At 44.2% G+C, this 72,089-nt stretch overlaps 1 long non-coding RNA gene across 1 annotated transcript; it reads right to left on the bottom strand.

Moving 5' to 3' along the window:
* Positions 1-28,022: 28,022 nt before the first annotated feature.
* LOC115644829 lies at positions 28,023-33,804 on the bottom strand. The gene is made up of 4 exons (XR_003998598.1): positions 33,703-33,804; positions 31,676-31,768; positions 30,052-30,110; positions 28,023-29,124 (listed from the first exon to the last, which is right to left on the bottom strand). It is a non-coding gene; the product is annotated as an uncharacterized LOC115644829 (long non-coding RNA).
* Between the last annotated feature and the right edge of the window lie 38,285 nt (positions 33,805-72,089).

Below are 72,089 nucleotides of genomic sequence, written 5' to 3'. Positions count from 1 at the left end.
TTCAGTTTAAACTGATTTTTACTGAAAAAAAATCCTAGGTTTTAAACAAAAGTATTATTGGTTTTTTTTCTGATTTTCACTCTACTTTTGTATCATTCCAATAAATAAAAAATAAATTGTTTTATTAGGAAAATACCATACATTGCTTGAGATAATACATTAGTCTGTGTGTATATGCAAAGCTGCCTGTTGAAGTAAGGCCATGGATTAATCTTGAAGATACACACAGTAAACAAACAGGCACGCACATAAGCTTTGAAGTGTGAGTGCAGCTGAACATACTGATGAATCTTATGCCCTACAAGTACACATTTCAAGCTGTTAGCAGATAAGGGTTTAAAGATTTGACATGGGAAGAAAATGAAAATCTGTGTCAGAATATGTTTCAGAACACAAGGAAATATTCGAAAGTTTAAAAAACAAACAAACACAGGAGAAAAGGATGAAGCTGAGTGCTTGCGCTGCAAATGGTGTGGCCTGATTATTAAATGTAAATATTTATAGGCTAAGAGTTCTAAGTCTATAACAATAAACCATTCATTCAAATGAAAAGTTTTATTTGGGGATTAGAGATATTTTCTTAAACTCAGAGGTGACGTGTTTTCAGTTCTGTTTTAGTTCTGGAGCAAATCTCACTGAATTTCATTCATCAAAAGGTGAATCTACTGAATACTTCCCCCTCCCCCTCCGTCCTTCCATCCACCTATTTACCCAGAAAAAATATTAATAGTTTTTTGCACCAATTTTCACCTTTTTTGTTGCTGTAGTGAAAACACTGATAAATTCCCAGGAAAAAATATATAAAAACTGAAAATGAAAGGCCCTAAGTATGTGCAGTGCCTTGCTGCTAGTGCCCTGATCTTGGCTTAGCAGCTGCTTATGCTGCCTCAGGGCTTGTCTACACTACGAGGGAAAATTGATTTTAGATACGCAACTTCAGCTACGTGAATAACGTAGCTGAAGTCGAAGTAACTAAGATCGAATTACTCACCGTCCTCACGGCGCGGGATCGATGTCTGCGGCTCCCCCTGTCGATTCCGCAACTCCATTCGAGTTGGTGGACTTACGGAATTGATATAAGCGCGTTTGGGGATCGATATATCGCGTCTAGATGAGACGCGATATATCGATACCCAAGCAATCGATTGCTACCCGCCGATACGGCGGGTAGTGAAGACATACCCTCAGAAACACAAAGCAATCAGAGGCAGGAGCAGAGAATATAGCCAATATTTGTTAGCTAGCTAGATTGGTTTGGTGTGCTCTGCAATAGCCATTACCACTAGCTGAATCCTTCAGATCACTGCAGGGATTGATGCTAACCAGGGGATGCTGGGCTGAGCTCAGCAAAGCAGGTTGCGTTTAAACAGAGGTGATGCCTGGCATGGGGGATGTCACATACTCCCCTGCAGATTTCTGTCAGGGCGGGAGTTGGGCTGAGTGCAGCTGAGGGGGGGCGTGCCTGGGAAAGGCACCAATACCTAGCACTCCCACTGAGCCCCGCTAGGAAGTGCCCAGAGCAGGAAAGAGAAACAGGGCTGACAGCATAACTCTGCCAGAGGGGGCATAGAGAAGCCTGCTGAGTCCTGTCCCTTCCTCGCCCACAGCCTCAGTTACCTCCCCGGAGTGGGGAGGTGATGAAAGAAGTAAGTGGGAAAGCAGCTGTGAGGAGAGGGCGGGCAAGGTGGTGCCCACAGGGTGAGTAGGAAAGGACTCAGAGGCAAAGCATGGAGCGGTCATGTGCCCCCCAACCTTTAAATCGTGCCCCCTCACCATCAAGAGTTGCAAGTTGTCTCTGCTTTAAACATGTCTGGATTGTTAGAGTTAATATCTGCGATGTTATTATGCACTTTGATCTAATACCCTAAAGCCTCTGGCAGCTTTTGCATGATAGATGTTTGGTAATCATCAAGTGATTCATCACCTGTTACCCATTTCCAGCTTTTGGCAGAGGCTAGGGACACTTCAGAGCATGGTTTTGCATCCCTGCCCATCCTGGCTAATAGCCATTGATGGACCTATCCTCCGTGAATTTATCTAGTTCTTTTTTTGAACCCTGTTATAGTCTTGACCTTTATAACATCCTCTGGCAAGGGGTTCCACAGGTTGACTGTGCATTGTGTGAAGAAATACTTCCCTTTGTTTGTTTTAAACCTGCTGTCTATTAATTTCATTTGGTGACCCCTAGTTCTTGTGTGATCAAAAGATGTAAATAACACTTCTTTATTTACTTTCTCCACACCAATCATGATTTTAATAGACCTCTATCATATCCTCCCTTAGTTGTCTGTTGTCCAAGTTGAAAAGTCCCAGTCTTATTATTCTCTCCTGATATGAAAGCTGTTCCCTATCCCTAATAATTTTTGTTGCCCTTTTCTGTACCTTTTCCCGTTCCAATATATTGTTTTTGAGACGGAGCGACCAAATCTGCGCATGGTATTTAAGATGTGGGCATACTGTGGATTTATATAGATGCAATATGATATTCTCTGTCTCATTATCTGTCTCTTTCCGTTAGATCCTTTAACTCCATTGTTTGCTGTCATTTCATTTACAGCAATATCAGAAAGTCTGAAAATGTACTTAAGGTGGCGAGATTGATGCTAGAGGAAGTAAGGCTGGTAGTGTATGTCGCTCCTACAGAAACAACACTGAATAGTATGGAGGCCTCAAACCCCGTGACCCTCCCAATCCCTGTTCACAGAACCATCACTCTCTGCTCACTCACATCCCTCCTAAAAAACTACTTCTTCCATGTTGGACCCGCCTTTGTTTGATTTCAGTCAATCAGGAAATTTCCCTGGCACCATATTAGTAGAGATTTACAGATGTTTATCCTTGAATCAGTTTTCTAGTGTCAGACCGCATGCCTTTCAGTTTAGGACAAGCCCAGAAGATATGATGATCTCCTATCCCCTAGCAGAGCCCTCTTTATTTATGTAAGAACTAGAGCTGTCAAACGATTAAAAAAAATTATGATTAATCACAGTTTTAATTGCACTGTTAAACAATAGACTACAAATTTAAATGTATTATAAATATTTTTGGCTGTTTTTTCTACATTTTCTAATATATTGACTTCAATTACATCCCAGAATACAAAGAGTACAATGCTCACTTTATATTATTATTTTTATTACAAATATTTGCACTGTAAAAAAGATAAACAAAAGACAGTAGTTTTAATTCACCTTATACAAGTACTGTAGTGCTACCTCTTTATCGTGATAGTGCAACTTACAAATGTAGAATTACTTTTTTATTTTACATAACCCAATGTGGCATGCCGCCTGGCTGAAATATCTTGTACAAGAGGTTCTTGTTTCTGTCCATCTGCGGCTTCTTGCACTTCTAGCTCTGTACTGTTAGCTGGACTGTGTTTGAAATGGCCCACATGTATTCTGCATTTTGCCAGCACATTTTCAGAACCACCATCGTCGAGCGCTGCTGTAATGGAACATTGCAGACTGTGAGTGATGCACATCGTGTTCAAAAGGCAAATGGCTGGCTGCTGCTATCATATTACATGCCCTGTCGGTACCAGTAATTGCTGTTATCTCTTCTTGAATATTCCATTCTTTCGCAACATCCAAGAAACGCTCTGCATAATGTCTCTCTTCAGTATGTGTTACAGTTGAAGCAAATGACTGCAGTGTCCACGCAGCATCAATCAGGTGTGGTGTGACTCCCAGATACCTGTGATTGCTCAAGGATGTCCTGTCATCACCAGTCTAAGCAACAGCTAGTGCATATTTCAGAAGCTCCAACTAGATAGTCTTTTCGTTGTGAAATAGGTCATGTATTCATGATGCAGTGGTTCCTCGGGAGGGCAAGGTATGTGACTGATTGGAAGACACAATTCGAAGATCATCTATTAGACCTCTGTCATTTATAGTGTTGAGTGGTCTGCAGTCCATACTTATCCATTTTGCAATAGCAGTGGTTAAGCTGTTGTACTTTGTTTGATCCATGGGCTTGTAGCGATCCTGAAACTGTAACCGTACCCTGTCACGATTGGTGGGATTCATTTGTTGGTGGTGGTTTATCTGTAGTACAATAACGGGAGGAAAAAACATGTTTAGTGCATAGGTGATACTGCACACTGGAAGTAGTTTGATGGTATTGGAACTCAGCCCTGCAATAGTCACAGATAATCATCTTCTTATCCAGAGAACCATCCAGAAGTTTTTTAAAAGTAAACTTACCATTCAGAAAACCTGAACTTCTGCTGCTTTGCTCCATATACTTTTTCTTATGTTTAATCACTCCAGATCATGAGAACACAGTAGAACTGTACCAATGCCCACCAAATGATAAAGCACAGTAAGTGAAGAGGGTCAAAACAGAGGTGTGTGATTAACGCTCGTTAAAAAATAATGCATTAATTTGTTTTGTGTTAATCACTCGTGTTAACTGCAATTCATTGACTGCCCTAGTAAGAACATAATTTGCATTATCAACAATTCTGTTTATATTTAATTAAAAAAGTTAGTAGCTATAGTGTTTAAAGATATTGATAAAGGTAATGAGATCAAAGAGTGCACATATCTAAACTAGGTAAATGTTAGAGGTGGTTGAAAAAAAGTGAAAAAAAAATTCTCCAAAAAATTGTGAAAGTGTGTGCAGTGGAGCGTTATTGTTTTATAACACACATGTATATCATGCTGTATGGTTATGTTAAAGAAAGCCGATTGAAGAAGTGTGCCTGACCCTTGGAGTGGAAGGTGATGAGGTTTGGGATGGGCCTTAGTTCCTGGGAAGTTCATTCCACAGTCTCAGACCAGCCCCTGAGAAAGCTCTGTCTCAAAGTGTCATTGTGTAAGAGAAGCAAAACAGAGTCTTCATCCAGGTGCTAAATCATGAGCTGCTGCACCTTGGACTAACAAGTTTACACTCAGTAGCTGGGGCTATAACAAGCTAATATCCTCTGTGGATCAGGCACAGAGGAGGACCTGTTACACACACTGACCAGCGAGCTATAATAATAGTCTGCGTCTCTCTCCCCTCAGACTTTCTCTCATTCATTTGATCACCAAGCTGAACTTATGATTTAACCCTCTCCAACCAGGATGGTTGCTAGCTGGGGTGTATGGCAGGCTGGTAGGACCACAGTCTTTACACCCTGCTGGTTTAATTCCAGTCAGAAAGCTTAGGTTAGCCTTTTCTTTCTCTGATCTGTATCCTGCAAAGCAGCCCCTGTCTAAAGACAATACAAGGCACTTCTCCAATTGCAGTGACTTTCAGGTGTTTTTTATCTCTCCAGGGAACAGTGAAGAGGCTCCTTCTGAATGTCGTGAAAGTAAAAAAAAAGTCAAAACTTTTGAAAAAAATAAATTCATCTCACTTGAAAAGTCAACCTGTTTTGTGAAACAAAATTTTAAAAAAATTAATTTCGAGTCAATGAAAATATTTTGTTTCGATAAATTCATAATGTTCTGTTTCATTTTCTATCATTTTCTATTTTATATAAAATACATTTTGAACCAAAGTCATTTTAAAAAAAAGCAAAACTCTCCCTTATGAAAATGTTAAAACAGAACATTTTTAAATTACTTTTTCCTCTTGTTTATTTTTCAAAATGAGATCACATTGAAATTGATATGACTTCAAAAAATAAATTTAGTTAAAATGACAGTTTCTGACGGAAAACAATTTAAACAACAAAAAAAAATTTCAGCCAGCTCACTGTGGCCTGCACTGCTTCCTGCAGCTCCCATTGCCCAGGAATGGCAAACCGCGGCCCCTGGAAGCTGTGGGCTGCTATGCACATGTAAGCAATGGCCAAGATTTAAAAAAAACCATTTCCTAAAATTAGGTGTCTAAGTCCATACTTTGGCATCTCAATTTTCTCTGATTTTCAATAGCACCAAGCACCCAGCAACTGATTTAAGTCAGTGGAAATTGTGGCTACTCAGAAGTTCTGGAAATCAGATAATTTACTGAGGCACTGAAATAGGGATTTAGGAGCCTAAGTCTAGGCACCCATTTTTTAAAATCTTGGCAAATAACTTCTACCTCAGCCTTTAAGAATAGTGACAACATACACTCAGTAGCTGTCAATTTGTTTATCACTACAGTTAGCACTTCCTACATATCAATAATGCTGTTATGTCAGGTGCCACCAGGTGGTGCTATTATACATAGTCTTCCAAGTTTGTGTGTGCGAACAAGTGTTCAGTCTTGGGAAGACGTGCTGTGTCATTAGTTTGGCTTATATAATGGTCTATGTAGAGACAGTGGTGTTTAGAGAGTGAGCTGTGCATACAGCAGAAAAGCTTGTGTTAAGCCTGGAATGCTGGAGTCAGTTATTGCTCTCTGGCTCAGGCATTCCTGGCAGGGAGATTGCCCTGCATGTGTTGGGCCATCTCATTTCAGAACTGGTGGATATGTGTATATCATACCAGTTGCAGTTAGAATATATCTAGACTTCATGTTACTGATTTTCTTCCCCCAGAAAACCAAACGGCAAGGCCCCAAATATCTGCTGCTGCTCAGCAGAAGGATGACGCTGATGTCAGAGTGGGACACTAGTGGCAGAAGAAGGGGCGATGCTGCCAACCATGCCTCACTGCTTATGAGAATGTGATTTGAGGTGGAGGCTGTCAATTCACAAGTAGGGTGATCAGACAGCAAATGTGAAAAATTGAGAGGGGGTGGTGGGTAATAGGAGCCTATGGAAGAAAAAGACCCAAAAATCAGGACTGTCCCGATAAAATCGGGACATCTGGTCAACCTTGTTCACAAGTGACCATAGAAAGAGTAGACTTAAAACACAGCACATCCTTTGGGGCAAGGACAATGGCTTATTGTATTAATGTAGATGGAATGTACGGAGTAAAAGTATTAACATAATGCAGTCACTTGTCCAGCATTAAACAGTGTTAACGGAGATTCAGGATTCGGTATACAGAGATCTCTGCCTGCTTAGTACCCTGGCAAACACACCATTAAACATCCTTTTATTAAAGGAAAGAAGGAAAAACAGTTAAAGCATTTGAAATTTAAAGTATTAAGTAAGGCTTCCATTTTAACAACAGCCCTTGTTCCCCTCCCTTTATCTGGAGAGAGTTTTCAGAAGGAACCCCCCTGCTTCCTTGTTTGACTGTCTCTTAGATGGTATCAAAGATGGTAATAGCTGTCCTCTGGAAAAAAGAGAATTTAGTAGAGATAGGCTGGAGTTGTTGTTGCTGTTGTTGAAATCTGATCCTGTTTCATCCCAGATGGCATTTAGGATTCAGGTGGGGGAGGGGCAATGTCATCTGGCCTGATCCTGCTCAGGACATCTCTCAGGATCTGGAGTCTTTGGAGATGGTGGGCGTGGCAGCCAGGATGCTGAAGCTTGCTCCAGTAGCCATATTTTCCCTCAACGTCTTTAAGAACCCCAAAGGGGAGTGATAGTTGGAATAGCCCATCCTCTCATTATTTGTCTACCAGTTAGGTCTAGATTCTGACACACCAGTTTTGGTTCACTGATCTTTGGCTCCACACTTCTCTTGTTTACCAGGCACAATCTTAACACAATCCTTGATTTATATCAGGAGGTCTTTTTGTTTGGACTAATTCAGTCTGTCTATCTGCCTCTCATGGCTTTTCCCATCAATATTTGTTGTTGTTCTAGGTTATTGTGACATCTGATGAATTTTCACTTACTTTTTACAGTAGAGCTCACAGTTACGGTAAATTTACAGGCCCAATTATCACAACAGGCTTCATGTGTGTTTTTAAAATATCTAACACATTGGGCCCAGATCCTGACTGGGGAAATCTGGGTCCTACTGTGCTGATCCAGATCCTTGCTTGGTATGAGTTGACACAACTCCACTGACTTTAATGGATCTACCCAAATTCACGCTAACAGAGGATCTGGCTTTTTTAATTTAATGAGGGTGCTGGGAGTATCATTTCTCAAAGTGAAATATTCTTTCTGTTGGGGGGGAGGAGGGGAAGCTGTGGCCTCATGTTTCTCCTAACAGCTTATCTATCAGGCTGCTGATAGGGTTCACAGCTTCCTCACAAATCACAAGCAAATAGGCTCTTCAGTAACAAAGTGTGAGCTGAATAAAATGAAATGTCTGTGATGTTTCCATAGCAATCGACGTTCATGTTTGATGCCAAAACGATACAACAATCGCCGATCAAAGAGAAGTGTCCAGTTGTCATGGTAACCATGCATTTCAACGCTTATGTCGCCACAGTTAATAGAAGATGATTGCTAGTGATTAGAATAATTAACAAGTACTTAATTTCAATATTTATCCTGTGACCATCGTGTATGTTTGCTGGAGAATGCTACCTATAAAAGTCTACACATTTCTCGATTCTGCATGTGTGCGTACTTCGATTTTTCAAAGGCTTATCATTTTGCCAAATTTGGGTAGATTTTCATGGAAATGTCAAAGGGCATATCCCTGACTCAAAGGCCACCCCCTGTCAAATTTCAAGTCTCTGCTTTAAAGCACGTAGGAGCTAAAACTTTTCAGAGAAAGGGTCACCAGAAATTTAGGCAGAATGACATGCTTTTTGTTTTTCTTTTACCCTCATTCTTGAAAACAGCCAAACCATTTTGGCTGCCATTTTCCAAATGAAATTCAGCCGGAGGCAGACATCTCGCTCAAATGCTGAAAGTTTAACAAAGTTATAAGCAACTGAAAGCAGGGGCTTATAACTGGAAATGCTGGGCAATCTAATAAGAGGTATGATAACAGCCCTGCCTGGAATGGATATTTATATCCCATAGCCCTGTTCCTCTCCACCAGCCATCAAAGATGGTCAACTTTGCAGGGGAATCCCCTTTTTAGGGGAATTAAGGACTCTACATTCTGCCTGCATGTCTACAAACTTCTGTAGGCCTTGCACAAAACCATCAGCAGCTCTGTGTTTGCAGGACCCCTAACAGAGCACAGTGGCTTAATGCTGTAATTAAAATGTTTAAACTCTCTGGGCTTGACTCCCCACTCTGATGCAAATTTTATGCTGGTGTAACTTCCTGGGCTTCAGTGGAGTTACACAGATGTAAAACTAGTGTAACAGAGTGTGTGTGGGTTAGACCCCAGTACCTGAGAACTTGTCTACCGAAAACTTTAATTAAAATGGTGCCAGTCAGTGCACAGACAAGACCTTAGTTTACCCACATGTAAAATGAGAGCACTTACCTACCTGACAGGGGCATTACAAAGCTTAACTAATTAATTTTTATAAACAGTTTGATATCATTAAATGCTGGAACCTCCATATACGCAAATCAATATTTACTGTTAACTTATGATTTTTTGCTGTAGCTTTAATCTGACGTACTTGGAGAACAATTATTCTAGGACCAGGATTTGACTTTGTCTTTTTATATATATATTAAACCTTAGAGACCCCTCTGCCTTTAATGGCCTGATCCTTGACCGGGATCTCTAAGCATATAAGAATGGCCATACTGGGTCAGATCAATGGCCTATCCATGTCTTCCAACAGTGGCTGGTGCCAGATGCTTCAGAGGGAATGAACAGAACAGAGCAATCTATTGAAAGATCCACTGTCATCCAGTCCCAGCTTCTGTCAGTCAGAAGCTTAGGGATACCCAGAGCATAGAGTTGGATCCCTGACCTTTTTGGCTAATAGCCACTGACTGACCTACTTCCACCTTTAAGTATTACACAATTTTACACACACACACACATACACACACTAGCAGAATCTTTTAGTACAAATATATAATGTAACAACTAGTGCGGAAAGCCTGTACTGTTAACCAAGAGTTAAAAAAAATTTTAAGCCCAGTATGATGGTAAAAAGAGGAAATTCTTTAATGTAAGGTTTGCAGAGTGGGTAGAATGCTATAGGGTACATTCGATTCCTGCCTGGTAGTGAGTCAGTCTTTATCACACATGTCATACGTCAGTGATTATGATTCTGTCTTTAGCATTTCTAGGAGTGAGATTGTGAAAGTCTAAAATGAAAAGGTTACAAAAAGTCTCATGATTTTGCATTAAATCTGCTAATCTCCTGCCATAGCTGTACCAGAAAGAAATAAACAGCGGAGTCCATTTTGTGTTTCTATGGTCCCAACTGGAATTCAATAGCAAGAATTGCGCTGCATATTCAAACTTCAAAAGGTTTCCCCTCGGTGCTTTCAAGGGAGTTGAGCTTCTGATGTATCTTGCAAATACTAAATAATGTAAAAGTCAAATCACACTCTAATGAACTAGGGCTGTGGAAAATAAGTGAGGAAGAGCCGGATTCTTCTTTTTCTTCTGTAATTTTACATGGGAAATAGAGTTCAGTTGTGTTCCCAGTGTAAGGAAACCAACATTTGAGTTACCCAAGTTATGCTGATTTATATTTCATTCCTACTTTTGATAGCAAAGAACAGCTCAAAAGAATACAGAGCAGGTCATGAAATGGGAACAAATGTCTAAGGGGTCTTTCATCTTCTTCATACTCACAGAAGGCAAGATTCATGGATTTTGAGACCAGAAGTGACAATATGACCATGTAGCCTGAAGTCTAGTATAGCCCAAGCCATAGGTTTCACTTGACGTTACATGCAACTGCAACAACTCCCATTCCATCATCATCATTGTCATCATAGTTTCAACCCTGAGCCTTCAATAATGCAGTGCAGATTTCTATAATTTGAGTTACACAACTAACTGCAAGAGATTTACAAGACATCTCTCATTAGATACCTATTATCTGTGGGAGAAATCAATGAGATTATTTGCACAGGAAGGTACAACTCTACATGAGTAAAAATGGCAAAATCTGGCCCTAAAATGGATGTACAGGCAGCAGTCAGAAAGCGACATTGCAAAAAGGAGTGTGATTCCATCTTAATTTTCATAGAATCAAAGTACTGGAAGGGACCTTGACAGGGCCAGCTCTACCATTTTTGCCGACTCAAGCAAAAAAACAAACAAAAATGCCTCCTCTGGACTGTGCTACCCTAAGAATGGACGGAATGCCACCCCTTAGCATGTGCCACACCAGGCACGTGCTTCCTCTGCTGGTGCCTGGAGCCGGCCCTGGACCTCGAGAGGTCATCTAGTCCAGTGCCCTGCAATCATGGCAGGACTAAGTATTGTCTAGACTATCCCTAACAGGTGTTTGTCTAACCTGCTCTTAAAAGTCTCCAGTGATGGAGTCCACAACCTCTTCTATCTTTTGCTTCTATCTCATCTCAAATATGCTAAAGTTAAAGCTTTCCCCCACCCGACCTGCCTTTGCTGCAACCTCAGGTTGGGAGCTGAAAGGCAGGTTGTGATTGATCTGTCATTGTCGTCTTCACCAGTGATTCAAGCTTCTACTCGTGGATGTTGACTGATAATTTTGCCTATGTTGATGTGCAATCCAGAAAAAATCCCAGTTCACTCACCCATGGCTATGCTGGCTTTGCAATGCTAAGACAAAATACTAGCTTTTATTTTTTAAAGTAAGCAGTTCTGACTTTTTTTCAATTATTCTTTCTGACTATACATAGTTTTTAAACAGTTGTAAACAGATATAGGGAAGTTAGAAATGCCATTTGTATTAGAGAATCCCAACAATAAAAAATAGAGTTATTAATCTGATCCCCAACTCATGCAACTCCTTCACGAGGCTTTTTTAAGTTTAAAGGGCCACTATTCAGTTTTTGAAGCATATCAATTTGAAACCTACGTTAGCAACCAAAGGACTGACTTTTTCAAGGTGTCTGATTTTATATAAAACCTTCCAAACACTGTTTTATTTTTCATTGCTGGCTAAAGCAATTGAACTGAATGCTGACGAGATAAAAATTGGTAGAACTCCAGGCAGTCATTTTTGGATATTAAGTTCAGGTACCCATGTTCCTTTATCTCTCTCTGGGAACTTTGCCAAAATTGTGATAGCGGTATTCAGATAAGATTTTTTTTTTCTGGGGGCGTAAGGGGGTGGTAGCTGTTTTCTTTGTGCTGTAAGGACACTACAGTTAATATAAGACGACATGCACAGTATATTTTACAAAACTATAAGAGTAAAATTACCTGTAAATTCCCTGTGCTGAAGGAAATGAAAGTAATTTTCTATCTTTTTACAAATAAACATTTATTTACTCTTTCAATTTTTATATATAGCAAAAAAGTATAATTTTGCACGTTTTATATATCTGCAGGAAGCAACTGATAATTCATTGCTGCAAGATAAGCCAGACATTTACTTACCAATATGATCACAAATTCTTTTTCTTATTATTGAACTGTTACTAAAACAGAACAGCAAATTAGCTTACAGTCTCTTGTACTTAGCTGCCATGGTGCTAGTGTGTGAAAAAACTAAGTCACTGGTTCACACCCACTCTCCTCAGATTGGTAGTAGATGAAAAATTGTACCAACTGATGTTTGTTTGGTAGCCTAAATAAACCATCAACTGGTCTGGCTCCAATTCTTAATGGACAAGTGTCCATATAACAAAGGCCACAACTGGCACTGATTGCTTTGAAGGTTGGCTGGGTCAACTTAGCCCTTCATTCTTCTGAGGCAAACAAATTCAGTGTTGTTCATTTTCCTGAATATGGGTCTGATCCAATTCTCATTGCCATCAGTGGAAGTCGGATTGAGCTCTAAAACTAAGGCCCTGTTTCGCATGAAGGATCGCATGGTAGCTGCTAAAAGGTCTTTCCTCGGGGTCCTCAGGCAAAATTTTCCCTCTTCCCACTGGTTGGTGTCCTTTTGCTTGTTGATTAATTATGCCCCCAGTTTCAGAGTTAGTGGAATTTCAGTGGTGCTGTAGATTTAGAGTCAGACTGGGGTACCTTTACTCACCCTGAGTAATAACTTACTCCAGAAATAATCGCATTGATTTCAGTGGGACTACTCCTGGTGTAGGCACCATTCAACATGCAATTTGGCTATACAGCAGAGTTACATCATAGGCACATTTAACTTATGAGATTTTAACTATACACGCTCAGCAAAACAAAACAAAAAAGAGAAAAATAACAATTTTAATACTGTACCTACAGTGCGGGCGATTCCGCATGCCATTCCACTCAATGAGCATTTGACTATACGTGATTATCACCTTACGCACTGACTTCAGAACCTAACCCCCGCATAAGATGCGACTCCCTTGTAACACTGGTCTACAATTTTTGAGAAGTCGTCTGCTTCAGAGATAAAATGTGCTATTTATTATGTATTTTGATGTGCTGAATTCAAATATGACAATTAAAACAACTGATTGGCTACTGTTTCTAAGATATTTAAGTTTTTACATTTTATGTCTATGTATATTGTGTAGATAGTAGAGTTTTAATCATAAATTGTAAACCTAGGTCTTTTCATGTGTTTATGGTTGCTTTACATGATAATATTTCACCTGTCCTGTTTATGTTACACTTTAAAAATCAGCAAAAGGGTTATATAAATAAAATTTATTATGAAACAAAAGGCAAAAAACTATTATGTACATAGCTTAGTCCTATTCAGTGTCTACTTGGCACTTCTTGGCTTGTCTCTTGTATTCATTAAATGGAGCATCTCTTGTCACTGTCCAGCAATAGTCTGCAAGCATTGATGGGCTCCATTTGCCCTGATAGCCTGCCAGGAGATTCCACTGCTGTAGTCTGGAGCCCAACAGCTCTGCCTTACTCTTGGGTAGTTCCAAATCCCTGACAAGGTCATTCAGTTCACCTTGTGTTATGAGGTGTGGTTCAGAGGGGGGGATGGGAGAAAATGTGGGTCCTGTGACATTGATGGTTCAGGACCAGAAGTTTCATCCTCTTCCTCTTCCTCGTCTGATTCAAGTGAGAATGATTCTGGTGCATCATGAACCAGCAGTCCTTCTCCGTGGGGTACTGGGCTTATAGCTGATTGAATGTTTGGATAACGCACAGTCCACTTTTTCTTCTTTGACACACCTTTCCCAACTGGAGGCACCATGCAGAAGTAACAATTGCTGATATGATCTGTTGGCTCTCTCCAAATCACTGGCACTGCAAAAGGCATAGATTTCCTTTTCCTGTTCAACCACTGGCGAAGATTTGTTGCACAAGTGTTGCAGCATATGTGTGGGGCCCACCTCTTGTCCTGATCTCCAATTTTGCAGCCAAAATAAAGGTGATAGGCTTTCTTAACCATAGTGGTTATACTGCGCTTTTGTGATGCAAAAGTCACTTCACCACAAACATAGCAGAAGTTATCCGCACTGTTCACACAAGTACGAGGCATCTCTGCTCACTTTGGCTAAACAGAAATGTGTCCCTTTGCAAAATCAAACACTGACAAATAAGAGAGCATGACACTGTATGATTTCTAGAACTGATATAGGGCAATTTGTTCAGCAGAGTGATGTAAGCTTGGTTATGATTGCATCATCCATGACTTCTAGGAATAACATGATGCAATTCATATCATGTGTGACGCAATACCAAGCATCATTCATTGTTTTGCCTAAAAAGCAAGTACTGTCCAAACCCAGTCATAGATTTATTCATAGATCCAGTCAAAGATGTATTTTTGTCATTTCTGTTTTAAATTGAGATCTCTTCCCTTTATAACTCACTTATCCTCCACCATTCCCAAGTCAAGGGTCGTATATACTGACCCAATAGCATAGCTTGAAAACTAGAGCCAATCAACAATTTTAAGCATCATTTTCGTTCTCAGTGACCCAGAATTAGTAAAGTTGGACTACATTTATTTCAGAAGCGTTTTGGCTGTAGAGCAGTGTAATTAGCACAAAACTACATGATGCTAACCACTCAGTCTCCATCAATTTCAATGGGAGCTGAAGGAACCTCGCACTTCACAGGATCAGGCCCAGTGGAAATTGCATAATTGCAACAGGTCAAGAGCAAAGCTGGGAGTCAACCTCAAAAGTTGTTTGTATGCACAGTCCAGCATGCCAAACTGCTTCTCAAAATGAAGTGGTGTAACCCCGGCCATGTGACCCTCAGCCACAGTCACATATCGGTTTCCACGTCACCACAAGAAATACTTCCTAAAGAGTGCCTAACCCTGTAATACCTTTGCTGAGTCAACCAGAGAAACAAAACAGGAGATGAGTAATTAAAGCTTCGTTGTGTGTGGAGGGCTTTTGTGCTGTTCAGATGAAAAGCGCACTGCTCATGTATAATGGATCGTATGCATCATACATAAGAGAATATTGCTTTCATTCAGGCACTTCGGGAATGACAGCGTTGAAGGAAATCGGTTTCAGCTAGCATTGCATTCTAGCTGATCTTTGTGTGTGTGATTCATGTACAAAATATCAGTTACACAAAAAAACAACTATAAAAAAACCAGCAGAGGATTCAAGCATTTATTTCCCAGATGGCTGCTGCAAACTTTCTCTTCTTTGGGAATGATAAGATCGGTTATATAATTTGTTACATAACAAGCTTTTCTGCAACTAACTCATCAAACACTTAATAACTGAAGGTTGACAGGTTGAACTGATTCACAAGTAGCAAACTCCACGGTGACTGCTAGAGAAGGGAAAACCTTGACAAGGTTTGAAGGCATAGGGTCAGCTCCATCTCCCACTGCTATCAAGAGAAAGACTTCATTGAGTTCAGCTCCTGTATGGAAAGGGCAGAAGGAAAGATGGTTTGAGGGAAGGAATAAACTAAAAGAAAAAATGCAACTAACAAGTCTAATACCTGTAATATTTTGAATGTATGTTGTCTATTACTGTGTGTCTATTCTTTATATTTAAATTATAAACTCACTGGGTAAGGAACCTTGAGTAAAATTAAGTCACTTTGGAACCCAAGTCCCATTTTCAAAAGTGACTTAGACACTTGGAAGCTTAAATCTTGCTACTAAATCACTTAGGCCCAGATCCACAAAGGGACTTAGGTGTTGCAATGCTGAGCATTGCAGCACCTATTTTATAGGTGTCTAGCCACACAGTAGAATACACAAATCCTGAGTTAGGTGCTCAGGCTCCCTATACAATGCACAGGGAGAGGCAGGCATCTCTGGGTATGTCTTCACTACCCGCTGGATCGGCAGGCAGCGATCGATCCAGCGGGGATCAAATTATTGCGTCTAGTCTAGATGCAATAAATCAACCGTCGAGCGCTCTCCTGTCGACTCCTGTACTCCAGTGCTGCAAGAGGCACAGCGGAGTCAATGGGGGAGCAGAAGCAGTTGAGTCACCGTGGTGAAGACACGACGGTAAATTGACATACTTAGATCGACTTCAGCACCATTATTCATGTAGCTAAAGTTGTGTAACTTAGATCAATTTCCCCCTCCTGCTCCCCAGTGTAGACCAGAGCTAAGAATGGGATCCACAAAAGCCAGCACAGTAGGTGGGGAGCCATCTAAGGTAGTCAGTAGCAGATATCAGGGAAAGGGGTATGTTCTAATCACTGCCCCTCAAAGGGAGTTTGGTGCCTTAGGCCTTTTCTACACCACATAATCTTGTCAACAAAAGTCAGCTTTCCTACACAGAACACTAGAGATGTACACACTGAAACACTCCTCCTGCTGATGTAAAACCCTTCTGTGCCAACACAATAAAGCCACCTCAATGAGAGGCACAGGGCTTTTTGTGATGTAGTTGGAGTGATGCAGCGTCAATATAGACACTGTGCTTGGTTATGTCACCCTAATTAGCTTCCAGGAGGTGTCTCACAGTGCCCATCCTGACTGCTTTGGTCTTTGGTGTTGCACCAGAGTGATAGTTGACTTCCCTTGACTTCTGTTATGCCTGCCTCAGCTCCTTGATTTTAGCTTGGCACTGCTGTGTGTCCATTTCATGCCCCTTCTCCTGCGTGCCATGAGCAAGCAGTCCATAGGTATCAAAGTGGGTGGGGAGAAGCTGCAACTGCACAGCCTCCCTCCCCATAGACCCAGCAGTTCCAACAGCTCCAGTGTACTCCATGTGGGAGCGCATCTGATGCAGAAAGCCGGCATGGTCAGCTGGGAAGATGCTGTATGAACTGTCCATGCTGAGCAAACAGGAAGAGGAATTTTAAAAACTCCCCGGACTTTAAGGGGGGGAGGGGCACATACCTGTGTTCCTTCAGGGCAGCGGAGTTCAAACTAACCACCAAGAGCCCCGTGGATACTTTGCGGGGACTAGAGGCAGTGGCCAGCAAACTCAATCCCCAGGACAAAGTGGTGGATGAGGAAGTGGAACTGAAGGATAATATGGAGCACACGGCAGAGTCGTCCGGTGGTGTGGTGAGTCAGGACCTGGTTTTGACTCCAGAGGGGTCTAGCCAGTCCCAGCACTCCAGGTCTAGTGCCCATGATACAGGAGTGGGGAGCTCCGGTAAGTAGGGATCATTTTGTTTTGATTCTGCATGGCGTGTGGAAATTGAGGTCTGATTTACTTGGTTATATGATAGAGGAGGGATAAGTGACAGAAATTAACAACAGAGCCTGTGCATCTACACAATGGGGGGGCCTGTCGGAAAAAGTTCGTTAATGTACACAGGAATGTCCCAGAAATCCTCCACAGTGATCTCTAGGAAACTTTCCTATAGGTATTCTGTAGTTGTCTTCCAAAAGTTCCTTGGCAGAGCTGCCTTGTTTCTCACCCTGCTGTAGAAAAGTTTGCTGCATCACCTGGCAATTATTTCTGCAGGGCTCAGAAAGGCACACAGGTGAGCAGCATACGGAGCTGGTCTGAAGCCACAGAGATGCAGGAGATGCACCCTTGCATCCTGAGTTACCTTAGGAGTGGGATATCAGGTTTGATTACCCTGGCCTGTGGAAAAGGGTAACAATATACAGAATAGTGTCCCTGGGCGCTTGTAGCAACCTTCTTCACAAACCATTCAGAGCCTTTGTCACTTCTTGCTAATTCCTCCTTCTCCTTCCTTCTCCCCACCAAATTCACCATATTTGGGACTCGTGCCAACCTATGTGCTACCCAAGAGACAGTGAGAAAGAGGTGTATGTAAATGTGATTCACAGCTGTGAGCATACTCACAATACTGCCTCTGTTCATTGTTTATTTGGCATCTACTGATGTGCCCTTGTGGACCCACTCCTCCACACACCCCTCTGATAAGACGACACACCAGGAGAAATAAGGAGGATATGTTTTGTGAAGTGCTGCAGTCAACAGATACAGCATATCGTGAAACAAGAGCGAGGAGGGAGACAATTTAATGAAAAACTCAGGCTGGATAGCCTGAAAAGGAGAGATGACCAGGTGCAGATGGTTAAGCTTCTGGAGGACCAGACAAAGATGCTCAAATCTCTCATCATGCTGCAGTCAGCACATCCATGCACAAGACATCTGGCAGCCAATACAGAACTCTGTTCCATGCCCTCCCTAAATTCCCCCACCACATTCCTTGCATGTTCCCAATCCTTCCCAGTACCCTGTGCTCGCCTTCCCTAGGGACTGATTTCTCAGTGAAAGGTGGAGTTACACACAGCTGTGAGAGTAGTAATGGAGACACTGTTCCTCATTTTCATGTTCCCTGTTTAATGAAAAAAATGTGGTTTGTCCTGTTATTAAACTTTAGTCTGTGATACAAATTAATTCTTTATTTTTGCTATATACACATTAGTTGGTGCTAACATTCAAACAAAGTGGTTATAGGCAGGAACATTTTTTTTTCACTACAGTTAAAGCTCAGGAAGCAAGCATTACAGGAGTCATTCAGGGTAGCAAATAAACATTGCCTGGCTGAATGCTTAGACACATTACTGGGAATCATTGTCAAAATGTTCCTTCAAAGTCTCCTTGATTCAAACAGCCACCCACTGTGCCCCTCTAATTGCCCTGGAATATGGCTGCTCAAAATCAGCAGCCAGCCGATCAACCTCAGGGCTCCACCCCAGGGAAACCTTCCCACCTTTGCTTTGCAAATATTATGCAGAGTACATCAGGATGCAATGACCATGGGAATATTTTCCTCCTTGAGGTTTAACTGGCCAAAAAAGGCAGTGCCAGCAACATTTCAATTGTCCAAAGGCACATTCAATGATCATTCCAACACCTGCTGAGCCTGTTGTTGAAATGTTCCTTGCTGATGTCTAGGTTCGTGGTGTAAGGGTTCATGAGTCACAAGAGCAAGGGGAAGGCATTTCAACATTCTCCATTAGAATCTTCTGGTCTGGAAAGAAAGTCCCAGTGTGCAGCTTTCTGTACTGTCCAGTGTTCCAAAAGATGTGTGCATCATGCACCTTCCCTGACCACCCCTCATTGATGTCAATGAAATGGCTCCAATGAGTCACTAGTGCCTGCAAGATCATGGAGAAGTAGCCTTGTTGGTTGATGAACTCCATCGCAAGATGGTGTGGGGCCAAAATTGGGACATGCGTTCTATTTATCGCCCCACCACAGTTAGGTAATCCCATTGCCTCAAAAAGCCATCAATTATTTCCTACACATTACCAAGAGTCACAGTCCTTCATAGCAGGAGGCGATTAATGGCCATGCACACTTGCGTCCCAGCAGGGCCGGCTCTACTGTTTTTGCCACCCCAAGCAGCGCGCCGAATTGCCACCACTGATGGCGACAGTCCATGTGCCGTTAGGGCAGCACGTGCGTTTCTGAGGCGACGGCAATTCAGCGGCAGCTTCTACCTTCAGCCAGAAGACAGAAGCTGTGCCGCTGAGGACAGCTAACCATAGAAGCTGCTGCCGAACTGCCGTCGCTGTGGGAATGTGCGTGCTGCCCTAACAGCACATGGACTTCCCCTGCCATCCACGGTGGCAATTCAGCACGCTGCTTGGGGCAAAAACAAATGGACTGCCGCCTCTTGCAGATTGCCACCCCAAGCACCTGCTCAGAATGCTAGTGCTGGGAGCTGGCCCTGCATCCCAGCAATCCCAAGGGATATATGCATGCCTTGGATGCTAACCAAAATCTCTGTACTTCATGTTAACAGGGTTAAAAATCTTACCAGAACAGGCTCTGTGAAATTTCTAGTATCCTCTGCTTCTCAGTGGTATGAGAACACCAAAAGCATAGACTTTTGTGCTATAGAATAGATTGGGACATGAAAAGAGTGGATCCAAGTGCAGCTGATCTAAAACATAAAATAAACATTTAAAGACAAACTTTTAAATTTCAAAATAAATTTCATTTTGGTTTTGCTGACTTATTTATTTATTTATTTATTTATTTGCTTATCGTTCTGTTTTCCAAATAAGACATTTTAAAAAATTATTTTTGAAGGTCAGTTTAAGGAGATTGTTTAATTATTTGAAATTTTTTTAAAATGGAAAGATTCTTATTTTGATTAGTGACAGACCAAGCATTTGGAGAAAGCTTTCAATTTACATTTTATATACAGAATTTATTTTAAAAAATTCAATGTTGAAAAAAATGGGGGGAGTGGTGCGAACTGAGTGAATTGGAATTGCAACCAGCTCTAGACCCAAATGATCTGGGCCAAGTGTTTATCTGGCATAAATCAACATAGTCCCAAAGTAAATGGAGCTAAGATGATTTACACCAGCTAAGGATCTGGCCCTCAGTGTCTTACTGTTTCCTCTATATTTGGAGTTAACAATGGCTAGTTTACTGCATTAGAGAATATTCAGGATTCTTGTATAAATGAAAAATGAAGTTAGAGAACAAAATCAGAAATAAAAAATATGCATGTACATAAAAACAATCTTGCAATAAGTCTTGAAAAGTGAGCCGTTCAAGGGTTTTGAATGCGGGTAGCTGATAAGCTGTTATACATTCAATTTTAAAGGAAAATTGGACTTAAACTCTTGACAAAGTGATGCAAAGATTCAGAAGTGGTTATGAATAGAAAAATGATTTTACAGTGCAAATAGCAACCTCCTAAAGTGCAGAAAATGGAGGGTCCTCACTGCATCCAACTTCAGCTGAGACAGACCCCAGATGCTAAACCGAATTGAAAGAATAGAGATAACCTGAGAATTTAGGACCTCTGTGAACACAGGAACAATTACCTGCCTCAGCTGAAAACGTCAATAGCTTATATCAGAATGGAATCCCTGTACTGTATATAATAGAAAATATGTACCCTTTGGCACAGCACTGAACTGAAGATCTGTTAGGAGATTTCAGCTGTTGTGTGTATTCACTTGTTGTTGAAAAGGCTGAACCCAGAACAATTTAAAAGCAGTTGTCAAAAGCTGATTTTTGCAAATGCTAGTCTCATTCTAATACTCAGCCAGGGGTTGGACTTTCTTACTAAGTGTTTTCGGAGCTCCATCTTACATTCGATGTAACATGGTGGTATTAAAGAGAATTTCTAAAAGTGGAAACTTCCTCCAGAGGTAGTTTTTATCTTGGGGAGCTAAGCAGAGATATCATAGTGTACAGAGGATCTAGTATATGAGAAACTAGAACTGAAACTCAATGGGCTAGGAGAATAATGGGTCAAATCCATCCCTACTTTAATTTGGAAGGGGGTGATTTAACCAAAATAACTCCATCGCTGATTAGCAAAATCTTCTAAAGCATCAGGTAGTGGACATTGCCAGGCAAGACAAACCAATGGTCTCTCCAGTACAGCAAACCTTATAGTCAAAATGCTGCCAGAATGCTAGATTCTGTGATAGGATTATAGTAGAGTCATCCTAAAATGTTTACGAAATAGCTGCATTCTGGTAGCCTGGTGGACATAAGTCTGATCATGAAAAACACATGCCATATAGGAGAGGGAACAGAAATAATTAAAAACAGTTTCTTACCTCTTAGTTATCCACTGGCCTGTATAGTGTGGAAAATGGCAAAATCAGGACTGTTTTACAAAAGAGTATCAATAACCCATGCAAGACACCAAATCATGTTGCAAAAGGAGAACGCAATTTCCATACAGTTCATGATAGCAAGTGGCTAATTTCTGCCTACCTCTAACTTCTTTTATAATGTGGAGTGTGAATGTCCAATTAATCAGCCAATTAGCAAGCACTTAAATGTTTTCCCAAGAGTTTTCATTACCATCACTGCAGAGTCAGAAAGAGCAAGGGCACCATGAATAGTAATACAACTTCCCACATGTGTTGGGATGGGAATTCCAGAGCTGCTTCTGAGGATCCTGGAAGGGTAGCGCATTATGATGGTTTAAATAATGGTATCCTAGACAGGTACCTGAAGGAGATTCCTGTTGCCGGGCTGAAATGTTAGCTGAGCAAGCAAGGAAGGGCAAATTGTTGGATCGTTGTGTGATAGGAGGATGGGCCTGTGGGTAAGGCTCTCATCTTGAGACACAGGTTTAATTCCTTGCTCCACGGCAGACTTTCTGCCTGACCTTGGGCAAGTCAGTTACTCTCTCTGGGCCTCAAAGCATGCACTCATGGTCTTAAAATTAAGCATGAGATTGGGCCTAAATGCACATCCTTGCACTGGGATGATGCAGATTTTCACCATGGCAGTGGAAACTCTGGCAGGATTGCAGGAGGAGGCTGTGCTTGCTGCTCCGCACCTGAGCCTCTTAAAAGGATGCAGGATACTACACCGGTTGACATAAGTGGTACTATTCATATGGTTGAAACTATAAACAAACTTAAGTGGATCTTGTACTCCTGGGAGAATTCTCTGCCACTGCATGTGTGTATAATTAATGAGCTGCACATATTTTAATTTTTTGCACCAAAAAATGCTTCTGCTGGAAAGTTGCTGCAGTTCTGCCTTTGGCCCACGAGAGGGTGTTATGGCAATAGAACAGAGCAGCAGCTTCTGGCCAGCTAGGGAAGAGAAAGAGCCTGTAGTTCCTTCTTCACAGCACCTGTCAGGCCAGGTCAGGATACAAGGGCTGCTGTGGGGTCAGGCAGGGGCTCGTAAGGGCTAGTGGGGGAGGACTGACTGGGACAGGGAGTGGGAGTGGAGGCGCAGGGCTGAAAAGGGAGCTGCAGGGCCACATGGGGACAGAAGAGTGGGTGCATGGCCACATAGAGACAGAAGATGATTGAGTGAGGGCACAGAGACACATGGGGAGAGGGGGAGGGAGTGCAGTGACACAGGGGAGGAGGAGTCTGAGTGGGGGTGGAGGGCCACATGTGGACAAGGGGGTAAAAGGAGACATGGGAGTGCAGGGACAGGTGGGGACAGGGGAAAATGTTCCTGACTGGATTGGAGAGGCTAGGGGACAGCTAAGGTCAGCATGGGAGAAGCTTCCTAACAATCTCTCCCCACCCCTCCAAAAAAATCTGTTTCATACTTTTCCCACTCAAACCCATCAACCCTCCAAGTTCACACCCAGACTCCTTCCCAGCAAATACTTCCCTCTCCCTCAGCTCCTCCATTACCCCTAACTCCCACAAGCCTTTCCATTGCTTTTGAGGGGTGCGGGGAATATGGTTCTGTACTGTAGTTTAAATGAATTATTACTAGAGTTCTGTATTAATATGCCTAGCAAGGAATCTATTTCCTGAATCTTTTTTTGTTGTCTGTATTGTTACAGACATACTTGCTGACAGATACTGTGAAATAAATGACCCAAATTAATTGAAACCAATGTCATTGTGTTATTTTGAGAAATAAAATATGCAGAATTTAGCAGAACTTTTGAAAATATTGGGTGCAGAATTTTTAATTTTTTGGCGCAGAATTCCCCCAGAAGTAATCTTGTGTCTGGGTCTTAATGCGCAACTGAGGCCAGTATACTTTGTACACATAGTCTATTATTTTGGACTGGGTATTTTTAAATTTGCAAAAGTGCCCAGTTTTCTGTGGGCAGGTGCTCATTAAAATGGAGAAATAAATGCTTTGAGACTTCCCAAAGCATAGATTGGTCAGGCACTTCTAGTGTTGGATATGCTGACAGCAATCTGCCAACCACTCACACATTCTCTACACCTGTCAGAAATTACATCTCTTCTGGAACACCTAGTCTCTGCTTTTTTTGAATCCCTAAGCATAAATATTCTCCCATCTCCTACCTGATGTATTTATGTCTAGAAATGCAGGTTGGAACAGATTCTATCGCTGATCAACACTAAGAAATGGATGGCAGCAGTTATTCCAGTGGCAAAGAGATTTATCTTGAGAAAACTGAAGTCTTATGTTCCTCTCTTCTTATGAGGTAGCTGTGTGAGTTTTTATACCATGGCATTAATGCATATGATTCCAACAGAAGCAGATAGAAATAACATGGGGTTACTTGGTCGCATGTGAAAACAATGATGATTGTAGCAGTTCAAGACATATCGCTACTGCTCCCCTATAGACCAAGACTTGACTTGTCTATTCAATCTTCTTAATGGTACCTGAGTTCACATTTTTAAAATAAATCTTTTGTTCTCTTTTTCACTTTTGTTTATTTCTATTCCAGTTTCATTCACAATAAATCTTGAATTCATTTCTTTTATCAAGTACAATGCATTTTCTGCTCATTCATATATCTGCCTTGCCACCAGAGGTTTACGATGTTATATCAATAACACTTGTACTTCTCTGCACTTCTAGTGCAGGGCTTAGACTTGAAACAGGAAATACCATCAAAATGACTAGTTCTATGGCACTTCTGGCCTGATTTCCAGATTAGATAAGGATCTCAACTTTCAGAAGCTTGTCTGTAGAGACCTGCACAGATAAAAATGTATATCCGCGGATGCAGGGATCTGCAGATAGAAATCGGTATCCACTAGGGTGACCAGATGTCCCGATTTTACAGGGACAGTCCTGATATTTGGGGATTTTTCTTATGTAGGTGCCTATACTCCCCCCACCCTCTGTCCTGATTTTTCACACTTTCTATCTGGTCACCCTAGTATTCAGTAAACTGCAGGACTCTCCTGGAAACCACAGTGGCGAAAGGAATAGAATGTGAGGCTGTTGCTCCCAGGAGTCCCACCTTGCACCGGCAGCTCCTCCCATGGTGTAGCTGTACTCCCCCCAGCCCTGCCCTTGTCCCTTCCACACAACTGATTTTATAGGGACAGTCCCGATTTTTGGGTCTTTTTCTTATATAGGCTCCTATTACCCCCCACCCCTTGTCCCGATTTTTCACACATGCTGGCTGGTCACCCTATATGTCATTTCTTGGGGTATTTTCCTCTTTGTTTCTTTTAAATATAAAAGAAATTTTCTTTTCTTTTCTTTTTTTTTAAGCCCACTGAGCTGGATCTTGCTTTATTGGACAGCCCTGCTGCTCCACTCTGCTACAACGTTGTAGTGCCAGTGGATGGATTAAAAAGATCTAATAAATCTTTTCAACCTCTACAGAGTAAGGGCTTATCATAGGACAAGGAAGAAGTTGCACTGGCGTAACTTAAACTAGTTTAGTTAAACTCACGCAAAAGGCTGGAGACCCTCTTATTTTGGTTTAAGAGTTGCTTATTTCAGTTGACTTTGGGCCAATTCCTAATTGATGTAAACTTCACCAAAACAAGCCAGGTTTAAACTCAAATAAGTGTTGACACATGAGTTTGCCTCCATCTTTAATTAAACGGGTTCAATTTGCGGGTGTAAATGAGCCCTCAGGCTAAATTTTCCCAACGTATGTCTACACGACAGTCAGAAGTGTGATTGCAACTCAGGTATGCTTACCAATGCTAGCTTTAATCTAGCTAGTGCTGCTAAAAATAGCAGTGAAGATGTGTTGGCATGGACCCTGGTGTGGTGTGAGTAGTACAAGCCCACTTGGAACCCTAGGTAGATAAGTGATGGTCCATGGTCCATGCTGCCATGTCTTTACTGCTATTTTTAGCTGTGCTCACCAGATTAAAGCTAACCCGGGTATGCCTAACCTCTGATGCAATGTAGACACATTCTTAGATACTTGCAGTTAACTACCTGAATCTGCAATAATCATCTAAATAAATGGCTTGATATTTAGATGTATCGAAAACCTACAGCTTAATTGGGAATGGGAGGTGCATAAATGTTGATTTAGGTATCTGATGTGAAACACTTCAGTGTATAAATTTTAGCCACAGGGCTTGTTGTCCACTGCCTTTGTTCTTGTGTCCTTGGTGACATCTGTGCAAAGTACTGCTACATCAGAACGGTGGTTTGCAGCCGATCTTCACTGACTCAGCACAAGTGTAAAATATCTCCACAAGGCAGTAGAGAATCAGGGCACAGATGACTAGGTTGTGGAGTCATCTCATAGAGGTAGAGCTGTGTTTTTGTAGGGGGTATGTATTTACATTAGGACTCAGATTGATTCTTCTCTGAGGTCTAGACCGAAGGTATATCATAGGGTTAAAGAACACTGCATAGTAGATAAGATGCAATTCAGAGGGCCTAGTCTCCTGACAGCTTGAGGTTATTAAAGATCCCACTACATTTTTTTTTTGCAGGAGTTTATGTATTGGCTCCAGTTTCCTTGTAAATTCCAAGTCATGTTATACTTCAATTCCTCTTACATCTTGAATTGGATATGGTGTTCTTCCCTACCCTTCCCAAAAATGCTATCATCATCTAGTTGAATCCATCCTGGTATGACTTTCTATAGTGTTATCTAGAAGCCAGTGTTGTGCATTGCTACAGAACAGCTCCTACAGCTATCATTCAGGGAGCTGGCTGGATGTTTCAGTGGTAGATCTGTGCTAAATATGATGGAGGTTCTAATTCTCTTCTCACACTGATTTAACCGCAGCTTAGCACTAATGACTTGGTCCAGATGTGCACTGAGAGTCTTAAGCGGAAAGTTCTCTTTCCTTTCCCAAAGCCAGGGTTACCCCATGATTTGTTGTTGAGCTTTGTGTGATTCTGGCTTGATTTTCAGTTTTGGGTGGCAAGCAGGCAAAACACTAGCTTCAGCAGAACTCTGACTCAAGTTTTGAGGTTCTTTAACTTGAAACACAATGCAACATCTGAGGGCTGATGGGAATTGTTTGCTTTCTTTTACGAACCACAGGAAAGGTTTGTTTGTACAGCAAAGTCTTGTGCTCAGGGTATTAATTGGCATGATCCCATCTGCTGCTGTCCCGCACAAATGCAAGAAGAGGCTACATGACAGCAAGATTAAGGCACTTATCCTTGCCCCCTGTGATGCTTTGTGATTGAAATATGATCACGTATATCATTGATATTTCCAGTTAGACAATTGCAACAAATCTTGTGCAAAGTATGTCATGTAAGTGTCAATGGAAAAATTCTGATGCACTCAATAAAATTATCCTCTTTAAATCCATGTATCATTGCTGTGTCCAAAGTTATGAATATTGGCTATATACCAGTATCTCAAATGTTTGTTCCTGGGGTAACACCCACAAGATAGGTTTTATCTAGTTTAGCCAGTACATTGTGAATGTACTATTCAAGTTTGATGGCCCATTAAGGACGCTTCACTCTAACAACGGGCCAGAGAAGAAAATCAGTCTGCCCAGATGGCACTTCCTGGGAAGGCCTCAGCCTCCCAGGGGCCAATGGCTACCCCCTGTGAGTCATCAAGCCATGTAAGGACACGTCATATGCTTCTGTGACCCTGGACTCCACCTTGTGCCAGTAACTTTCCACAAACTGGGCAGGGAGCTTTGTTTGAAACAGAAAATTTCCAGCCTAGGTGCACAGCAAAGGGTATAAAAGACCCTTTGAATGTCTCTGTTTTGCTTCTTTCCTGCCCTGATTCTCTGGACTGTGGATTTACAACTATAAGGACCATGTTGAACTATGGACTGAGGACCTTTCAATCTTTTGGAAGTTACCAGAGAGACTTTACAAGCCAGAAGTCTATAACAGCACTGCTACAAACCTGATATAAGGACATTGCAATGATTGTAGATATATGATCTATTAACCATTTAAAACTCTCTTCTTCATTTCTTTTATTAATAAACGTTCAGATTTTAGTTACTAAAGGATTGGCAACAGTGTGATTATTGGGTAAGATCTGAGTTATATTTTGACCTGGCTAAGTGGCTGATCTCTTGAGATTGGAAGGACCCTATATTTGACTAAATCAGTTTTCACTGAAACTAACCATTCCTCATAAAGTCCAGTGTCTGGGTGGTGAAATAGGGCTGGAATGCCTAAGGAGGCTGCGTTTTGACTTCTTGTTAACCACAGTGGTGATACAGACGTTTCCTTTTGTTACTGGCTTGATATAATCTAATGATAGAATAACCACCAGAAAAGAGTGAGGCCACTCTATTTCTCAGCAGTTTGTCCTGAATCTGGCATTCTTAGTTGTGACTCATTGAGGCAGGGTGACACCTTTTTAGTCTTTATTTTTATTTAAAGTTAATTTTAGAGATGTTATATTATACCAGCGAGGGTTCGGCTCTGGTGGCTTAGGTCTTGAGTTTAACAGAGTTAGCGCTGCCTATTTTAGATCTAGAGCTCATAGGGACACATAAAACCATAGGCAAGTGACACACACAATCTGAAGAACAAGATTCACTCTCTTTTTTTCAAGTTACCAACAAATTATGTATGTCACCGAATAAACAACTTCTAGGTGTTGCAATGCACCAGTTATAGCTACAGACATACTCACATCCTCCTAGATAGTGTTAGTCTGATGGTTCTCTCATGGCTTGATCATCAGTAGAGGGATGGTTCCTGCTGGAGTTTTCCCACAGGAAGCTCAATTTTCCTGTTCTGGGAATCCCTTTTTATAATGTGATTCTGCCTATACCTACATTCTGTGCACGTATATGAAAGAGTCAACCCTCTTTTTCCTTATTGGTCTGGTATCCCATAGAAACCTAAGGGACTCCTATTCCTATAGGTTGTGTAGGTTCCCTTTATTCTTATCAGCATTGACGCAAAACCTGTATCCTGTGGTTAAGACACACGTTAGAGACAGATGTGCCTCTACAGCATTTTTATTATTTGAAAATTAATCTTCCAGCAATATTTTTTTTGCAATATTACCCCTTGGCACCTCTTTTCCCATAATCTTAGGGCATCAGGTTATTCTTCCGTCACTTACTTATCTCCAAGGCCTAAATTAGCTTAGCTGAAATCTAGCAGGCCTCAGCCTACAAGTCTTGCATTTCAGCCCTCCTTTCTTCAATATCTAATACATAATTATTCCTTCTAAATACTGATCAATCTTATGCTTATATAATCCCACAACTTTAACTCTATTTAATTTCAACCTAGACATTTTGATATGTTTAGTTGGGTTGTGTTTTTTAGCAGATTCCAGTTATAGTAACCCTCCTTTCTTTCAAAACAGAAGCAAAAGTGACACATGCAAATCTAGGTGTTTTCCTGTCTCAACTCCTGCAATACACTTTCAATCAGCTTTGGGAAGGAAAAAAGGGCAGTTTGATGAGATGCATATTTCAAGATGATCTGGATATTCCAGATGGTCAAGTCTGTGAAAACAATGGAAGTTACTTCATACATGAGACATAAACATGTCCAGAGTGATAATTGCTTAGCTGTGCTAAAATATTAAACACATTTAACACTCTTTAGTCTAAGCAAAAGTCTTTATCCCCAAACCAAGTCATTCTAGTCACCTGACTTGGAACAATCTGCTGCTCTTAGCTCTCAGGAAGGGTGTGACAGGCTGTAATAGATATTTATATATTTTCGTGACTGTGAATATTCAGTAGTCAGCCTATGAAAGGTTGACTCTATTTCAGAAGATATGGGTGGATGGTTGTATGCACGCATGAAAGGAGTTCTCTTGTGTCCTCTACACAAGCCTGCTCTCCCTGGATTCCACTGCTCAGTGGAGAGCATATGCGGCTTCTCCCGACAGTACCACACTGGATCGCGAGGCTCCTGAGAGGCACTATGCTTTCTGAAGTGCAATGCCTCTAGAATCGTGTGATTCAGAATCATTCCTACTGCAGACCTGTGCCCCAGGGGTACTCCTCTACTGCTCTGAGACCTTTAGCACAGAGAACTCCAAACTGTGGGGTGTGCGCCCCTTGGGGGGGCATGGCGGAACATTTCGGGTGGGGGGGCATGGCACCACCCAGCCCCCACAACCCCCAGCTCTCCTCCATCCCACTCCTCCCACTCCTGGCCCGGGGCAAGGTGGGGGTGAGTGACCCTGAACATTGCGTCTACTGGGGCTTTGTACTTCAGTAGAAGAATCAACCCCATGCATCCTTGGAGGATTACAGTGGCAGATTTAGGGGTTTAGGCATAATAGTAAATTATGTAAGATAGGATGTTGTGGTCTGTATATGAAGATATTTACAACCAGTCTGTGGATATGATCCTACATTTCCTCTCCTGTATCAGAACTCTAACTCAGTTTAAACATTTTAAACAAATACCCCAAATACCTCTCTTGCTGCAACCAAAGTGTGCCATTGTCAGAAATCCATCCATCAGAGGTTTCTTGCTTCCACATTTGAAAAAAAAACCAAGGGAAAATGAGATCAGATACAACTGCAAGTAAAATTCTCCTCTCCTATCATCATTATTTATATATCTACCTTGTCTATATGTTGTCATGCTACCTCTCAAGCTATGTAATGTATTTATAGAATGCCAATCATCATAATGTGTGTGCACGCTGGTACTATAACGGTACGTGTGCATGTAATGTGAATCAAAGACCAGTACTGACATTTGACACCCTGTCTGTAGGGAGAACCAGTGGTACTAAGACAAAGTGTCTCACTCCATGTTTTCACCTGACAGGTGATCTTTTCCATCTTTCCCCCCTTTGCTCACAACTAAAGAGATGGAGGAACATAAAATCTTCACAGCCAAGCTTGTCAATGTCCACATATCCCCAGCATGTAACAGCTGTGTTCTGTTCCCTCTTAGTCACTCAAGAGGTTTCAGCCACTGCAGCTTAATACCTGAACAAAGATAAGCAGTAAAGACTGTACTGAGCAGTAGAGGCACCATCCTTTCATTTTTGACATATCTTCTGGCCTCCAGTGCATGTGGTACCTCCTTAATGAAAGGGGGAGCCTTTGTGTGGTTGATTGAGTCAGTGCCATTCAGTATGTGGTGTAGACCAAGGTTGGTGAAAGGGAAACCAAAACTCTTTTTTCCCCTCAGGGATCTTCAGGAGGAGGGAAAAGGCCTAGCAGTCTTATAGAAAAGTGAGTGGCAGAGGGTCAGGTTTTTTCAGCGTTTAAGGCAGCCTTTGTGTGGCTATGTGAATCAGTGCTGACCAGTACCTAATGTAAGCTACCTTTTTGATTTTGGGGTAAAAAGGGAATTTGTTTTTATCTGAAAACTTTGACCAGTCCAAGCAGAGGCCTTCAGAACCTCTCTGGATGTGTTCTCTCACTGCTCTCTTCCACAGTAACTATCCTTCTGGTGAAGGAGGACAAGGCACTTCTATGGTGGATGCATGGACCAGTTGCAACTCTGTCTCTGATTTTCAGAAGCCTAATTCCCTGCACATTTCAGCACATTTATGTCCCTCGATAGCTTGACATGGCAAGAATGGCTGGAGCAGTAACAGAGGCCTGGTCTACACAGCAGAGTTAGGTTGACGCGAGGCAGCTTACACAACTTAACTCTGTAAGCATCTACACTGAAATGTTGCTCCTGCTGATGTAACTCATCTGCTATGCCAACTTAATAACTCCACCTCCATGTGAGGTGTAGCACTTAGGTTGACATAGTTAGGTCCATGCAGAATCAGTATAGGTCCTCAATTGCTTACAGCAACTGTTGCTGGCTTTCAGAAGTAGTCCCACAATGCCCCATTCTGACAGTTAAATTGGTACAAGCTCTCCTCGTGAGGATGCACATCATGGACACAAGGAGTATAGTGTGGACATGCAAAAATGATTTAATTACTGCAGTGGCTGTATGTCGAAGTAATTTAGGTCGACTTAATTTTGTTGTATAGTCATACCCTGTGCCACCCCAAAGCATTCTCTGCCTCGAGGAGAAGATGGAAACAGGCCTTCAGGCATGAATACTTCTCCCTTATCTCACCTTGATAGGTCCTGAGGAGAGACTGGGTGTTTCTTTTCCTTCCAGTAGTACTGCTTACTGTGCACTCTCCTTCTCACCTGCAGTAAGGGAATTCTGGGATCAAGGAAGAAACAAATACACAGCTCATTCTTGAGAGCCAGAGAAACCATTTTCCAAATGCAGGAGGTGTGGTTTCCCTTCCGACCATGTGGCATTCTCATAAAAAATCAGCCAGCTTCTCTATACCCTCCTGTGATGTGTGCCACCAGAGAATGAGGGGAAGGTTAGCCTTAGAAAGCATTTTGGTGCATTTTATTTATAAAACATGCAAGGATTTAAATGGAAAGATAATGAACTTAAAGCTGAAAAGAGTGCTCAATCCCTGGCCTACAATCTCCTGATTTGTATTTCTTTTCCTGATTTGTATGAGGATTTTTTTCCTCTTCAAACACTTTACTTATGTTTGCCCCTTAGCAGCCCGCAGGCATCACACCTAAATCTAGTGAACTTAACAGAGAAAAAAGGGTCTGTTAAGGATTCACTGACTGAACCTGTACAGTATGCAGGGAGAGATTCTTAGATCAAGTGCACAATGTATTGTTGTGAGCTCTCATTACTGAGCCTGTGTTGTACAGAACTACAATATCCCAGGCATTAAGATGGTTTTCCCCCAAGCTATACTGGCTGGGAATTCCAATGATATTCTTAGAAAAAATATGGCCTCATGCTTAACTCCTCAACCGAGAACTCAACAGATCACTCCAGCATTCTACTGTGATGATGGCTGCGGAGAAAGGTTTCCATATTTGAGCTTACAAAATGATTGCATGTGCATGCTCTGATTATTAGGGGAAATAAATGATTGACTTGTGCAAAGTGTCCCAAGAAGTACAAGTGTGTCAAGGTGTAGCAGTCATGGGGTGAGGATGAGTGTGCAGCGTGTCAGATGTGACATGCTCACTTAGTTTTCCTTTTCTGCTTGGATGGTGCTGTCCAGTGATGTAACGACCGATTAACACCAATCCTAAATACACAAAGTAAATTAAAAACACAACTGAATGCTCTAAGCTGGTAAATTCAAAACAGACATAAGCACCAAAAATAAGTTCTGATTTCGAGCTGAAGCTGTTCTTCTCTTATTTTCTCTGTACCCTCAGAAAAATCCATCAGTAACTTCAGGCTATGATGGGTAGAAATGTCTGGGAATAGCTTACAAAACATCCAAGACTTACCATTCTACATTTTAAAATGTCCCTTTGTTGAAAGACAATTCAGAAAAAAACACCCATTACCTTCACCCTGGACAGTGGTCCTTTTGTTTTAGTAATCTTAAAACTGATAAACATGCTAAAGCTGGGATATCAAACTAGCTAAAGCAATCTGAATATTGGCAAAATATTTAGAGTCCAGACACTCCCCAATTATTTGAAGGCACCAATGTCTATGAAAATATAACTTCACATAGAGATTTCCTTCAGCAATATTAAACGTGACGGTATTCATTCGTCCAGGAGAGTTTTGGGACAAACACTTAATGGTCATTCTGTGAATAAAGGGTGATCTTCCTTTGGTCAGTAAATACTGGATAGTTCTCATGTCAATCTTTGGATGCAACATAAGACTGTGCAGAATAGAATTACTGTATGAGTTTTACATCTGTGCCTGTTTAGTGAAGATAAATAGTTACAAAAACAGGAAGGTGTACTGGACTTTCAGGAAGTAACAGTCTCATTGTAGGCATGTAGACTACTTTGTGGTGGGCTGACACAAGTAGGACTCATTATCTGAAATGATGACAGCAGGCACAAATCCATTAAATAAAAAACCTGGTTTTGCTATGTTACTCTTCAAGAGCCATGAAGCAGGTTTTAACTGGAGAATATTAAAAGTTTTGGCATAATAAACACACAACTTGCATAAACACACCCTAATACTAGAGAGTCTTCTAGGAACATCTTCTGCTGGGGGAATTCTGCACAAAAAAATTACAAATTTTGTGCACAATGTTTTAAAATTGTAAAAGTTGAACTTCCACCATACTTCCTTACCAGATGCTATGAGCTGGCTCAAAACATTGCAAGTCTATATGCGGGCCTTGTCCACTTTTTCCTCAACAGCTAGGAACATGCACAATCCTGAAGAGACTTTTTTTCCTGCTGAGAAGAAAAGTGCATTTTCATAAATCAGAGCTGATGGCCAACTGACCACCTATGCTGTGTCTAGCTTGAATTGCTGACTTCTTTGGACACTTCTGCCGCCACTTCCTCCGAGGGTTTATATTCAGACAGGAGTACCTTGCATAGTATGAGTGATGGAGCCAAATAACAGAGAATCTGAAGTCTTTGAACTACAAAGAGCATTGGCTTAAGAGGCAGAACAGCTGTTCAGAGGGGAGCAGCAACAGATACACTCTGGGAGAAATTCTACAGCTCTCCTCTAGTCTGAGACTATGTCTTCACTACCCGCCATATCGGCGGGTAGCAATCGATTGCTCGGGGATCGATATATCGCGTCTCATCTTGACGCGATATATCGATCCCCAAACGCGATATATCGATTCCGTAACTCCACCAATCCGAACGGAGTTGCGGAATCGACAGGGGGAGCCGCGGACATCGATCCCACACTGTGAGGACGGTGAGTAATTCGATCTTAGATACTTTGACTTCAGCTATGTTATTCACATAACTGAAGTTGCGTATCTAAGATCCATTTTCCCCCGTAGTGTAGACCAGTCCTAACACTGATCTATGCCTTAAAGGAAAGCTAAACCCTGATAGTTCACAGTAGGAATTCTCACTGATGTCTTTATTAATGATCATCCACAAATAAAATTATGGGCATCCTGTGAATTCACTGAAACAAACCATACAGATGAAATGTTTTTGATTTATATGAAGTATCTCACCCATATTATATTCTACTGTTGAATGTTCTCAAGTTTCATATAGAGATGTCGTATGTCCAGGCTGCAAAACCCCACTGAAAAAGTATGCACAGTGATAGTCTAAACATTGCTTTCTTTCGTACCTGTTCAGACAGTTGATCTAGACCCAGCTGGATGGCGTTGCCCATATTAAACTAATGCTAGGAGAGAAATTTACTTTTAAAAACCACACACATTTCTAACTGAAGAAATTCAACCAGCTAGGTTTGTTTCTCATAGAATTGTTATCTGCTGTAAAACATTCTATTTCCCTTTTAGAACATATATCAGAACAAATGCATTTTTATAGAACAATGTTATCAGCTCTTGAATATCATTCAGTTGTAGTGTTCATATTAAGTGCCAGTGGTAATGCTGATAATAGCGCCATGAAAATGGCTGTCTAGGCTCATCTGATTTGAAGAATAGAACAAAACTGTCCGCTCCCCAACTCTGGCTGTGTTGTCCTTGCTGCACAGTACATCTCTGAGTGCTGGAAATATCAGAGAGCATTGGCCCAACATATTGCTTATGGTGTAGATTGCTTACTTAAGAGCCTCTGGCTTAGCTTTCCTATATAATTTATATAGGAAAGCTATAAAAACTCCACGGTCCACCTGTGCCACAACAACTGTTTTTCTGCTTATCCAGTAGATTAACATATGTCTGTGCAGTAACCTAGTTTTGCCAGCCACAGATCATTTTTCAGCACTTCGGCAAGTTCAGGTTTCTTATCGGCTAAGAAAGTGCATATCTCTTCCTTGAGATTAAATACGCAGGTAGTCATTCTGTCTCGAGATAGCCATCTCACCTCTGCATGCATGAGCGAGGAATCGTGCTCTGCACCCACTTCTTCACAAAGTGCAGCAAAACATCTTGAGTTTGTTGCTCTGGATTTAATAAAATGAATGTGTGTTACTGCTGTGTTCAGAACACTGTGAAGACCTGGCTCAATATCTTTCACAGCAAGTGCCTCTTGGTGTAAAAAGCAGTGTGTCCAAATAGGGCTAGGTGCAATGGCTTTTATGTTTTGCACAACACCAGAATGCTTTCCCATCTTTGCTATGGCTCCATCAGTGCAGACCCCTCCCATGTAGTTAGTCCAGCTGATTTCTGCTGAAATCATAAAATCATTGAACAGTCTGAAAATGTTATCTGCCTTTGTTGTCATCTGGGACTCTTTGCGAAATAAGACTATTTTCCTTTATTTCCTTATTCCGCAAATGCTGAAGTTAGGCGAATAAATGGGACATTTTTGAAATGTCTGGATTCATCTAGTTGTATAGCAAAGTCATTGTCATGCAGCTGAACTATGTCTTCTGACATAGAAGTGATCCCTTGTAGGGTATCAAGGTGAGAAGGGATCTCAGGAGGTCATTTAGGCCAACCTGCTGCTCAAAGCAGGACAAATCCGCTGACAGATTTTTTACCCCACTTGCCCAAATGGCCCCCTCAAAGATTAAACTCACAGCCTGGGGTTTAGCAGGCCAATGGGCAAATCTCTGAACTAACCCTTCCCCCTCATTTGACAGCATGATTTGACATCAGTATTTTTGCCAGTAACTTGGCCTTCTCCAAACGCTTCCTTTGTGATTTTAGTAGCACACAGCATTATCAATGTTTCAGAAATTTTATGCAATTTTTGTTTTTGCTTTAGCAGGTTTCTGTACCACCATGTAGGATGACCTTACATGCTTTTTATCCCAGTAATTGTGGATTTCTTTACTACTTTAGCATCAAGCAGTTCCTTGGTCTTTCGCTCAGAAAATGAATGTTGGTTGTCTTTATAAATTTCATGTTTTGTAATTAAGGGTTTCAAACATTCATTGGACAGTACATGGAAACAAATTACACACTGTGGTTGAGGAATATCTCCACTTCCAGAACAAATAAAACTGAAATTCAAATAGCTGTCTTCGTATTTTCTGAATTTTGCAAGGTTAATAACAGCTTTATGTTTCTCACTCATACCACCTCCTCGCTGTGCTTCAATCCATACGGTGCTTGAACTTGTTGAAGGAAGTTCGGGTTCTGGTGTTTTGAAGCTGATGGCTGAATTAAGAATTTATCTATATCTGACATTTATTGGTTGTGTTTACAGTGATTTTCCCCGTGCTGTGTAACTTCTTGTGCTCCTGCTGAAATATCTCCTTTACAACAGATGTCAATGAAGAACATGCTGTGTCACCTGAGAATATGATTGTTAGTTTCTGTGCATGTTTAGACAAACTGAAGCCAATAGGTTTCAGCATAGCATGCAGGAAAATTAACATGCTTTCTGGTTAAAAATTAAAAAAAACAATGTGTCAAAGTAGCGCAAGTGGTAACAGCTTTTATTTTTGGATGCTCTTTGGTTTATTTTGGTGGGGCCCCTGAAACCTCCTTGCATCCCCAAGGAGGCTGTCCCCAGCCCCAGTTGAGAACTACAGGTCTATACCAAATTAAGTATCCATCTTGTTTTCTAAAGCATGCTCTTCTAAAGATCAGATCACACAAATGCTTTGATTTTTTTTAAAAAATGAAGAAATATTTCTCTTTGTCTTTACAGTACATTAATCTACCCCGCTTAATTCCAGATCCATGCTTTCCCTGGGTATCAATAAAACACAATGCAAGCTGTGCATAGCTTAGGGTATGTATTTACACACACACACACACACACACACACTATACAGATAAAATAAATCAAGAAGAAATTTCCTTAGGCAACTGCTATCCCATTGTTCCCAACAGATTTAGTGTATCATAATAGATGTCAATACAAATAGTTAAATATTAGTTCATTTCTTGCAGGCACTGTTAAATGTAGCCACACATTCCCTCTCTAATTCCTGCAGAAGCAGCAGAAGGGACAGTTAGCTACTCAGCAGAAACAGACAGCACAGTTTGTGGTGCCATGGCAGGAGGCTCACCAGGAATGGTGGCCTGGTGTTTTGTTTCCAGTGTGGGAAACCTGCCTACAAGGCATGCCCCAGGTGGCAGTGGGCACTGAACTGCCATTTGTGCCTTTGAAAAATGCAGGTGGGCTGGCAAGACAAAGCAGACCTCAACAGATGAACAAGGCACCCCCTTAGTGGAATAAGAATGAGGAGTACTTGTGGCACCTTAGAGACTAACACATTGATTTGGGCATAAGCTTTCGTAGGCTAGAACCCACTTCATCAGATGCATGCAGTGGAAAATACAGTAGGAAGATATACATGCAGAGAACACGAAAAAATGGCTGTTGCCATACCAACTCTAACAAGACTAATCAATTAAGGTGGGCTATTATCAGCAGGAGAAAAAAAAACCTTTTGTAATGATAATCACGAATATTATTCTTCTGAGGTAAGAATTCTGCACTCCCTGGGTTTCAGCTAGACACTCTTCAATGAAGGTGCTCCAGCAGGCTAGCCAACTACATGCACAGCCCGTGGCCTGGCTCCTAAGTGAAATCCTCAGGGTAGAGAGTCAGTGGCTCTACCTTGTAGGTACAATTCCGGCTGTGCCCGCATGTCATAAATAGATAGTTAAGGGTTAATGTCTCTTTTACCTGTAAAGGGTTAAGAAGCTCAGTAAACCTGGCTGACACCTGACCAGAGGACCAATAGGGGGACAAGATACTCTCAAATCTTGGTGGAGGGAAGTCTTTGTTTGTGCTTTTTGTTTTGGGTGTTGTTCGCTAATGGGACTAAGAGGGACCAGATGTCCATCCAGGTTCTCCAAATCTTTCTGAATCAGTCTCTCATGTTTCAAACTTGTAAGTAGCCAGGCAAGGCGGATTAGTTTTAATTTTGTTTTTCTCAACTTGTAAATGTACCTTTTTTGCTGAGAGGATTTTACCTCTGTTTGCTGTAACTTTGAACCTAAGGCTAGAGGGGTTTCCTCTGGGCTATATGAATCTGAGTAACCTGTAAAGTATTTTCCATCCTTATCTTACAGAGATGATTTTTACCTTTCTTTCTTTAATTAAAAGCTTTCTTTTTTAAGAACCTGATTGATTTTTCCTTGTTTTAAGATCCAAGGGGACTGGGTCTGGACTCACCAGGGATTGGTGGGGGGAAAGGAGGGTGGATGGTTAATTTCTCCTTGTTTTAAGATCCAAGGGGTTGGGATCTGTGTTCACCAGGGAATTGGTGAAGCCTCTCAAGGCAACCCAGGGAGGGGAAAGTTTTGGGGGGACAGAAAGTGCCCCAGACACTGAAATTCTGGGTTGTGGCAGTGTTATCAGATCTAAGCTAGTAATTAAGCTTAGAAGTGTCCATGCAGGTCCCCAAATTGTACCCTAAAATTCAAAGTGGGGGAAAAAACCTTGACACAGCATCATTAGGGTGGGGGGAAACAGATGCAAACTTCTCTTGCTCTCAGTGTAGAGAAACTCCCCAGCAAAGAAACCTCAGGGCAAACAGGAAGCTGGAGGATATTGAAGAAATGGCCAAAGATCTGAGTTTGCGGGCATCAATAGTAGTAGGCGATGACAGCATATGAGAGTCTCTGAAACTGTTCTGAGAACCAACAACTAACTTATTCGATCTGCAGAGACTCCTGGGCTCACAGAGTTTGCTCCCTCTGTGCCACAGAGAAGCCTGCTCAGGAAACGCCAAAGAAATTCAAACCTGAGTGCAGACTTTGCAAGAAGAGAGAGATAAGTTGCTGGGATTTAAAGCGATTGGAGGGTGGAGAAACCTAGAGTGTTTGGAAAAAACCAGAAACTGAGAGGCAGAAGATTGTGTCTGAATTAGATCAATTGTGCCAGTTTCTGGAGGGACAAGAGCAGCTACTCCGGGTCTGGCTGGGAGAGCTGGACAAGGAGACTGAACCAGAAGGAAAATGTAACCAAACTCTCAGAGGGGTCCCAACCTGGGTGATCTGATTAGTAAGATAGATGGGAACTGTGAGCAGCCAGCTAGTAAATTCCTGCAGGAGATCAAACGCCTTGAGTAAGTGTGAGAAAACAAAGTTCAAGAAGCAGGTAGCGATTGCTCCTGAGCTGGAAAAGAGACTCAGATTTCTCAGAAAAATATTGTTCTAAAGATGGATCTGAGGAAATTCAAAGTTCCAAGAAGGGATCTAGGAAAGAGAACCATCTATCCATGATTTATATGGAGATGAGCTTTGCCCATTTAACTGCTAATGTAAAACCCATCTAAACAGTAATGAATTATATACTTGGACAAATCACTTAATCTCGTTGTGCCGCAATTCCCCACCCGAGAAACAAGAATTATAGCACTTCCTTGCTTCTCATGGGTGTTAGGAGTATAAACACATTAATGATTGCGAGGCACTCAGATTCTGTGGCAAGAGGCCCTTTAAGCGCCATACATGGATTTATCTGCAAACTGAAGGAAGAAGAAAGTATAAGAAGGAGGTTGGTGGTGTGAGATCTCTCCCTTCCCCCTTCCAAAAAAACAACAACAAAGAATCCCTCTAAGATGTTTATAATCATCATTTTGACTTGTTAACTCCTGCGTACTCCTCTTCTTATTCCTATGTGATCATTTCAGCTTGAAAAGTCAGCCTTTATTCTTTTTAAATAGTCACTTTTTAAAATCAATTCTCACGTGCAATGCATTTTTTAAATATTACCTTAAAACCCTTCCAACTTCTTTGTATAATGTTTATCGAATATAAAAATGTATACATTTATAAAAAGATAATTGCTATACATTCTTTAAATGATTAAAAATAAAAATCAGCCTCATTAAGGCTCATTAATTAAGGAATTGTTATTTACTCCTTCTCATAACACAAAACCTAAGGGTCATTAAATGAAATTAATAGGCAGCAGGTTTAAAACAAACAAAAGGAAGTATTTTTTCACACAAGGCATGGTCAACCTGTGGAACCCATTGCCAGATGATGTTGTGATGGCCAAGACTGTGACAGGGTTCAAAAAAGAACTAGATAAGTTCATGGAGGGTAGGTCCATCAATGCCTATTAATCAGGATGGGCAGGGATGGTGTCCCTAGCCTCTGTTTGCCAGAAGCTGGGAATGGGCGACAGAGGATGGATCACTTGATGATTACCTGTTCTGTTCATTCCCTCTGGGGAACCTGGCACTGGCCACTGTCGGAAACAGGATATTGGGCTCGATGGACCTTTGGTCTGACCCGCATGACTCAGATTGACCTTTGGTCTGGCCCAGGATGTTCTATAGTAAACGTTGTTTATTTTGCAGAGATAAAAATGTCTGGTTGATGAACACAGATGAAACACTTGTGTTTCCCACAAAGAATCCTAGGCCTGCCAGTTTTACCCATGGTGGGTGTATAGCTAAAAAATTAGTAAAAGCTAGTATGGCTGCAAACACCATGAAAAATACCTATTTTAACAGCCATTGGAGGCTTACTTTTAAAAATATCAGGCAGATTTTTATGACTCTGCTACAATGGAGAGCTAATGACCAAAACTAGTCTCAGCACAGGTCCTCTTCTATTCAGTAACTTTGCTTCTGAAGCTTGTTGTTTATAGGTATATTAGAAGTGTGATTGCCGTTTCAGCTCCCGAGCTCACATCCCACAAATGAGAGACACAGGGTACATCTTCACTACCGGCCGTATCGGCAGGTAGCAATCGATTTCTCGGGGATCGATATATTGCATCTCATCTAGATGCGATATATCGATCCCCAAACAAGCTCCTGTCGACTCCGGAACTCCACCACAGCGAACAGTGGTAGTGGAGTCGATGGGGGAGCCGTGGACATCAATCCCACGCCGTGACGATGGTAGGTAACTCGATCTAAGATACTTCGACTTCAGCTACGCTATTCACGTAGCTGAAGTTGCGTATCTTAGATTGATTTCCCCCCCTAGTGTAGACCAGCCCACAGAAATAACTAACAGGAATGCTAATAGACATTCATAGCAATGTTGGGGTTTTTTAATGGGGGTGACTTATTTTTTATTTGCTAACAAAAGGGTACCCAGGGCAGATGACTGCCCCCTTTAAGCATCCTTGTCCTGCAAAGGGGACCTGGTGTTTCATAGCCTGTAGGGGGGTGGGAGAGGTGAGCAGAGGAGTTCCTATAGCGACTACCTAGATGAGGAGCCACTTGGTATCTTCTTCTTGCCATTTCAGGATTTCCTGCTGCAGGTGCTACCATGCCATCTCTCTCTTTTTGGTCACCCTGGCCAATGAGTTCATCTCCTCCCTCTCACAACCCAAAGGGAAGAGCAGCTCCATAGCATGTGGCCTCACTGGCTCCCATTACAGCCCTGCCTGGACCAGTTCTGAGGGGACTGAAGGTGGGCAAATTGTTGGGGCTGCATTTGGAAAAGTTTGGGGAGCCAGTTTGATGTGATGGGTGGCAGGTGACCCCCGGCCTTTGGCTCTGAGATGGGGTCTTTGGCACGTGGCCCAGCACATCTGGGTTCTTCTTCTGGTTCCACCACTGGCCATTGGTCACAGCATCCCTCATTTTGGGAGGCCTCATTTACAGTGCCAACAGGAAGCTACATCAGTTTGCTTTGCCACGAAGTTAAATGTTCCCACACATTGGGATGCCTTCTACCCCTGCTGCTTCCTCCCCACTAGCCACCTCAGTTCCACCTTCTCTCCCACTCCGGTGTGCATGTGTGTGTTGTACAGGAGCCAAGAACCTTTTCTAACCTTGACAAACTGACACACCGAAAGCTGAAGTCTCAAAACAAAACATTATGATTGGAAATGGCTAAATATTCCATTTCAACTTTCACGATTCTAAAGTCTGTTAGACCCCCAAGTGGGGCCCGAGGGCCAGACAACAGGTGCTCCGGCCTCCATCCCCCAACGGAATTTTCCCCCACCCCTCAGAACTGCCACTGGTCACGTAGCTGCTCAGAAAGCAGAACTTGCAACAGGAAAAGCAGCCTTGTGGTCGGCCAGCCTGGAGGGACAAAGTTCCCCTCACGACGGTTGCTTCCTGGGTAGGGATGTTGGGGCCCGACTGCCTCCCTTGTATGGGCATTTGCCACTCGCGACCCCCCAATTGGCTTATCACTAACTATGACGACAAATTCGCTATTTATTGCCGGTCCCCTCCCGGGGACGGGCGGAGAGACCCCGAATTCCTGTCGAAACCGTATCCAGGCCTGATCACCATGAAGACTCTCTCTCGGCTCACGCGTTTCCTGAAGCCTAACCGCTTGCCGGCCGTAATGAAACTTTTGTGGTTTGTATGTGTAAGTATAATTAGCTGTTAAGTATTCTGTACTGGTAGATAAGAGGCAAAGACTGATTCCAGCCGCCCCAAGACTCCTGCTAGGGGAAACCCGTTGACCAGGAAATCTTGAAAGCAAGGGGGATCAGTTGAGCCTCACACTTTATTTAGGGAAATTAGTTGCTGCATTTATGATTACTAATAGCACCAATATCACTTCTACTAACCCCTGGAACGACCTGAATAACTACTGGGACTTGGAAAAATACCAAGGCCAGCTTTTATTTGTAATTGCAGTATTTGTATTATTTGCTTTGGTAGTGTATTGTAAGCCCCAGCTGTAACTAATCGTGTTATCCCTTATCCTTATCCGTGATTCATTTAATAAACCCTTATTCTCTTAAACACTAAGAGTGATTGCTTGCGTGTTCTCCGTCACTGCCCTTGGGCACTTGACACCCCCCCCCCCAGGGCATCCAGTGATCGAACCTCCGCCCTACCCCAACGCTCATTACCAGGTAGATAACGGGCACCTGGTGGCCATATCGGTGGAGCAAGGGGCGAGAGTAATCTGTGATCAACATGGCGTCACGAACAGGATGCCTTCGGGAGGGTCGGTGCCCGTGGTGTAGTGGGGACCGTGAACAATCTGAGCTCGAGCAATTTCAACACTTACAATTTCACCAAGTGGCCAGCAGACAGTCTGCGAGGTCCACCCTAGATTGGGTTTGTACTATAGAGTCAGGGTCAGGGTCGAAAAGCTATACTACCTCATTAACCCTGCCTGCCGTAGGATGCCTCCTCCACTGCCATCCCACCTTTAAGTGTCAGCCGGCCGATGGTTCCCTGCAACCCCAGTGCACGGGGGTTGCGGAAACTAGTCAGACTGAGACACCATCAGGCATCTGGAAGGAGTGTAGCCGTATCATCAAAAAATCCGGGGCCACCGTTTCTAAACTCATACCCCCGCCCCGGGTACAGTCAGGTGATCCTGCCCACGGGTTGCTAGCCCAGTTACTGCAGGAATTAGAGCAGACCAGGCGGACAAAGAAACTTAGACCAGACGAGTTTAAGTCGGAGGACGTGTCCACGGTCTTGTTCAGTGCACTTAACAAAGCGCTGGACCTCTGTGCGGTCCTTCATGGAAGCACTATGTTTGCTGCTAAACAAGCCGCTGCGAGCGGTACCGACAGTGCAGAAAGTGAGATAAGTGGCAAGGAGCAGGAGGACGGGAGTCAGGCTGGTAAAAGCCCACCCCCCTATGAAGCTCCCCCTTCGATCTACCCTGCTCTCCCCCCTGCTCTCCCCTCAGCCCCACCTGCGCCTGAGCGGGAGAGGCAGATGGAAGCAATGCCCGTTTCTATCACTAAAACTAAGGTGGATTATGGGGCAGGTCAGACAGTTTCGACTACCGAGTATCGAACTCGCACTAAGGCAGAGATGAAGGAATTTCTGGCAGACACGAGGCGCAGGGAGGGCGAGGCACCCCTAGTGTGGCTGGGTCGTCTGGCCCTTGATCACGGGGCAGAGATGGTGGACAGGGAGGAAGCCGCTGTTCTGGCAAAAACGTCCAATTGGGCGTCAGGGTTCCCGGGTCATCATCTCTTGGAAAATCAGGTATGGCCGATTACCACCCCGGCCGCGGCCGTCTTGGCCATGAAGGGCAGTTTTAGGGGGCTGTATGTGCCTCCCGGCAGCGTAAATACACCCCATGAGATCATCTGGGCTATTGCCGGAGCATCCATCGTAGTGTGGGATCCACGAGCGGTACCGTTAAATTTAGACGAGGGACGGGTTCAGTCAGCTGTCCCTTTTGTTTATGTCACAGACCCCAGTCAAATTCCGGTCCACCGGGACGCGGTGGACTCGGCCGTAGAGGGCGCCCCACCAATTGACACAGGGGGACTCCTGCTGTTGCAAGGTTGGATTGGGCAACCCCTTATCACCTTATATGAGGCCGTGTCTCGGCTCCGAATGCCACCAGCCCCGAAGAATCCCATTTCAGCCCTTCCAGCTGAGAGCCCCGTTAATAAGGGTCAACCTAAGCACCCTGAACGTACTAAAGCTGAAAGGGCACTTTTTGGGTTCCTATTACATAAGGGGATCCCCAAGGAGGCACTGCGGAAGATGTCTGATACCCAACAGCAAGATTTGGGAAAACAGTTAGGATGGAAGGATTGGGATGACTATTTGAGGACAAAAAACGAGTAGAGGCCGGGTGCGCCCCGGCCTCCACAGAGACTTGGGATGACCGACCATACCACACCCTATTAGTAGCTGGTCCCAAACCCCCTTACACCCCTGTATCTTTTCTGTTGGACACCGGAGCTCAAATCTCCGTTATAAAACCCGATGTGCCCCACGTACCCACAAGTTCTACTATGTTTGTTCAGGGTCTTAACAGTATTGAAGAAAAGCCTGTAGTCAGCTTTACTTTAATTCATAAGGGGTATAAGCGAAAAGTAAAGGCATTGTTGGGAGGGACAAATTTGTTGGGGGTTGGGGATATAAAACGACTGTGATTACAAAAACAGGTCTGTCAGGCCCTGCCTGTCACCCTGTCACCCCGATGCCTCCCCCCCTTATAGCCCCGAGCTTGTTAATAACAGTTCATGGAAATTTTCCCCTATTCCCACGAAGCCTGAAGGCATCCCCCTCATTAAGCAGCTGCTCGACCAGTTGTTAAAGGAGGGACGGATAGCACAGGCGATCCGCGTCCAACTATCTATCTCCCGGCTGGGGTATTCCCAAGCCCGGCAACCCCTCTGAATTTCGATTGGTAATTGATTATAGGCAGGCAAATAGCCGAGTTCGACACCTCCCGTTTGCAGGCCCAGCCACCATCCCAGAAATACGGCAGCAGCTAAGCGATGCCGGTGGGAGGTGGGCCTGCACCCTAGATTTAAAGGATATGTTCTATCAAATCCCTTTGGAGGACAAACCCCAAATCTTAAATTTCGCTTTCCAGGGCGCGCAGTATCAGTGGAAGGTGTGCCCTCAGGGGTTCTGTAATTCCCCAGCCTTGGCAACGGCCGCTCTCGCGAAAACCTTAAAAGGGGTAGAAGCCACTGGGGGCACCACCATTTTAGCCTATGTGGACGACATAATTGTAATTGGGCCCAACGAACACATAGTTCAGCACGTAACTAACGCCGTGGTAACCGAACTAAAGGCCAATGGGTGGCGAATTAATGAGGCAAAAAGCCACCTCGTGCCCTCTCAAAGCTTTTCCTTCTTAGGCCAACATTATGACCCCTACGACTGTGGCCAACCCACCTCGGGGATTCTAGATCCTTGGGTAACAGACCCGCCCGAGAATAAAAAGCAACTGCAAAGACTCTTAGGCCTAATTAATTATCACCGACACTTCATCCCAGATAAACACCTTGTAGACCTGGAGGTGATCCAGGAACCCCTCTCGTCCAAACGGAAACGGGAAATATGGAGTCCTGAGGCCCAAAAAAGCCTGGAACAAATAGCCACCTGGTTTGCCTCTAACCCACGGCTAGCACGATATAAAAGGGATTCACCTTTTACCATTACCCTTTTCTTTACACAACATCATTATGGGTACTCAGTATCACAGGACGGGCAACCGGTCTATAACTGGGCCCGACGGCTCAAGGGCCCTCAGTATCGATATGGGCCCATAGGACTCATGTTACTAGCCGCAGGCGAGGCACGCATTTGGGCCCCGCTTTCTTGTAAAGGGACCCTGATTGGCCCTGAGGTACACCTCATTACATGGCTCACGCGGTTGCCCCCTCCCAGTTTTCACGGAACCAGCACAACGTGGCAACAGCTGTGTTATGTGGGGGAGATCACGTGGCGGGAATGGACGCTTAAATCGCTGCCAAACGATGTCCGATTCCCAATAGCCTCGGAGCCCCTGTGTATAGAAACAAAATATGACCCCTGGATTGTATCTGATGGGGGCACTTCCCCGACCCCCCGGGCAGGTGTCCTCTGTGCTAAATGCGACCACTTCCAGGTTGACCTCCTTCCCCCGGGTTCATCGGCCCAGCATAGCGAAGTTCATGGGGTCCTTCTCGCTGCCCAGCACGTTACCCAGGCCCATTCCATTTCTGCTCAGGTCGTGCTAGGTATAGACTCACAATTTTGTCTCAGCATCCTCACGGGAGAGGCTAACCCCACAGCATTTACGCCCCTGTGGGAGACTATTTTTGACCTCGTACGTAAGTTCCCACGGCCCTGGTTTATAACTCATTGCCCGTCACATCGTCCTGACTCTAACCCCCTCCACTCTGAATTGGATCACAGAATGAGGGAAATTCAGGCACCCCAAGTGTGCCTGGGGCAGCAGCCCCAGCTTAACACCGACCCATTCCTCCAATGGCTTCATGAGGATTGGGGGCATTTGCCTAGCGGCCGCCTATACAATCAGTTAGCCCTAGGTGCTCAGGGAAAGCCTGAGGTGCGGCGGCAGGACTGCGAAAGAGTCGTGCAGGCCTGCCTTAAGTGTGCACAAATCAAGTCCCAAAACCGCCCGCGCTACGAGCGGTGGGCGTACGCTGCAGAGTACTTCCCTCCTGGCGCGGTGTGGCAAATAGATTTAATGGGACCCCTACCCGGAGCCCGTCGCCACCCTAAGGCTCTGGTAGTGGTAGATTTGGGCTCCCGTCAAACTCACTGTATTCCCCTGAATACCACCACGGCTGCGGCTGTGGCTGGGGCACTGCAACAGGTAGCCGCAGCATGGGGTGTGCCCTCCGAGGTTCAAGCAGATGGAGGACCCCCGTTTACCAGCAAACGTTTCGAAGCGTTAGTGCTGGGATGGGGGGCTTCCCTCCATATTCACTTAAAGTATCACCCCGAAAGTAACGGTGTTGTAGAGCGGAAAATCGGGGTTCTGAAAACCATGATACGTTCAGTTAATCCCAACGATGACTATAAGAGCTGGAGTGCGCTATTACCCCAGGTTCTTATCTCCCTCAATGCAAACTATTCTCGTTGGCCGGAGATCAGCCCCAAACCTAGAGGTCCCTGGACTCCCGTATATCACCCTGACCAACTAGTCTGGGTGGCTGAGCCACAGGCCTCAGGTCGCCGGGAACCCTACGCCGCACAAATTGTAAGTGCAGGTAAATATCCCAATACCTATACGGTTGTGGATGCCCAGGGCACCCATACCTTGGTCCACCACAACTGGATAAGCAAACGTTCTGAGTCAGGAGCGAACTAACGGGGGCCAATAAGGCCGCCTTCTGTTCTGTCTTACAGTTCGCCATAGCGGCAGGAAGCCAGAACGACGATCGGAGGGGCCCACCTCTGCTGAACCTGAGACGGTATCCTGTGGGCGAAAATGCCCATCAGCTTCTGTTTGCAGCCTATTGGATCCAGGAAGCCCTGGGAGGAAACATCGACTTATCTTCGCTGACCTCTGATAACTGCCTTGCATGTTCTAACAAGCTGTCTGTAAATAGGCCCTTGTTTGATTTATTACCGTTAGTGTTTAACTTTAGTAGTATTAATGGTCCCCTTAATTGCTCTTCCCCCTCAGCTCAGTGGCTCCCTACCGCGCAGTGGACAGGTTGCACAAATGACCTTTTTAACCCCATTTCCCCTCTTGTTTTCCCTATTTTTAATAGAACTAGAGCACGCTGCAGGGACCCACTCCCCTTGTCACCTGCACAGAGACCCATGGCGTCCCATTGTTGGGCATTTTAGGGCAAGGAGGGACATAAAAACCGGTCAGACTCACCCTATTGGGTCGGCACGTATCCGAATTGTTCTCAAACCCTTGTCTATGGCAACGTGTCTTACGGTGACGTTGTTATGGATCGGGACACCCCCTTGCCAATAATCAATAAAACTGTCGTGGAAATAGATGTCTGGGCCCCACCCTTTAGCACCTTTTTTAACCCTCTTAGGCACACCTATTTTTATTCTAATTGGGTTTTAAACAAATTACGACCCGGTCATTTCTGGCTATGTGGCGAGGTAGCCTTTGCGGCACTCCCCCCCAACCCCAAAGGCATATGTACCATTGGCTCTATCCTGATAAAAGGGGGCGGTGTTTATGTTAAGACCTGGCAGCCCAGTTCAGCCGGGAGGATTCGACGTTCTTGGGGATGGTGGGAGAGGGCGAAGGGGGCGTTGTCCTCTATGGTTTCTTCAGTGGTCTCGTTCAACCCCGTGGGGTACATGTTATTGCGTGAGCAAGTATTATTCCAATCACTGGCTATTGAAACGCTAGCTAATACTACTGCAAAAGGCTTTAGTTTAGTTAATCAGCGGTTAGGTGAGTTAGCAGATTATTCTTTTCAGAATCGCTTAATGATACAATTTTTGTTACAATCACGGGATTTTTGTGAAACCCTTGTATCTATGTATCCCCAGTTTAAAGATAAGTGCTGTATCTCTCTTTCTTCTATTTCTGGAAACTTAACTGAAGTAATTGATGATCTTAAGGCCTTAGGAACCGCTGTGCGTGAGTCCAGAGAGACCTTTCGCTTCTGGTCATGGCTGGAGTGGTTGGGCCTTGGAGCCTATAAGGCTTATTTTCAATCCCTTTTTGTGTCGCTTGTGGTGGGCCTCTGCCTCCTCTGCCTCGGGTGCGCTTTTGTTAAGGCCTGTGTTCGGCGGATGGTGGGAAGTGCCCTTATTGCCTCGGCTACTGAGAAACGTCCGCTCGTAGGGGCGGATGCTGACTCAGACACTGAGGTTTAGGTACGTGGGGCGATGTCGGCCGGAGCATGGGGGCATGTTAGACCCCCAAGTGGGGCCCCAGGGCCAGACAACGGGTGCTCCGGCCTCCATCCCCCAACGGAATTTTCCCCCACCCCTAGAACTGCCACTGGTCACGTAGCTGCTCAGAAAGCAGAACTTGCAACAGGAAAAGCAGCCTTGTGGTCGGCCAGCCTGGGGGGACAAAGTTCCCCTCACGACGGTTGCTTCCTGGGTAGGGATGTTGGGGCCCGACTGCCTCCCTTGTATGGGCATTTGCCACTCGCGACCCCCCAATTGGCTTATCACTAATTATGACGACAAATTCGCTATTTATTGCCGGTCCCCTCCCGGGGACGGGCGGAGAGACCCCGAATTCCTGTCGAAACCGTATCCAGGCCTGATCACCCTGAAGACTCTCTCTCGGCTCACGCGTTTCCTGAAGCCTAACCGCTTGCCGGCCGTAATGAAACTTTTGTGGTTTGTATGTGTAAGTATAATTAGCTGTTAAGTATTCTGTACTGGTAGATAAGAGGCAAAGACTGATTCCAGCCGCCCCAAGACTCCTGCTAGGGGAAACCCGTTGACCAGGAAATCTTGAAAGCAAGGGGGATCAGTTGAGCCTCACACTTTATTTAGGGAAATTAGTTGCTGCATTTATGATTACTAATAGCACCAATATCACTTCTACTAACCCCTGGAACGACCTGAATAACTATTGGGACTTGGAAAAATACCAAGGCCAGCTTTTATTTGTAATTGCAGTATTTGTATTATTTGCTTTGGTAGTGTATTGTAAGCCCCAGCTGTAACTAATCGTGTTATCCCTTATCCTTATCCGTGATTCATTTAATAAACCCTTATTCTCTTAAACACTAAGAGTGATTGCTTGCGTGTTCTCCGTCACTGCCCTTGGGCACTTGACACCCCCCCCCCAGGGCATCCAGTGATCGAACCTCCGCCCTACCCCAACGCTCATTACCCGGTAGATAACGGGCACCTGGTGGCCATATCGGTGGAGCAAGGGGCGAGAGTAATCTGTGATCAACAAAGTCTTCAGAATATTTTCTTCTGCAATTTTTTTTTTCACACTTTGACTTTTTCTGTTCAGATTCAAAGACGGGAAACTACTTTTGAAATGTCAAAATTTTCCATCTGACCGAAATCCCACCTCCTGACCAACTCTACTTATCAGTGCTTGGAGGGCAGCCTGCTTGGTGTGAGTAGGCAGAAAGCCTCTTTGAGAGTGACTCCCCACGTGTGTTTCAAAATGCAGGAGCTGCTGCACCTTCTCTGGAGGAAATGTCTGCGGAGATGCACTTGTGATGCCGGAGAGAAAGCTGTGACATTTTTATCTTTGAAGTATCAGCAGGGGCCACTCACAGACAAACCATAATAGACTTTAATTCTGTCTTATTTATACCCAGGCTGCCACTGACTGGTTACCAGGCTGCAAGAAAAAAGCTTTTCAATTTTTGTAAGAACCTCTGATTTTTCTCCTGCTGGGAGCAGCTTAATTACCAACCCTGAACTACTTAAAAGGCAGAATCACCTGCCCTTGAGGCTGAGGCTGGTGCTGGAAGTGCATTTTCCAGCTGACTTGGGAGATTTGGGACACTGGAGATTTTTATTCATTATCAGTGATTTTTTATTAAAGCAAATAATAAATAATCTTAGACTTTTTCTCTGCCCTTGTCTGTCTTGGGAAAATCAGTCTAGAGGGAGCTGCTTGTAGCTAGCGTATTCTGACCTGTGATTCCGCTCCCTCAAGCCAGTGCAGATGGAGTCTTACTTGTAGCCCGAAAGTATTGAATGCATGGGTCAGCCAGTGCCAACTCCTCCTAGAATATGTGGGGCTGAAGAGTATGCTGTCTAGCGCTGGAATGAAAGAACTCTGTAACACAAGGGAGTGAGGGCCCGGTGCACTTGAGTTCTAATCATAGTTCTGACAGTGACGACTCCTGTCACTGTGAGCAAATTGACGACTATTCTCCAGCTGTAAAATGGGGATAAAATCTAACCATACCTCAGTGGTGTGTCATGAGGCAGCAGCAAAATACAATATGAAAGTCCTTGTGAGGTGGGGAAATTGGTTTGAAAGTATCGCTCACCACAAGAAATTACAAATCATGCATCAGACTTCCCCAAAAATCATGTGGTTGAAATAAACAAAAAAAAAAAAAGATTATTTTTTCTGTGTGTGTGTGCGTGTGTGTGTATGTGTGAATTTCAGGTTTAAAAGTCAACCTGTAATGCATGCAGAAACACATGCCTCTACTTGACTGCTCGGAGGGAGACTTCACTTATCCTCTCCTCACCCCCGAGGTAGGGGAACTGGGAGGGGCTTTCCCTTTGCCCCTGCCCTGGTTCTCATCACGCAGACAGAAAGCAGAAGACCAGAAGTCCCAAGTGCAGGCAATGAAATGTTTATTGGGGTTAGTTTCAAACAAGCATATCCATATGAGAGCCTTTTTCCTAGTATCCCTGTTCCCACCTCCTCCTTCCTAGTAGGCATAATTATACCTGTATTGCACACCCTTGGTCCCACCTCTTACAATTTATGGTCATGCTCTGTTTTGGAGAGTCATGAGTCTGGGGGCTTGGTACCACCTCTTTGGTATCCCATGGGAGGAGTAAGGAGTGAGGTCATGCTTCGATCAGGGATGAGCATTTCTTTGGCTTTTAGTGTGTCTTATGCCTCCCCTCTCCAACTCACTTGTCCCTCCTAACTGGTTGCTTGACCTTGGCTTGAGAACAGAGCCGGGTCGCCTTCCAGTGTGTGCTCGTATATTACACTCCCGCTATACCTAGTAACACTTTAACTCTTCCTTATCTTTTCTCATTATACTAATTAATGCATCTGGCTGGGCAGAAGCAACACACACAGTGTCTTTGTTCTCTGCTCACACATATTAGTACAAGATAGAAGAATATCAAAAATCAAACCCAAAATTCTACCTCAGGCTAACAAACAGGCCTACATACTACCAGGAACTACCATCCATTTACTGTTGCTGTCTTGACCCAGCAGCAACTCTTCTCTGCCCGAGAACTTCTCTACCTGGAAGCTGGCAGCACCACTTCTCTTGCCTCTCCCCCTCCATCACCTCCCACTGCCTCATGGTTTCTGCTGTGCCCAGGGCACAGCAGCACCACATCCCTGCCTCCTGCTGCCCCAGGATCCTCTCTTCCATCTAGCGCCATGCTCTGAAGGCAAGGCGCAGAGGCAGGGTAGGTCTGTGTCCTCAGTCCTGAAAATCAAGGGATTGGAGGAACTTATCGCATCATTGCAGCAGCTCTTCCTGCCTGTACCAATATCCTGTGACTTGTGATTGATTCATGAGAGTTGGCAATATTGCCTTTCCCCGATTGGGTGAATGGGCTCCTCTTACCTACCCTACCACCATTCTATCCCCAACATCTCCCACCTCATCAATGTCTCTGCACCCCCCTCCCCTGCTCCCCCCTTGCTCTTCATATCCACCTTTCAACATGTATCTCCTGCTCCTCTCAGTCCTCCCTCTGTCCTATCTAGCCCCATGAACCATGGAATGGCAACCATTTTGCCTTTGAGCCTGGCTTTGATTTAACTGAAAACAGTGGGAGGTGGAAGCCAACTTTAAAGGCAGCCTGACTTTCACATGCAGATAGACTGTAGGGAAATGGTGGCCATCTTGCTGGCTTCAGCCCCCTTGACCGTAATAGCAGAAGGGTAACAAAGATGATCAAGGGTATGGAACTGCTTCCATAAAAGAAGAGGCTAAAAAGATTAGGGCTATTAATGTTAGAAAAGAGCTGACTAAGAGGGGATATGATAGAGGTCTAAAAACACATGAATGGTGTGGAGAAAGGGAATAGAGATGTGTTATTTACTGTTTCTCACAAAACAAAAACCAGCTGTCACTTGATGAAATTAATAGGTAGCAGTTTTAATACAAACAAGAGGAAGTACTTTTTCACACAGCACACAGTCAACCTCTGGAATTTTTTGCCACTGGATGTTATGAAGTTCAAAAAAGAACTAGATAAATTGAACGAGGATAGGTCCATCAATGGCTATTAGCCAAAATGGTCAGTGATGTAACCCCATGATCTCATAGACTCATAGACTTAAGGGTCAGAAGGGACCAATATGATCATCTAGTCTGACCTCCTGCACAAAGCAAGCCACAGAATCCTACCCATCCACTTCTATAACAAACCCCTAACTTACGTCTGAGTTATTGAAGTCTTCAAATTGTGGTTTGAAGACTTCAAGCTGCAGAGAATCCTCCAGCAAGTGACCCATGCCCCACGCTGGAGAGGAAGGCGAAAAACCTCCAGGGCTTCTGCCAATCTGCCCCGGAGGAAAATTCCTTCCCGACCCCAAATATGGCGATCAGCTAAACCCTGAGCATGTGGGCAAGACTCACCAGCCAGCACTCAGGAAAGAATTCTCTGCAGTAACTCAGATCCATCCCATCCAACATCCCATCACAGACCATTGGGCATACTTATCTGCTAATAATCAAAGATCAATTGCCAAAATTAAGCTATCCCATCATACCATCCCTTCCATAAACTTATCAAGCTTAGTCTTAAAGCCAGATATGTCTTCTGCCCCCACTACTCCCCTTGGAAGGCTGTTCCAGGTGACCCTAAGCCTCCAAATGCCCAAAGCTGGGACTAGATGACAGGGAATGCGTCATTCAAAATTTCCCTGTTCTGTTCATTCCCTCTGAAGTATCTGGTGTTGTCAGATGTTCAGCTGTGTGTGTGTGTTTGTGTTCTCCCTGTGTGCCATCCCAGCTCTGCGCAGACAGCTGGCAGAGCAGATTTTGAGCGAACTGCCCAATGACCACAAGATCCATTAAGGCATGAAGGCACCCAGCCAGATTTATTGTCAACAAAGCATGGTCCTAGTTCCCTGGATCAATGTCTACAGTTATACTAGCACATGTACACCTGTGACAATGGATGTAGCTCAGTGAATGGCTGGACTTTGTATTTCCCCTTTGGCTGGCCAAAGACACTTCCTTTGAGATACATTTTGCCACCCATTGTCACCAATTGCCTTGTACATATTGGTTTAATCAACACATTTTTATCATGATGCTGTTACTTTAACCTTATTTTTTGAATGGATCCATGTGTTTCTGTTATCTTTGAGGAATGTGCTGGTATTAAGGTGTTTTGGTACTATCTTTTAAAATATGTTTGCATATGTATTCTTGTACCTAGCACTATTTAAAAATGTGTGTGTTTTTGCAGTAGTAACCCTGTTTTTGCCAGATTTTGTTTGCAAGGCCTATCTCTTGCTCACAGCTCAACTTTGCTTTATATTAGCAAAGTTTTAACTACTTTAACCAAGGCCTCAGGCCTCAGGCCTCATACCAGTCCTCTAATACATGGGCTTATGTTTCAGGCCCTCTTCCTACTACATCTGGCACTGGCCACCACCAGAAGACAGGATACTGGGGTAGATGAACCATTGGTATGACCCAGCATAGCCGTTCTAATGAGCTGTTAGCCATTTTGAATAAGGAAAAATTTGTGAGTAGGCAGTCTTTCATAATGTTTTCATGTGACAAGTGAAAATACCCCCAAATAGTTAGAATCATAATGAAATTGTGAGAGCTGGCACTCCTGGGGTTGTGGTTACAGTCATCCTTGCTCTACCTAGAGATGTGTAGCTAGCAAGCATCACCATAAATGCCTGTTCATGCTTACCCACCGTGTATAACTGGAGGGACCAATGGTCAGGAATGAGGGCCTGCAGCTGGGGCTGGGATAAGCAGGTTCTCAACCAGGGTATGTGTACCCCTGGGGGTACTTAGAGGTCTTCCAGGGGGTACATGAACCCATCTAGATATTTCTCTAGTTTTATAACAGGCTACATAAAAAGCACTAGCCAAGTCAGTAAAACTTAAAATTTCATACCGACAATGGCTTGTTTATACTGCTCTATATACTTTACACTGAGATGCAAGTACAATATTTGTATTCCAATTGATTTATTTTATAATTATAAGGTAAAAAAGAGAAAGGAAGCAATTTTTCAGTAAGAGTGAGCGGTGACACTTTTCTATTTTTATGTCTGATATTTTAAGCAAGTAGTTTTTAAGTGAGGTGAAACTTGGCGGTACGCAAGACAAATCAGACTCTTGCAAGGGATACAGTAGTCTGGGAAGATTGAGAACCACTGAGCTACTTAACCACAGCTGAAACCACTGATCTGCCAGATTGCCTTTATCAGCTGTGTGGCATTGCCGGGAATGCTCTTAAACCCAGCAGCAGCCCATGGACAGTGGCCACTCAATGCTTACATCTGCAGCTCAGTTCACCTGAATTCCCTTGCTTTTTGTTTACCTACTTCATGCTCTTTGCACTGTCTTCACCCTCAGTTGCTCGTGTTCAGCTCTCAGTTAAGCTGATTTGCCATGCAGTCTTCTGTCTGCCTTGCCACCATATTTCTCTTCCTTCCTATCTTCCTGCTAGCATTCTGTAATCCACACTCATACGCAAGCGATGCAGTCCTGAACTTTATCATGCAGGAACCCTGCAGACGTGCTCTCAAGGTAGTAGTTCTGTCACGCATACGATACCAGATTTACTGGTATGATCCAGCTGCTTTTGGACAGGAACGGTGCCTGGCTTTTTGGCACCCTATGGGGGTCCTTCTGCGCTCCCGGTCATTGGTGGCAATTCTGTGGTGGGGGGGGGTCCTTCCATGCTCCCGGTCTTTGGGGCACTTCTGTGGCAGGTCCCGGAGGGAGTGAAGGACCCGCCGCAGAATTGCCGACGATGACCCAGAGTGCGGAAGGACCCCTCGCTGCCAAATTGCCTCCGAGGGCGGCAAAATGCCACCCTTCCAAATCCTGGTGCCCTAGTCGGTCGCCTAAATGGAAGTGCCATCCCTGCTTTTGGACCACTCCATAAGCCCCATTTTACTGGCTGATCCAACTAGGTTGACAGTGGTTTTCCACTGCAGCAATCCACACACACATCTCAGCTACACATCCCAATCACCACAGGCCCCAGCATGTCAGTCCCCTGGCTGCAGCCCCTAACATCCCAGCCCCTAACCTCACCACCCCCAAACATCCCTCACTCTCCCTCACCTCACAGCCTCTCCGACATTCCTATCAGACCACCAACTCCCCCTTGTCCCTTACTTACTCCTGTGACTTTCTTGACCACTCACCATTACCCCAGGCTCAGTGCTCCACTCCCCTTGCGGGCTAGAGTAGCTCCTCCAAGTCCTGATCACCCAGCAGCTCTCCCAAATTTGAGGGAGGAGTGGCATTGTGACCTGGCTCACAGGATCACAGCACCACTCAGATTTGACCCAAGCAGTTGCCTGTCTGTGATGATGGAGGAGTGGCCAGTCCAAACACCACTCTCTCAAATTTGGCCCGGTTGCCCTTTCTTTTCATGACAGATGGGCCAAATTTGTGTGGTGCTGCGACCACATGCACCAAGTGAAGTGCCAGAGAGCTGCTCTGGCCTGGATTTCAGCTGTCAGGGTAACTGTTCCAACAGCACAACACCCCTACTGTTACAATGCAGTGAGTGAAGACAAAGCATATTTAAACCTTAACCTGAGAGTTTCCCTTTGACAGTTCGGTGCGTCAAAGCACCACTGAACCATGAAACAAATAGAAGACACGTTTCAATTAGAGTTAGAAACATGGCTCCCAGTACAGATGGGCCTAACTAGGCCAGTAAGCATCAAGTACCATTGAATTTTCAGGAGATGGGAAAGCTGCAGGCTTAACACACTGAATGTTGAGAGCTATTTTTTGGTGGCAAGTCTTGTAATACAACTCTATGGATTATTATTATTTTGTATTATGCTAGTTGCATGGGATGTTGCATCTTCTTCTGGGAAAGACACCTGGCTCTTTCCACAGAAATGATGAGTACAGTAATCCATCCTGACAAAGTGCTGTGTCTTACTGCTTTATCACAGAGTCATCTCTAAGAAGCAGAAACAGTCATCACTACTGAATATTGTGTCCATAATATTTCACCTGTGTCATGAAGAGTCGGAATTCCCTTTCCCAAAGATACTGAAGAGATGTGGTAAGAGCAAAGTACAACAGATACATCTTTTGTTCTGACTTTATGTTGCTCTTTTTGAAGTAAGGAAATCACAGACCTTATAAACAATGAAACTGGATTGCAGTAATACTAAATAATACAATATATAGTTTTTCAAAAAGATTTTATTTATTAGAGTATCCAATAAATTGCTGCAGTAATGTTTCTGCAGTGCTAACTTTACAATCAAAGAATAGGTTTGGCCAATGTGCAAATTCTGAAATATAAACTGCCCTTCAGAAGTCTGTAATGCGAGGGTAGTGGCCAGCTAATAAGGTAGCAGTTTAACAATTTCTCCCATTATTCATAGATTTGTAAGGCCTAAGGGAGACCATTATGATTATCTAGTCTGACCTCCTGCATAACACGGGTCATAGACTTCACCCAGTGATTCCTGAAGTGGGCGGAATTATATTTTCATGGGACTTTGAAAAGGTAACCCAAATGTCTAAATCACAGAATAAAATTGCAGCTAAGAGCACCTGTGATACTTATCTTCATTATTTTAAGAACTTAGAAGACTGCACATGGATTGAATATAGAAGAGAAGTTCAGGGGGAGGAGGGAATTAGCAGATTTGGAATTTTTTTCTTATGCTTTGAAAGATGAGAGAGACTTTAATGGTATTTTTTCGTCTTTGGCCTGGAAACTCTAAGGCTTTGTCTGCACTAGCACTTTTGTTGGCAAAACTTTTGTCAGTCAGGGGTGTGAAAAAACACATCCCCGACAGACATAAGTTTCATTGACAAAAGCACTGGTCTGGACAGCACTAGGTTGGTGGGAGATAGCAGTACAGCTGTGCCGCTGTACGGCCCGTAGTGTAGACATAACCTTAGACTAATACCCATGCTGCAGGTATAGGCAGGCATGATGTACTCTTGTTTGAAAAGGACTGTACTGTTCTAGTATGTGCAAGACTCCTTCCTATTATCTCCAGGAAACAGGAAGAAAAAAGACATTGGAACCAATCTTTGAAAGCTTGTAGGGGGACTGCTGGCCCTAGGATGATGATGTCACCACATTTGAATAATGGGTTTGCATTCAGGAATGTGACACCTGAATTCAAAGTGGAGCAAGAGAGGGCTGATCCAAAGCAGCAAGCAACAAGCCCTGAGTACCAGAGAGTGTAGAGTTGGGCTCTCATAGGTGGAGGATTATGGAAACTGGATTTGCCTGAAGCACAGTCTCTGAGGCTGTTCTCTGTATAAGGGGTGGAGGAAAGGGAGGTGTGTGTGCATTTTTCACCAGCCATTTGGCTACCATACAATGCTCCCCCCAGCATGCTAGCGCTGCCTCCTCCCTACCCCTTTTTCAGCCCTATATAGTGGGTGGGGAGGCCCTGCACTCCCCAGAGCGAGTGAAGGAAGTGTGAGGACTTCTGGTATGCGCTTTCCTGGAGTAGCATTACACATGGGAGGGGGTTGCTTAGTCTGACAAGGAAAAAACGTCTGAGAGTGAGTGAGACTGTTCTCTTGCTGAAGTAGATTGTTAAAAGGCAAATAAGACGACCACGTACAGTTTCAGCGAAGATGAATGGTTACTATGGCAGCACCCGGCCAGTAGCACTGCTCCTGGAGAGTTTAGGATCTCAGTGTTCTCACTAATGCAGGCGTTTACAAGATCTTCGTGACGTGAGTCTTAGCATTGGCATTGGGGAGCGTGGATTTCAGCTCTCGGTGGGGTGTCAGGCTGTTAGGTGGCATCCTTCAAAATGTGTGGAAGGACACAGTGCTACCTACATCTGTTTTTAACGGGCACTCTTAGTGTTCATTATTGAGCCGGTTGGGTGCTGCAAGCTAAGCAGGACCCAGGCCTGGACATGAGGCAGCATTAATCGCAATAAGTGGGATGGTGTCCACAATCTTTCGTCACTGCCTCTTTTCACTGTGTTTGTCATCATTAGCTGCTTGCATATCAGCCATCCACTGAGCAGTGGGGAGACTAGAGGAAGGGAACAATGCCACAAACGTTATCTTTGATTTCTGCTTTAATGTAACAAAAAGATTAATGGCCAGTCAGGCAACATTCTCCCTGTACGAATTCTGTCCACACCAGGTTCATGTAACTCTTCTGCCAGGTGTGGTCGGCATCAAAAAGGGCTGAGTTCAAATATGTAGGGGTTCCTCTGAAAATGAACAAACCCACCAGCTTGAGCCCCCACCCAGAAAGCCGGGGGCCCCTAAAAGGAAATACCTGCCTGCTGGCAATCACTGAGTCTGTATAAAACAAGGAAACTTAATTAAAGAGAAAAGGAACACAGCGTTAATTTGGGAGAACACAGCAATGGCAAATCAGCAATATATTTATGTAAATAAGAAGTGGACCATCCCACTAGGTATCTTTGGCAGAGTATTGCACCTCATCTCTCCTCTTCCCTCTTCCCCTCCCCCCCTTGTGAACCTCTAATGAACAAATTTCTCTTTATCACCACATTTTCCTCCCTTCCCTGCTGGTGTACCCCACACATGGTTTGTAGTCAGTGGTTAGTGAAGTCCCAGAGTCTGTGAGTACACTGGGGCAGTTCCCTCTCCAATCCTGAGGGGAGGCGTGTTGTCTGGCGTCTGTGAAGAGATACTTTGCTACCACCTCTCGCTGCGATGACAGTTTGGCCCAATTCTGAGCTCCGTCACTGAACACAGCTCTAGTGGTGGGAGGTGGACTGGGATGGGAGGTGCTGTACCACCACTTCTGTATTGTCTTTTGCTGCAATGCCATTTCCATGCTGAGTCTGGTCTGGAGGCTCTTCCACCTAACACAGCTGTAGCAGTGTCACTTCTTGTGGTGCCATGTGTGGAGGAGATCCTCACCAGACTCCACTTAGCTCTAGCACTGTATTGTGAAAGAGGGGTTCAATGGCAGAGTCCTTGCCACCAGGGATTCGCTCCTCACCAGAAGATCCAAGCCCCTGCCTGCCTCATTCTGGCTCTTCCTCCAGGTCACCAATAGATGGATGCACACATGTAGTGGGGCAGACTGCCCCACTCCTGGAGAGTGTGGACTGCAACTGGCCAGAGCGCTTGGACAGATAGGAAGCCAATTAAAGAAAGGCTTATTGAGAGCCAATCAGGGCCCAGTTTGGAGACAGCCAATCAGGGCCAGGCTCAGATGTGTATAAAGGCTGCCCAGAGCAAGCGCAGTCAGTCTGTCCCAGGCCTTTGAGAGGGGAAGGTCAGTCTCCAAAGGTGGGAGACCGGCACCATAGACAGTGCAGTGCTGGCCAGGCTAGGGAGCGCTAGCCTGTAGCCTGCCAGGCTGCAGGCCCTGAAGGGAAGTGCCTAGTGGGTGCAAGGGGTCGCAAGGAAAGTGGCCCAGGGAAACAGACAGATGAGGGGAGAGAAGGAGGATGGTGAGGCTGCTGCCAGAGTGTCCCTGGGCCAGGACCCAGAGTAGAGGGTGGTCCTGGGTCCCCCTTGTCCCTCCCCCCTTGCAGTACACCCAGCCATTGGCTGTAGTGAGTGGCTCTTATACTACGCCAGATCCCTGACAAGAGGGATTGGACTCGGAGGGCGGCTGGACATGGTGGCTGAGGTGTAGGACTGCTGATCACTGACCCCCGGAAGGGGGTCCAGATGGACTAAGGGGCACTGCCAGAGGGCAGTGGCCTTGAAGAGGAGGCCACCGAGCAGGGAGCAATGCAGGTCCAGAGACGCCAACGGAGGACGGAAAGACAGATGGGACACCACCAGGAGGGGGCGCTCTGCCGGACAGAGTTAATTCCCAGAGTCACCAGTGGGAAGCACCAGGTGGTGAGTTGCAACCCGTTACAACAGGGCTGCTCCCTTTTAGGGCCTCAGACCACAGACTTGCATTCTTATAGGTAACCTGCAACAAAATATACGTATTGTTTCCTGTTTTGACCTAGGCCAGTTTTTAGGTCCCGGGGATGTTCTAGCTGGAAGTAGTAATAGATAGAGTTTGGTGTTTTCTTTGATCCGCCTTGTTGATTTACAAAGAATGTGCAAAGTCCCATGTCTCTGAATGCAGAAAGAACCATTGGAACCAAGAACAAAAGGTGCAGTTCCTTCGTTTACAGTGGCAAGCGTCTTTAGCCAACAGACCCCAAAGCTCTCTCGCTAGCTTTTTCCAGGGTCAGAACTGCACTCAGATGCTATTCCTACACTTCCTTGTTGTTGCTGTTTTCTCCCTCTGCCTCTCTCCCTGTTCTTCTCCAAGCCCTCAGTTTCTATGTGTTCTCTCACATGCCTGCACACACCTACCCAAAACATTACTCAACCTAAAAGTTTCCAGTTGGTCTCACAGACACATTTTGTCTGTTTACAGTTATATTAGTTGAAGGGTGAGTTTACACCTACCAATCTGAAAGAGGTTGTAATCCGACACTTGACAAGGTTTCACCCAGCTCATAACAGTATGTTGAATAAAACAGAGTAAAGGAAACAGATGAACTCTGCCTTTGGGGCAAATTTGACACAAGCTCCCATCATCTTCATGGCCATCAAGAAGTCTCAGAGGTTCTGTGATGTGGCTGCAGCATTGCTATGCATCATCCATAGAGCATTGTGAACTGATGCAATGTTTGAATCTGGGAATAACCCTAGCAAAAAGTGTAAAGCTTTGCTCATACCTCTCTGGAATGAGGAAGTTACTCATCCTGTGCAGTAATGATGGTTCTTCGAGCTGTGTGTCCCTATGTAGGTATATCTATGCCCCTGCACTTCTAATCAGAGAATGTACGTAACAGTGTCTGTTTGGCCCACACATGCATCCTCCCTCTCTCAGATTCTGCCTCGAGACTATCTAGAGTTGCACGGGAAAACTATCCTCAATTCCTTCTCTACCTTAGATCCCCTTGTCGAGAACTCCAAAGTAGAGAGGAAGAGGGTGAGTTGTGGAGCACCCATAGGGACAGACATTTTAAAGAACCATTGTTACTGCGTAAGTTGAATAACTTCTTCTTCCAGTAGGGTCCCTATGGTAGGTGACTTCACAGGAGTACCCCCCATGGAGGGCTGGGGCTTCAGAATGGAGTCTATTATTGATGATAACACTGTGTAACTGAAGATGGTATCAGAGGCTGAGCCTTGAGTAATTGTGTGGTGTTCCACGAAAGTATAGGCAGAGGCCCAGGTTGCTGCCTGCAGATTTCTGAGATGGGGATATCTTTAACAAACATGACCAAAGTAGAAATGAATCTCCTGGAGTGTATGCAGATTTTTGATGGAGGCAATAGGTTACTCACATGATAACAGAGGTTAATACAACTGGAGACCCATTTGGAGAGTCTTGATCTGATATTGTGCAGCCTTTGAATCTTTCCGTGAATGGAAGGAAGGGTTTAGAAGACTTCCTAAAGTCCTTAGTCCTGTCAAAATACCAACTGCCATGCTAGGGCTCTCCTAACATAAAGCATCCGTGTTGTCATGATGTGGTTTTGAGGAAAAGGTGGGGAGGTGAATGAGTTCGTTCGTATGGGAGGACAGGGTTGCTTTGGGGAGGAATTTCGGGTGTGGCCTCAGGGTGACTGTCTTTTAAAAAAAGACTGTGAATGCTGGGAGTGCCATTAATGTGGCTATTCCCCTATTCATCGTGCTGAGATAATAGCCACTAGAAATGCTATCTTCTTGGACAGGTGTAGAAGGGAGCAAGTGGCCACAGATTCAAAGGGTGGCCTAATTAGAGTTTTCAGAACCAGACTGAGATCCCATGTTGTAGTGGGTGATCCAATGTGCAGGAAGAGGTTTCCCATGCCCTTGAGGAATCTGAGTTTTGTTGGATTGGCAAATACTGAGCATCCGTCCATCTGATCATGGAAGGCCATTGTGGCCACCAGACGTTCTTTAAGCAAACTAAGAGACCGATCTTTTTGTGGTCTAGACTATAGTCTAGCCTCAAAGGGAAGGAGGAAGATGTCAGACCTATTTATTTGGAATTGTTTCCACATCTGCACATGGGTGCAATGAATCATCAATTTCCTACTGTGCAGTAAAACCTCTTTCACCTCCTCAGAACATTCACTCTAAGTGTTGGAACTATTAAGTAGCCAAGCCGGGTGCCAGAGGATCTAGAGATTGGGGTGTAGGATCCATCCTTCATTTTGGGAAAGCAAATGAGGAATGGGTCGAAAAAGAATTGGCGGACATATTGCCAGCTGTGCAAGGTATGGGTACCAAACTTGCTTTGGACATAAGGGAGCAATCAGTATGACTTTCCCTCTCTCTTGCCATATCCTTAATAGGACCTTTGACATCAGAGAGAACGAGGAAAAGGTGCATAGCAGCTTCCTGCCCCATGGAAAGATGTGTCCCTTACAGACTGTTTCCCCACTCTGGCTTTGGAGCTGCAGCAGAGACATTTCTTGCTCCAGTAAGTAGCAAACAGGTCTATTGTTGGGGTTCTGCATAGGTCGAATATACCATGAACCATTACTGGGTATTTGTGATTGTATGAGAAATTCCAAATGGGACTGTCTACTGTCACATTTTGTACCCCTGGCAGGTAAGCGGCTGAAATGAGCACATTGTGGCGGATGCACCACTTCCAAGCAAAGGGAGGGTGATCCTGGTGATTTATGTAAAACATGCATGCTATACTAACTTTCATGACTTTCATTTCTCTCTGAGTGGGAGAAAGTGTGAACAGGCATTTCTGATGCCTTAGTTCCAAAAGACTGATAGGGAGAACCGATTCCATGTGACACCACTTTCCCTGGACTTTGCAGTTGTTTATGTGAGCTCCCCAGCCTACTAGAGGGGAATCTGATATTAGAATAAGTGTTGATGGGGGTTGCATGAACGGGATGCTTGCACTGACGTTGGATGGTTCTTTCCACCAGTCCAAGGAATGTCTGACCCTGGAGGGCATTAACAGTAGCTTGTTTAGCCCATCCTTGTTCAGAGAGTAGACAGATCTGAGCCATATCTGTAAACATCTCATGTGAAATCGCACGTGTGGGGTCACAAGTGTGCATGTCGCTATGTGCCCGAGAAGCTGAAGCAATTCCTGGCTGATGTTTGTGGACTGGCCTGGATTGTCTCTATGAGACTCGTCAGGGTGTGGAATCTGTGTATCAAAAGGAACTCTTTTGCTTGCACTGCCCTGAGTTCGACCCCAATAAACTCCAGACATTGTGCTGAAGTCAAGATCAATTTCTGGTATTGAGCTGTAGACCCAGTTGCGCTAATATGTGCATCTGCCAGGCTTGCTGAGTGTCTTCAAAGGAATGAGAAGGCTGTCGTCCAAGTATTGGTATATGATAATCCCTAATGTTGATAGATGCACCACAGGGAGAATACCCTGTGTGCAAACGAGAGTAGGTAGGAGCACTCTGTTTTGATAATGGTCCTGCCAAAAGATAAATCAGAGGAATCTCTGATGGGACAGTCAGATTGAACTGTGGATCTAAGCATCTTGTAGGTCAAGAGCTGAGAACCAACCTCCATGCTTCAGAGAAGGAATAATGGCTGCTGGTGTGAACATATTGAACTTTTTGCACCTTCACATATCTGTTGAGTGCCCTTAAATGTAGTATGGGTCTCCAACCTCCTTTTCTCCTGGGGATCAGGCAATATCGCGAATAAAAAACCTTGCCTCTGAGGTAAGCAGGGACCAGTTCTATGGCCCCTGGGCATAACAGGTGATCTATTTCCTGCTGTAATAGTCTTGCTTTCTCCATACAGCGTAGGTAGCTCTTCGGACCAGTACTGATTATACAGCACTTCCAATTAGTCAATCAATTTCTGATGTCCAGTTTTGTAACTATCTCCTGTGAATTTTTTTGTTGCAAAGTTTTCCTTCACACAAGTGCACTCCCTGAAACAGACAGTCTTCAATGGCATTCTGACACTGCACAGAATATCTCCTTGCTTGCTTTGAACACCAATATTTGTCAGCAGATAGCTCTGTGAGAATCAATGATTATGCAGTCGTGTTTTTGCAATTTGAGAGAACTCGGACAACTCCTGCACTGCATCATGCATAATATCAAGATTACTGATGAACTGATGTGGTGATAACTGCTTGCTTAGATCTGCATAACTTTGGCATGTTGCACTGTCACGGGAAATGTCTTTCGCTGCCGAATTAAAGTGCTTATTCAGAACTGGATAAGCTTTCCAACAGCTTCCACCATTCTAAAGCTTGATGCAGCACATCTAGTTTCTAACACTCGGCCTATTTTGCAAGGTAAACATCAAGAACTTTTGTGCACTTTTATCTGTAATCAATTTTTTCCAGATGTAGTGTAGCTTCTGTAGCTTGTCTAGCAAGATTTTAAAGTGACTTGTAACTCCCACATCTTTCATTACATCACTGACTGTAAGCTCTGGCTGACAAGCGGAGCACTGCTATGTTATAATATTCAGAAACATGTCTTGCAACCAGCTCAAACATCCATATTTTGCCCAAACATCACTGAAACTCCATCAGAAGCAACTGCTACTGTGCACTTGGCAAGAGTCTTCAGTTACATTAACCTTTCTGAGCACAGACAGCAAACTGTTCACTACTCCCCCAGCAGACAGATCACTGAGCTCAGCAAAGTCAATAAAAACAGGAGCCTCCATACCATCTAACTGCATCTGCATATACACGAGAGCACTTTTTTGGTTTAAGGCTGTGGCTTCATCAAGTAAAAGACTCACTTTTGGAGGAAGTGCTATAATTTTGTCAAACAACTTTTTCTTCATTTGAGAGGAAATGTGATTTTGAATGTTAGAGCATATCAAATTGGCATGCAAAATCTGTCCTGTGTCCAGCCCATGCAACTGCTGGCAGTCCATTTCTTGTCCAAAGTGCCTGTTGCACTTTCCTTCTTTATAAGCCGTACAGAAGATTCTGGGCTCTGTCAATATTTGAGCAGACTGGGCATTTGCAGCTATTTGCACTAATGTGTCCTTCTTTGTCTGCTGTCAAATACCAGAAGCTACGACATGTGCTTTGGGTTATACATATTCTCCTATCTTTTTCTGGGATGCTTTCTGTTGTTTGATTTTATCAGTACAACAGGACCCAGACTAGCTTGTATCCATTCTTTTGACAGCTTAATTCCTGCAGATTTTTCAGGACCCAATTTACTGACGTGCTGATACGCACAGCACCCAAGATTTGATCCATTTATGGCTAACCAAAGGTACTGTTGTTTTTTTTTGCAGGGGGTAGGATTTTTTGTTCACGTTTCCATCCTGCAAGACGTAAATCTTTATGAGCTGTGACATGCTGAGCTGTTTTGTCGTCTTTCTTTTAGTGCTCCAAATCACAATCAAAAGTGTTTTGTATGCAACTTTCGCCTGCAGTTTTGTGAACTTGATTTTCTATTGTATGGCTAACACTGACATGTTAAATAGAAGTACTTGGTAAATCTTCTGGTTCTTTTCTGTGGGTTTTATCATCCATCTTTGTGTCTATTTTCTTTTTTTTATTAGCTAACTCATTCTCACCTGAACCCCAGTTAGAAAAATACAACCATATCTTCTTCTGACCTTGCGACATTATCACGAATGCTAATTATGTTTCTCACCTCAGCAAAAACTATTGGTTGCTGTGTAGAGGGTTGGTGCTAGAGCATCATGTAAGCAGCACCACTGCGCTCCAGGGATGTTCCTCTGGCAGCTGAGTGATGTGTGAGTGGAGGCAGAATGTTGAGCTGCTGCTGCTTGAATCTCTTACACGCATGAAAGAACTTGCAGAATGGATACAACTTTGGTTGAGAAGTTTAAGAAAAACACACCAAAAATAGAGATTTTGTTTCTTTCATAACTGATGTGGCAAGCCCACAGATGCCAGGGTTATAAACTGCCAACCTAGAGGTGCCAGGGCTCAGCCCCAGCACACATTCAACACTGCAATATGCCTTAAAACTTCCTTCCTGTAAGCAGTTAACATTCTAGGAAGCTGTACCTTCTTCCTGTCAATGCACTTCTTGCTTTGTAAACGTGCTGGCAATGCAGCCATGGCATTGCCATGTTCTGGACTGTTTTTGTGAGAACAAGTCTTCTCTTCTGTTGTTTGTTTGGTTTGTTTGTTTGTGTTTTTTTCAGTCAGAAAAGCCTGGGATTATGAAGGTGCTAAAATAGGAAATGAAAAGCGTTTGCACGTGAAACAGAATACAGCTCAACCAATGCCTCTGATAATGCTCTCCATTTGAAAGTTTTCATTTGAAAAGAAGGGGTGGGAGATATTGTTTCTGATGTTTGGGCTGCTGCTCAGCATCTGTAAATTGGTCATTGTAATTCTGAAAACAGAATGTATCAAAAAATGTCCATTGTGTGCAAAACTCCTGTTATCAGAGAAGGCCATTTAGTTGGGTCTTGTTTGATGCTAACAGGAGCATTATCCTCTTGATCACTGCCTTCTGCATGGACACGTGATAGGAAAAGTGGGTCATCTCTTTCATCACTTTTGTCCTGGATTTCGAGAACACTCGCTTTTCCTTTTGCTGTTTCCTGAGAGAGCGAGTTCATATCCATATATTCCCTTTGATTGTTATTTTCTGAGAAAAATGGTTCAGTGTTGTTGGAAGACGATTCTGAAGTAGTAGCAAAGAAATAGTAAGTTTGGGTAAGTTACTGTGAAGTCCGGTCATTAGCAGCCAGTGACTGACGATTAGCATCTCCACTTAGTGCCCCCAAATGGGCAACCCCGTTGTTAGCAATCGAAAGTCTGAAAAAATGAAACTTTATCTGCGAAAGCTTAAACTGGGACAAGATCAGTGTTAACAGGAGACATACATAATTTTTTGTCATTGTTCTTTTTAGTATTAGTGTGAATATGATCAATATCTCCCTTGTCTATTGTGTGTATTTCAAGCATTGGAGGCTCCCTAGGAAATCAGAGGTCAGGGTTGCAGGCGCCTCAGTTAATCCAGCCTCTGGTAGTTCAGTTTCACCTAGGAGAAGTTAACTCACTGTGTAACTGGGAGGCAGTTAATTGGGCAGGGAAGAAGCTAGAAATTTTCTTTCCTGAAGACGTCCAATGAAATTTTGAATGTTTCCTAAACTTGTGGTGTTCTGTTCCAACTTGGCTGATTATTTTCCATTACAATCTGAGCATGACTTGTGCCTGAACTGTGTCTTCTGCACTAGATACTCACTTGATTTAGTTATTTTATTTTATTTATTTATTTGGTGCTTGTTTTGCTGCTTGGCCGTTCACGGGGAGCACTAGTAAACTGTACTTTAATGGCACATGTAAGCCAGTGGGCAGATACCTCAGCCATGGGAAGGTAAAACAAAGCCCCAAACTATAGACTCATAGATTTTAAGGTCAGAAAGGACCATTATGATCATCTAGTCTGACCTCCTGCACAACGCAGGCCACAGAATCGCTCCCACCCACTCCTGTCACAAACCCCTAACCTATGCCTGAGTTAGGAGGGAGGGACAGATCAGTGGTTTGAGCATTGGCCTGCTAAACCTAGGGTTGTGAGTTCAGCCCTTGAGGGGGCTGCTTAGGGATCTGGAGCAAAAATCAGAACTTGGTCATGCTAGAGAAAGCAGGGGGCTGGACTGGATGACCTTTCAAGATCTCTTCCAGTTCTAGGAGACTGGTATATCTCCTATTATTGAAGTCCTCAAATCATGGTTTAAAGACCTCAAGGTGCAGAGAATCCTCCAGCAAATGACCTGTGCCCCATGCACCAGATGAAGGCAAAAAACCTCCAGGGTCTCTGCCAATCTTCCCTGGAAGAAAATTCCTTCCCAACCCCAAATATGGCAATCAGTTAAACCCTGAGCATGTGGGCAAGACTCACCAGCCAGCACCCAGGGAAGAATTCTCTCTAGTTAATGTCCTTTCCTCTGGCCTGCTTTATAAACACAAATGGATGCAAAGCAATTCATAACACTTTTTAGTCAAAGCTGCCTGAAGACTTTCCAGCAGGCTGACAGCTGGAGGGGGACATGAGACCTCCTCCTGGAGAGGCACCCATGTGGCTGCTACCCCTGCACTTTTATAGCATACACCATATGTGATAAGCAGGGAACCTGGGTTTCTTATAACTAACTGACAGAGGTGCTCTTTAAGCTCCAGCATGTATCTTGTCACAGCATATTTCCAGCCTAACATAAACATAGCTCTTGTGCAGTGTATGCAGGAGGTCAGATCAAACCTCTGTGCTGTCAGATCCATTCAGTAGCCTCCAGGAGACTGAGAGGTGGGGCATTCTTTAAAGTCAGTATTGATGTTACCTAGGCAACACTGACAAAAAATGCTGCCATTAATTTGGCTTCACTACAAATATCTACATCTGTGAAAAGATGTTTGACGATGGCACAACGGTAGCCTGGTTGCCTGACATGTTAGCTGCCATTGCACTGGTGGGAAACGTTAATGGTCTGTAAGAATATCTCACTAGCTTTGCAGAGGAGAGGTGTAATCCAGTTTAAATGCAGAAGCCAATTAAATCCCGCAGCCTTCTCCTCAAATATAATATTATTTTGGCTATTTAATTCATTAACAAAAATCTCATTGAGAGAGAATTAAGGTTGCTATATAAATAACCTGATCACATATTTAAACTTGCAAGTTAACATTCATTTTGGTTGTATGTGCATTTCACTTCAATTATTTATTATTTTTATAAGCAGTTAAGTCTAATTTCAAAAGGAATCAGAATTCCTATGTTGCTAATGTCAGTCTGCAGTCACATATGAATATGTGATTACCTTCTTGAGGTATCGGGGTTGGTACAGAATGTTTGAATATGTTCTCTTGACATTACCTTTTAGCTGCAACAGGTTAAAAATTCATGTACACATTGTAGTAAGTCCACTCTGTTTTCTGTTTGAAGTATGTGTTGCAAATTAAATCACTAATCTTCAATGAATTCTGTATATAAAATGTTGATTTTAGTATACTGTGTACAAGCAAAAACAATGATATTTTTTTCAGTAATAGTAAAATAGCATAAATGTCTTTTTACAGTTATGAGACTTCTAGGAAAAAATGCTATTTATACTCAGGAAAATTCTGATCACACACCCTTGGTACAATTAGCAGACGACACAGAAATCACGATGCTGTGACTCCTTTTTTTCTGAAAATGCAGTTGACCCAAAGGTGTGTGATATATTTCACATGGAGTGAAGTCTTAAATGTATACAGAAGAAAAGAGGGGATAGCAGTTGAGTAGAGACAGGGATATTTGTGGGGGAAGGGGAACTGAAAGGCAGGCATCCTAAGATGGTGAAGAGCTCAGACTTTGCTGTGAGCATTTTCTTGCTTTTGTGGCTGAGGCATGCATGCTATCTGTATAGCAACCATAACTCTCAATTTTTTTGTTGTGGATGATGATTTTTCCTAGCTGGTAATCATTCTGTAGGAGCCCATCGGTCGTGCCACTCCCGGTTGGACCGCATCTACATGTCACGATTTCACCTTTCACGGGCCCTGTCCTCCAGCGTCCGGCCGGCCCCTTTTTCTGACCACCACCTCGTCACCGTGACGGCCTCTCTCAGTGCGGAGAGGCCGGGGCCGGCCTACTGGCACTTCAACAACAGCTTGCTGGAGGATGCGGGCTTCGTGGCGTCCTTCCGGGAGTTCTGGCTGGCCTGGCGAGGGCAGCGGCGTGCCTTTCCCTCGGCACGGCGCTGGTGGGATGTGGGGAAGGTGCGCGCCCGGCTCTTCTGCCGCGACTACACCCGGGGCGTCAGCCGACGGAGGGATGCGGCGATAGAGCAGTTGGAACGGGAGGTCTTAGAGCTGGAGAGGCGTCTGGCCGCCAGCCCCGAGGATCCATCCCTGTGCGGAGCGTGCCAGGAGAAGCGGGAGGAGCTCCGGGTCCTCGAGGACCATCGGGCTCGGGGCGCCTTTGTTCGCTCCCGCATCCGCCTCCTTCGGGAGATGGATCGCGGCTCCCGCTTCTTCTACGCCCTGGAGAAACGGAGGGGGGCCCAGAAGCACGTCACCTGCCTCCTGGCGGAGGACGGCACCCCCCTCACGGATCCGGCGGAGCTGTGCCAGAGGGCCCGGACCTTCTACGCACGCCTTTTCTCCCCGGATCCGACCGATCCCGCCGCTCGCAGAGTGCTTTGGGACGAGCTCCCTACGCTCAGCGCGGGCGCCCGGGACCGGCTAGAGCTGCCTCTCTCCCTGGCCGAGTTCTCGGACGCCCTCCGTCGCATGCCCACCAACAAGTCTCCGGGCATGGACGGGCTGACCGTAGAGTTCTACCGCGTGTTCTGGGACGTCCTCGGCCCAGACCTGGCCAGCGTCTGGGCCGAGTCCTTGCAGGGCGGGGTCCTCCCTCTCTCGTGCAGGCGAGCTGTGCTCGCCTTATTGCCGAAGAAGGGGGACCTCCGCGATTTACGGAATTGGCGTCCCGTCTCGCTCCTCAGCACGGACTACAAGATCATCGCCAAGGCCATCTCGCTGCGGCTGGGGTCCGTGCTGGCGGACGTGATCCACCCGGACCAGACCTGCACCGTCCCGGGCCGTAGCATCTTCGATAACCTCTATCTGGTCCGGGATCTCTTAGAGCTTGGGTGCAGGGATGGTCTGTCGTTCGCCCTCCTGTCCCTGGATCAGGAGAAGGCGTTCGACAGGGTGGACCACGGGTACCTCCTGGGCACTCTGCGAGCGTTAGGCTTCGGGTCCCAGTTTGTGGGTTTTCTCCAGGTGCTGTACGCTTCCGCAGAGTGTCTGGTCAGGCTCAACTGGA

The sequence above is a fragment of the Gopherus evgoodei genome, chromosome 2 (assembly GCF_007399415.2).
Source record: "Gopherus evgoodei ecotype Sinaloan lineage chromosome 2, rGopEvg1_v1.p, whole genome shotgun sequence".
NCBI lineage: Eukaryota > Metazoa > Chordata > Testudines > Testudinidae > Gopherus > Gopherus evgoodei.
The sequence above is the reverse complement of the archived record's forward strand: the minus strand, read 5'-3'. Positions and strand labels throughout refer to the sequence as shown.